The sequence below is a fragment of the Meleagris gallopavo genome, chromosome 1, assembly GCF_000146605.3.
Source record: "Meleagris gallopavo isolate NT-WF06-2002-E0010 breed Aviagen turkey brand Nicholas breeding stock chromosome 1, Turkey_5.1, whole genome shotgun sequence".
Lineage (NCBI taxonomy): Eukaryota > Metazoa > Chordata > Aves > Galliformes > Phasianidae > Meleagris > Meleagris gallopavo.
In genome coordinates this window covers 115244651-115312286 of record NC_015011.2, presented here as the reverse complement: position 1 = coordinate 115312286, position 67636 = coordinate 115244651, and the positions used below count along the sequence as shown (strand labels likewise).

Sequence of the window (67636 nt, the reverse complement as noted above, 5' to 3'; positions counted from 1 at the left end):
TAAGATGTTTGTTTTGTTCATCATATTTTATTTCCTCTTCTTGTAGTTAAATGAATGACACTGCAGAGCCAGCTTTCATCCTTTACTATATGTATGTACAGCAATTCATTTCTAGCTGAAAATGTGACATCGTGAGAGTGAGGCTCTTTCCACTGGTGTTTTCATGCAGGGATTTGCCCATTCTCCCACCTCCCTGGGAGAGCTGAGCCGTCAGCGCACAGCCACACATATCCCTGCAGGTCTCTGAGGCTGGGCAGCACAGCCGGACACCAGACCTCCCCTCCAGGTTTGCTGGAGTGGCCCGGTGACATGCCCCAGGGGACTTACAGTCAATGATGATGGATTATGCTGGTCCATTAATGCAGCAGTCTCATCTGGGAAAGATGTAATTGCCATTCCGTGTCCCGCCGCTTCCGTAAGTTTTTCAGCACACGTAGTAGTGCACGTCGCGATGGAGATGGCTGGTGACGAATGTTGCAGTAAATATGTCAGGAGCTCTGCATCCCGTGGCAGCTCGCTTCTATTCTGGTACCAGGCAGCCATCGTTAAGATGGGGGAAGTGATAATCACAAAATTTGCTGTACTGCGTTCATCATGATGTATGCGCTCTTCTAAGATGTGATGGAAAAGCACGGGCAGTGCTGATCTTGTTTCCTCCTGCAAGACGCGTCTGCAAAATAGGTTTGTGTTCACTGGTTCGTTGGGAGCAGGAAAGGCTCGGTGCAGCCGATGGGATGGAAACCAGCGTGTAAACGGATGTGAAACGGAGATTAAAAAAAATGTTGCATTTTTTCTCACAACACAGGAACCCCGTGCTTTTCTGGCTCTTTTAAACAAAATGCCTGCAGCTGCTTACACATTTTGCAAGGATGAAAATAAGGGGATATTTTTGCTTGGAAGCTTTTCCATCCACACAGCTTTGGATAGGGTGGCGTTTGAAACCTGGTGTGGGCGTGCTGTCTGCGTGAGGATTAGTGTCGTCAAGTGGCTGACGAAATGTTGGGTTTGGTACACTGACGTGATGACATGTCGGAGAGGGAGAGTAAGTCCAGTAAATCTGGAGCTACGAGTATAAAAATTGATCTTGAACTGGCGAGCTGAAGGAGGATATGGATATTTGAGTTGGTGGGGAGGAATGCAATGTTAAATAACTGTCTTTTGCTCTCCAGACAGCTGAAGAGTCTGTCCCCTTCCTTCTTACAATCCCCCTTTAGATACTGAAAGACCGCTATCAGGTCTCACCGAAGCCACCTCTACTCCAGGCTGAACAGCCCTAGCATGTCCTCACTGGGGAGGTGTTCCATCCTAGAGCTCTCCAGCTCCAGGTCTCATCATTGGGACTGCATTCATTGGGAACTTTCTGGTGCTCTCTTTCTGGCGTGCAGGGCCTGGAGGCTGTACTCTTTCCTGTCCAGCACAACATTTGTGCTGCTGGTAAGCCCATCAAAGCTGTACCTGGGACCTGCCATTTTGGCCCACCCATTTTGGCTGTTGGATAGCACCAGCACCTGTAGTCAGTCATGGGCACTTTCTTTCGTACGGTCTTAGGAACATGTGTGCATCACTAGAAAGGGTTGGTGTGCAGGAAAGTTTGATTTTAACATGGTGCTGCATTTCTTCTGATTCTTTACTTATGGAAAGCAGGATGTATGTTGGGACAGTAAGTGATTCTGGCCACGACAATGTTGAATTGTGATCACAGCCTGCCTCCTGCTCGTTCTTCCTTGCTGCCATGAGAGGGTTTGGGAGGCAGCTGTAGGTGTTGAAGCCATCGTGGTGCAATGGGGCAAAGACAGGTGTTTCACCTGCAGAAGTGTTGTAGCGGTTCACGGGTGGATTTTAACTTGACGTGGCCAGCTGAGCAGAGTGACTGGTGTGATGGATCCCTCTCCCCTGCAAGCAAGAGCTGCATGGTCATGTCTGCGAGGAGGGACAGGCAATGAAGGGCGTCCTCCAGTTCTCATTTTGGTATTGGAAAGATCAAGGGAATGTAGGGAGAGCTTGTGAGCCTGGGGTTGGGGGAGTGGGTTGGGAGGAAAGAGCGAGCTGAGGGTTGCTGAGCTGGGAACAAACCTCTGCCGAGGAGCTGGCAAGGCTTTGAAGTCGTGTCACTGACATCAAACTCTGAGACCCTTTGTAGGAAACGCAGTGCTTTAAGGACTGTTTAATAAAGCTCTCGACTGGGAAAGGAGCAAATATTTTATCAGGCTGACGCTGAGTGCTTTTTGTTGTGGGTTTTGGGGGAAGCGGGACTGGCAATTATGTTTAATTGATATCCTTTTCCTCTTGTTATCATTGGGGTATCGATTGCTGGGAAAACAAAATGCGTGTTTTAAAAAATTTACTGTAAAGTCACAGCTCTCATTTGTTTTGTTTAGCTCTGTGCTCTCAAGCAGCTCATTTTTCTTTGCTTTGCTGGCAAATAGAATGTTTTGATTGAAAACAATACTAAATAATCAGTTAAATGGGATATTTAATGACAGGAAAAATTGGTTAAAATATTTTTTCCCATAGGAAAATCATGCCGTTTGCTTTTCAAGCCTAAGAAGCCTCTTAATGCCAGTGTAAGTCTGCATCTTTCCTACTGTGTTGCTCCAGAATCAAACATGTGGGCACAGTGCGTGTGTTGAAACGTGTGGGTCAAGGTGTGGTGGATCCCGGGAGCTCTGGCACGAGACATCCCTTGAGTATGGCCAGTTTTTCCCTCCATCACTTTCATGTGAGATTTCTTAGTCCCCCACCTGCTGTCGCTTTGACATCTCTGTGGGATACAGAAGGCAGTGCAGTAGCTTCTTGTCCCAAGCTGCTCTTGTCCCAAAGAACTGATGCAGTGGATGTTCCCATGGTCGCAGAAGCAGAGCCTCATGTTACCCCATCTGAGCAGGAATTTGGAGCGTTATAACTGCAGTGAGGGTGCAGGGATGTTGCCAAACTCTGCGGCATGTGACTCAGCAGTAATTATGGCTGGCAAATTTTTATTTGTCCTTCACATGTCAGGTTCAATACATCAGCTTTCCATATGCTGTCTGAGGCTCTGGGTGCGTGTCCGGCTCAGTGCAAGCTGAGCAAGCTGCTGATGCTGCGTGGGCATTGCTGTGCTGCTCTGAGGGGTAAAATAGAGCCCCATTTGGGCAGGGTTTGTTCCCAGCAGCAAGGCTCTTCTGCTGCAACAGTTTTGAGACAACTGGGATTGGGATGTGCTGTGGGTAGGAGAGATGCTCCATGCCTTGGATCATTTTTTGTGTCCCTCCTCTGGACACGCTCCATCTGTGGTTTATATATACAGGAGAGCTACTGGTACATTAATACCTCCATGTGAAAGCTCGCTTCCTCCAAATACTTCTTTTCTATTCCAGCAACAACCTTAGTAACAACATGGAAAGTCTTTATGTGTGTGCGGCTGTAACAACACAGCACAGAAGTCGCAGGATGCAGGGTGATTTATGGCTCACTGCTGTGTGTCAGTGTGTGCCCCGGTTGCCCTCTGCCTTATCTACTGCAGAAGGATGCAGAAAAATGGGGCGGGCTTTGGCTGCCTGCAATTACATGCATGGCATGGGTGGTCCCACAGCGAGCACCCACAGCCCTGGGAAAAGCTGACATCGGCAGGGGATCAGCAAGCAGGCCGGAGTTATCACCGCCTTCATAATGGCATTTCTGCATAGCTAACATATCATTTCCTGTAGAGCTGCACACATCATTGCTTAGTGCCATGAACTTAACTCTTATCAGCGCCCCAGTGGGAAAACCCAAGTTATTTACAATAGCTTTCTTTTCAGTGTTGTAAGCTTATTTTCAATTAAAACAAACAGCAAATTAAATATTAAATAGATAAGTAGGGAAAGTGAAATTAATTGATTTTCTGGCACCAGGATGAGGCAGAAAGAGGAACCTTAAGGCGGTTTTGCTGAGTTGCACTGCCTTCCTTCTTGCTTATCAGGTACATGGGATTGGCTTTAAAAGCCAGGTGGCTCTCAATATGTGTTGAGAAGCAGAAGTCCTCAAAGTAACAGCAGTATGCACTTCAGGTTATTCTTTATTAAAGGAGAAATTTAGTAAAGCTTTCACTGTTAATAGCAGTGTTGGAAAATGCAGTTTGGTGTAAGTCCTCTCCATAGAGTCATAGATTCATAGAATGGCTCAGGTTGGAAGGGACCTCAAAGCCCACCCAGCCACAACCCCTGCTATGGGCAGGGCTGTCCCCCACCAGCTCAGGCTGCCTGGCCTCATCCAACCTGGCCTTGAGAGTTGTGCCCTGTCACCCAGGTGCTGCTGGCATCGCTGGGTTCCTCTACCTCAGGGACACACGGAATGCAGCTTTGAACGGCATTTGACTGTGCCTTAAAAACCCCAGAGCAGAAGTAGGCATTTCTTCCAGGTGCCTGATGGTGATAGATGAGCTCTTTTTTCTCTTGTCTAGATACTTCCTCTGCCCTGTCACTTTGTAAAGCAGCAGTGGGGGATTTTATGATGCTTCAGACTTTCCTCCTGCACAGTTATCTGTCTCTCTCTGTGGTTCTGTGCAGCATGCTAATCCCTCAAGGCTCATACGCGGCATAATTTTCATCTTAATTTTTCTATTTCTCAATGCTAAATGGCCTTAGCAGGGGAATAGAAGGTCATTTCACATCCCCACCAGATCACTCATTTGCTGTGGAAACGCAGAGATCATCTCACGCTTTGCAAACAAACGGCAAAACAGAAGTACTGGTGTCGTCTACAGTGCTCCTCGGCGCCGCAGAACGGAGGGCAGCAGGGGTGCGGGGCTGGGCTGCAGGCCTGAGGGAGTTTTGAATGGTTCTTTTATAAGGAGGGAGGTGATGTGAGAAGTATAAAACCTCTTTTTAATTCCTCAACAAGATGAGCCTGCTTGTTTTGGTGCCGCTGCTCCTCGCTGTCTGAATCATCAGCATTATTTATCTCCTGCTTTCTTGTGCTCGAGGAATCTCTGCCTGCAGCCGGTGCTGAGTGAGGAAACAAACAGAACCCCTCAACCCCGCAGTTGTGTTTTCCTCTCAACGTTTCACGAGATGAGAAGAATCATGAATTATTCTCCCCCAGCCAGCAGCAGCGGGGGAGAAGGAATGACTCATCTGTTTACTTTTAAAAATCCTCTTTAAAAATCAGATGTGCGCGATGATACATTATCGGGATTTCTCTCGCCCGGCCCCAGCTATTAACTCCCGACATTGCTGTAGTCCTGCTCTGGCCATGACACCGTGCTGCCAAACCCGGGGATTTACAGGCCTCGGGAGGGATGCTCTGGTTTCCCGTTTCCCTGCCTTGGCCGTGGTTTGCCCTTTGTTCGGGGTCGGTTTTTGCGTCTGTCTGCGTTGAGCTGGCAGGTGACGGTGCTGCTCCCACAACCATCCATGCGGGCAGGGCAGTGCTGTGAGCAGCCGGGCCAACCGTACAACCATGGAATCATTTAAGTTGAAAAAGATCACTAAGATCATCAAGTCTAACATCAGCCCATGTACCCAAAACAAGCTTAGGGTCTGAGTGTGGCTGCTATGGGCCAAGGACACGGAGCGGTGGTGATGGTGTGCGGTCTGCTCTTGGGTAACAGCATGCAGCTGTGCGCAGGTGAGGAATGTAAATCTGGGGTGCTCCGGTGCTTCCCCATGGTAACAGAGTTAAAAATGGACAAGTTTCCATGGTGATTATTACCGCAGGATGCGCTGCTCACTTCAGGAGTGGCACAGGCAGCATGGCAAAATCTGCGGGCGGAAATTATTTACCCTTCTGAATAAATGAATGCACAGCGCCATTAATATGCTGCTTTGTGGGGAGCATGGGGGGAGCAGAGTGTTAATCTTTATAGGAAATAGGTTGCAGATTTCACTGTCACCATGAACAGAAACAATCTCCGTCTTTTTTTTTTGTTGACATTTGCTTGGTTTAGATAAAGGCATAGGCTGGTAAAGTAAATTTGAATCAGAATCACAGAATGGTTTGGAGAGGACTCTAAAGCCCATCCAGCCCAACCCCTGCCATGGACAGGGCTGCCCCCCATCAGCTCAGGCTGCCAGGGCCCATCCAACCTGGCCTTGAGCGCCTCCAGGGATGGGGCACCACAGCTTCTCTGGGCAGCTGTGCCAGCGCATCACCATTCTGAATAAAGGATTTCTGGCCCTAGAGGTGTTCAAGAAACATGTAGATGTAGCACTGAGGGATGTGATTTTTAGAGGTACAGTGGTGATAAGCTGACAGTTGGACTAGATGATATTAGTGGTCTTTTCTGACGTTTATTATTCTAGGATTTTGTCTGCCCTTATAAAAAGTCAGTCCCCCTCCTGTTTATAAGCTCCCCTCAAGTTCTGGAAAGCCACAATGAGGTCTCCCCACAGTCTTCTCTTCTCCAGGATGAACAAGCCCAACTTCTTCAACCTTTCTTCATAGCAGAAGTTCTCCTGCACTCTGATCATCTTCATGGCTTCCTCTGGACCCCTGACAGGCTGTATCAGAGGTGCTGCACCAACGGCCTGACCCACTTAAGTAAAACCTCATGGGAGGAAAATAACAGCTCTTGTAGGGGAACCGAGGACCCTGCCACGGAGGAACATTTCTGAGCCATATATATTTAGAAACATTTGGTTTTGTGCTCCTGCTGAGTTAAAGCAGTGTGCTGTCTCTGGGCTCTGCCATACACTGTCATTATGCAGAGCTTTGTTTTAAAGCAGCAGAAGGGGCTGCCCAAACCGTTGGGTTGGCTGGTGTACGGGAGGGTTTTTTTTGACTGCAGGCAGCCAGCCCTCAGGTCCTTTAAATTATCTGTGTTTACGGCTAAATATAAGTTCCTCAAAACTCTTCGTACAGCACTCACGGATGTCTGTATATATAGCATCACTGTGTACATTACCGCTATGAGTTGTGGAGCCGTTACCCTGAAACGTGGAAACGTTCAAGGGCTTGTTTTGGCGACAGGGTCTTTCAAGGCAGTCGCAAATGTTTTGTTAAGGAGGAGATTTATGCAGTGCCTAAACCATGTTTCTGCATTGCAGGCCAAGCGATGTCGGTGCTGGAGCCCCTGGCAGCCCCATCCTACTGACGGCGATGTGAGCGTGGCACTGCGGAGCCCCAAAGCCCTGCGAGATGGAGGAGCTCTACAAGGAGACTCCCAACCTGCCCATGGATGTCACCAGCCCACCGGCGGCCATGGCCAACAACAAGCTGGAGAACGGCGTGGCCCAGCTGATCACGGCGGAGGCCTGGAACATCAATTCAGCTGATCTGATGAAGAAGGCCCTGTCCCCGCTGGTGACTGTTCCTGCTCCCTCCATCCTGACACCGCCAGCTGAGTCACAGAGTGGGGTAGCACTGAAGGTGGCGGCCACCGTGCTGCAGCCCATCTGCCTGGGGGACAGCCCCGTTGTCCTGCCCATCCACCTGCAGGTGGCTGGCAGTGCCGCCCCGCAGATGCCGGCCAGTGGTGCCACCCCGTACGTCATGACCACGCAGGGCCCCATCCCGCTACCAGTCCTGCTGGAGCAGCATGTTTTCCAGCACCTCAACTCGCCCCTGGTGCTGCCCCCGGCACTGCCTGCCCTGCCAGCCCCCTGCATGGTGGTCTCTTCCCAGGCGCCTCTGCCCCTGTTGGCCAGCCCCAGCTCCTGGATCCTAAACCCTCGGGCCCAGGCCAAGAGCCTGTGCTGCCGCCTGTCTTTCAGACACCGGGTTTTGCCGCAGTCCTGCAGGACCTCTTCCCCTCAGGGCAGGGTGCCCTGGGCTCGGCCCCCTGCCAGCCCCCTCCTGACTATGCTGCCCTCCCACCCCAGGCCTTCAGCTCACCCCTCTCCCCGCTGGTGCCCCCTGCCACGCTGCTGGTGCCCTACCCTGTCATCGTGCCCCTGCCTGTCCCCGTGCCTATTCCCATCCCTGTCCCCATCCCCATGCCCCATGGTGCTGAAGCCAAGGTGACCCCCGACCCACCCAAGCCCCCACTCTTCACCCCACAGCCCTGCAAGGGCACCCAGACCCCTCTGGAGAAGGAGGAGACGAAGCCCTTTGACCTCATCCACCAGCGGGACTTCTCGCAGCTAAACCGCCACACTGTCATCAAGATGGGCAGCGAGAATGAGGCGCTGGACCTCTCCATGAAGGGCCCGCCCATGCCTCGGGCCTGCGAGGCTGCCCTGCCACCACCATCCCCTGAGGATGGGGCACTGGACCTGTCTCTCTCCTCGTGCCGCAAGCCAGGAGGTTCCCACGGGGAGACGGCCGGCAGTGGGCCCAGTGCCGAGGCCAGCCCGCAGGACAAGCCGGCCACCCCCTTCGCCACCTCCAAAGCACCGGAGGCTGCAGGCAAGGTGGAGGGCAGGGTGGTGGGGCCGGGGCCAGGTGAGCTCCTGCGGCCACCACAGAAGTGGTTGGTGGAACCGGCCGGGAGGGCGGCCTGCGAACCCAAGCCTGGCGGCAACAACATCGAGATCGTCAGCACCTCTCAGACAGCCAAAGTCATCGTCTCTGTCAAGGACGCAGTGCCCGCCATCTTCTGCGGCAAGATCAAGGGCCTGTCGGGGGTGTCCACCAAAAACTTCTCCTTCAAAAGGGACATGCCCCAGGACTCAGTGCTGCAGTGCTACGACGTGAAGAGCCAGCCCGAGCCCCGGGACAACGCTGAGGCGCTTAGGAAACCCGTAAAGAACAGGAGCGTAAAGCTAAAGAAAATGAACTCGCCCGAAATACACATTCTTCCAATAAAGAAGCAACGGCTTGCTGCCTTTTTTCCAAGAAAGTAAATTATGGGTTTTTAGAATTTTAAGATTATTATGGAAAAAAAAAATAATAAAAAAGATGCACTTGGTTTTAAACTCATCTAAAACTTTAAACTATCTTTGTAAGTTATTTTTGGGGAAGGGGGAGAGGAGCAGATGTAGAGTCCCTATAAGCTGGGTTTCTTCTCTTTTTTTTTGTTATTAAATTTTGACTTTTCGTGGGAAACTGAATAAAAGCAACCTATTTTTCAAGCAGATTGCACATTTTGCAGCTTTAATGGAGTAACGGATGAGTCAGAGGGGTAAGAGCTATTTTCACTGCCATAAAGTGCTTTGATGATGTAATTCTTCATAATGGTTAGACCAGAAATTTCAAAATAAATGTTTGTACGTGCTACTTGGTGGCGGTATCTCTGTCATTTCTGAATGGCTTTGGCAGCATGGAGGAGGCCTGGCCAAAGTCTGCAACCGCCCTCACTTGTTCAGAGTGCTACTAACAATCCACCTATCCACCTGGGAGCAGATCGGGGCGTGCTGCTGGGGGCACTGCGTCCCAGTGGGCTTCAGAGTGGCAAAAATGAGGGTATGTGAATGGTGCGGCCCTGTGCCGATGCTCACAACCCAGTTCTGAAGTGCTGAAAGCAATAGCAGCAGTTATTTAAACAAGAAAGTCTTAAAATCTGTGGGAACTCGGTTGCAGAAGAGTGATAAGGAAAAATCGCCTAATTTTTTCGCAGCCTGGCTGTAGATATATGGGGGCATTGTTTATTGTTAGTTTTATAATTGTCTTTGATGGCTGAAGTCAATGCACATGAAAGAGCAGAACTATGTAACTTCATTACTTGACGGCGTACAAGCCGCACACGTCCATGGAGAAATGTGAATGTACCATTACAATAAACGTTCTGGTAAGTGATGGTTTTGCACTTGTGTATGACAGCTGGAGATGCGCTACTGCACACTGGTTTTAAAGGCCATCTAGTCCAACCCCCTGCAATGAATAGGGACACCTACAACTCCATCAGGTTGCTCAGAGCCCTGCCCAGCCTGACCTCAAGTGTCTGCAGGGACCCACTGAGATGTAGCTCTGAACCCATCATCCAGGTAACGCAGTGCTCTGACTGCGCCACGCTTCCTCCCTCTGCAGCCAAACAACTCCCAGGTCTCCCCTTGGGCAGAGGAGATTGCGGCAGTAGTTCTTGCAGGAAACCAGCCAGAGAGGCAACTTCCAGGTTCAAAACGCCATGTCCAGGTATGGGCCTCATCATGAGCTCTGTTGACACTCCCACTGCAGAGAGCAGGGCACCACTCAGTGCCCCCACCAACCGACCAGGGGTTGGGAAAGGCATTCTGCTGCTCTTCTGGGCTGAAGGACTACTCAGTATAAAGAATGAGTGGGTGCTGCGCACCCACAGCATCAAATCCTGTGAAACTCCTCTTTAAATGTTTTTAAAGCCTTTATTTTCCCAAAGCTGGCAGAACTGAAAATGCTTGGATAGCTCATAGCATCGATGGATTCATTAATGTTTTGTCATGTGACAGGTTTTTGTCTTTCCAAAATAATTTTGTTCTTAATTGAAAGTGTTCTGCTGCTTTGTTTTGTTCCTCCCAAAAAAGCTGTGCTGATGTTCCACCTCCCAGTAGCTGCAGTGCTGGGGCTGAGGAGGTCCCTCAGGACTCCAGTCCCCATTGTTGCTTCCCCACAGCTGTGTCCGGGCCAGGCGCAGGGTGACATGACGTGCTGGTCTGCTCTGAGGGAACAAGTTAAGACCCCAAGCCCCAAAAACCTTGATACAATGGCAGTCAGCTGCTCTTAGCAGCCTTTTTAAGTTCACACAAGACTGTAAGAACACCCAACTGCTGTGGGTGGCTGACTCAGGTGTGAGGACAGACAGGCAGCAGGTACCCCAGACTTGCAGCCCTCCCTCTCTGAAACAGAGCTGAGGGCAAGGTGTGTGAGGAACAGCCGAGGCCCTGAGGAGCTGAGGGGAGGCCTGATGGTGGCTGCAGCTCCTCACAGGGAGCGGAGGGGCAGCGCTGAGTTCTGCTCTGTGTGACAGTAACAGGGCCCAAGGGAAAGGCATGGAGCTGTGTCAGGGGAGGGGTAGCTGGGGGCCATGGGCATGGAACAGCCATGCCACAACACCTCCCCTTATGCTGCGCTGGGCAAAGGTGCCTACCTAGGTACCATCTTCCTCCTACCATTGCTTGTGTGTGAAACACATGGGCACAGAACAAGGTACTTAATTACACAAAGATTGAGCACTTCCACCTCCTCCTCCTCCTTGCTGTTAGCAGCAATTACTGATTTTGTACATTGGGCCATTAATTTTCTCCACGGCTACATTTTAACTGCTTCTGAAACTTCTGTAGGAGAAGGATGGGAAGCTGCTACGTGATATATGGAGCCTCCATTTCTGGTGGCTGTTAATGGAGACATTAATACCTCTTGAGAAGTAGAAGAGAAAGTCATTAAGCCGTAATGGCAGGAGGAGGATGTTTTACAACGATGGGCACGTGCGAAGTAGAGACAGAAAGGAGCAGCATTGACCCTCAAGGGCAACCCGTGTTGGCTCCAAGCTCCCAGTGACTTGGGGGGTGGATTTTATTAGAAGGTGAGGAAAGAGCAGAGTGGGATCCCTTCCCATCTCTTTGCTCTCAAGGAGGGGCTTTGCAGGAAGCCATGGACTCCAACTTCGAGCTCAGGGAAAGCAGCCCCAAGGGCAGAGCTGGCCCATTCCCTGGCACTGAGGTGAAAAGAGGAATGACATTTCTAAGCCTGATAAAAACAAGGTGATATTTAGACTGACAGAACAGACACATAGACAGGTGAGAAGCAGGCAAGTATGAGTTCAAGAAGAAGGTGGAACAGGGGAAGATGGAAACAGGTAGTGGAAGCCAAGAGCCACCTCCAGATCTGTCATAACATGACACCTATATTAAAAAGCTAGCAAGAATCCAGCCACAGAATGAAAGGAGAAAGCAATGCAGCGGACCTTGGCTGTGAGCAGATGGATGAGCAGAGCAGAGGAAGCTGTCAGCTTCACAGAATGCACCCCAGGGAACTGCGGCATTGTGAGCAGCAGGGCAGCGAGTACTGGGTGCACTTGCTTGGGCTGAAGGCAGCTGAGACACAAACATCACACCACAGCACAGCACAGGGAACACGTCCTTCTCCCTCCCACTCTGCCTCTGCCAGTGATGGGGAAGAGTGGGATACAGCAGCAAACCCGATTAAACTGGAAAGATAGGGGAAAGAGAGCAGCAAATTCATCAACTTCTATCACAGATGCATACATAGCACTGCTTTGTACGTCCCCACAGAAGTGGCTGCTGAACACCAAAGGGAGCAGTGCTGAGAGTCCTCTCCTCCACTTGTGGGCACCTCAGGATAGTGATGCAGTAGCAATACTCAGCCCACCAGCAGCCCTGACCAAGGATCTCTGACAATGAAAATAGTGTAGAACAATATTACATAACATTCTGGTGCCAGACATTTGGATTTCTTTTCGTGCTCAAGTTTATGAGAACACGCTGAAGTGCTTGGGCAAAGCCCTCACTTTCATCTGGCTGGGACAGGCTCCTGCCTTCCTGCATGTCAGCCTGCCACTGCAACAGTAATGATGCATATTTGTGCCATTTGCTTCTGTACACACCTGCCTCTTTACTCACTTCAATTCGCTTCTACCTGCTCCCCCCTACTCTTTACAGTTTCATTTCTCTGAGACTACATCACGTAATCATCAGTTCTGAAGTCTGCAATTCAGGACAGTCTCCATGCACAAGCAAATCCCCTAATTTCAGTGTGGAAAATGTGTTTTCCACAGTTGTTAGATTCCCAGTATCGCCCCCCTGCTAGGAAAATCCATCTTGTTGTTTAACCACCTGAATCATTTCTGCATGTTTAGGGAGAAAAATTACTAACCACTGAAGTATTTAGCACTGCTTTGTGCCCACATACCCCAAGCTCTCCCTCAGTAATTGCATAAGATCCTGGTACTGAAATTATTAGGATACTTTCAAATGAAGTGGGGAAAATGAAAAGAGCAATAGGCAGGATGGCATCTAATAAAAGTGCCTGGAATGGAGTACTGTTTTCCAGGCAAAAAGTTTTCACTGTAATGAAGTTCAGGTTTGTATGGAAGTGCTGGGAACCCAATGCCCTGCCAACCCGTGCCAAGCCCCCCTTCGCTCCCAGGATTACTAATGTTCCTTAGCTCACAGCTGTCTCAAAATGGCCACATTTTCTGCATTGTTTTAGTATCATCCTTCCCACAATCTCCTCATCAACAGCATTCCCATCCTTTTCTGCTTAAGAAACAGAGAGGATAGGCAACGTTCTGTCCAAGTCTGGCATCTTGCAAACCAAAGCCACAAATGAGTGCGTCACTGCAACACAAAACAAGGAGGTCCTTCTTCCCAGGACCTATGTACTGTTAAAAAAAAACAAAAAACAAAACAAAAAAAAACAACAATAACAAAAAAAGCCAACCCACAAGTCCCATCAGTAGGTATGGGAAAGTTATCAATTGTTGAGGATTCTGCTTCACCAGTCATTTAGTTGTCTACTGAGACCTCAAGGGGAAAAGAATAACACCTCACCTCCATCCAAAGTTATAAAAATTTCAGGTGGATTTGTCATGCTTTAATTGAAGGTTTCCAAGTATGTACCAGGAAAACTTGGCATGATGGAGTGCCCTTGGAGATCCTGCACAGCTCAGCCATGCAGGCACAGAGCTGCCCCATTGGTCCTAAAGCCTAAGGACCATACACCTCACTGGCCAAGTACCCCAATACTTATATATAGGGGGTCACAGCAGGACTGAAAAAGGAAATACTTAAATGCTGTCATCTACATTTTGCCACTTCAAATGAGCCACTTCAGTGCTGAGAGTGTGCAACACACTGGGATCTCGGCTCAGAAATATTCTCAAGGGATAGACTTTTGAGGCCAGATACTGTGGACATCTGGACTTTTGAGCAAAACCCCTTGTGTGGTAGACCATGGGACTTTGCCAGTGCCCTTTTATTTAGTAAAACACCCAAGCATGTTCTCCTAAATGCCAGGTAGGTCTTTCATTAGGGGTTCGGGTAAAGGGATTGTTCCATCCTTCTCACAACAAACAGCACTTTTGATGATGAGTTAGTTAACATCCTGAAGTGAAGACAGGTGCTGAGGCTCCCATGACAGATACTGGCAAACTAGTCAACAAAAGCCAAGGAGTCCAGAGAGCTATTTCTCTTTGTAAAGCCAATGCTGCTACTGGGTCAGAGCACTCATACCCCAAACTCAGTCAAGCACGCTTATGTGGTCTACAACGAGAAACAGCTATGGAACAAAGATGGGAAGCAAGCTAATGCTGTATTCTTTGTCAGGTGAAACTTTAAAACAAATCACATCAGGAGGGAATTGGTAGCAGCAGCTCATTCAATTAGGAAGAAACAATTAAAGGACAGAGAGAGGATGCCCGAAGGATCAGGCAGGGAATGACTCAGCCCTTGTTCTCAAATGAAATCATGTCAAGAAGTCTTTGGTATCTGAAGTTACTGACAGGCCCACGGGTTTACCTTCAATCAAATATGGCACTACAATTAAAAAGACAAGTTTTGATTTTTTGCAACTGGTGACCAGAAAACAAATGGGGAAAACGGTCCATTTTCACACAAGATAAACTGTTTTACACTCCTGACATGGCTCAAAATGCTAATCTTTAACTTTCCTCCTTAAAATCTCAGCTCAATACTAATGCCCAAAGTCATCAGTTATGACTCAGCAATCAGTGCATCCTAATCCAAAACGGTTTAACTTTGCATTCCACCTGGTTTCTCCTTTTGCTCAGTTTTCCATTACTTCATTCTTCATATATTTTTCTTTCCATGATTATTGCACAAAAGCCCTATCACTCATCCCTGGCTTCTATTTCTGTTTTCTTTCAAAACATTTAAACTTTCTCCAACCTGTCCATTTCCTGTTGTCAAACCCTAACACAGTTTACAATTCATTATGGTGAATGCAAGGACGTACGGAAGCAATAAGCTCCTTTTGACTGAGCTGAGAGCCCACTGCCCTGGCCCTTTGAAAACAGCTGGCAACATTCAATTGAAAACAAAAAACAAAAAACCAAACACACACCTAAAAGCCACCACTGTCCATCAGCCTGATATGGAAAAGAAGTTGTGCTGGTAAACATCCCAAGTCTTGTTACGATGACCTAGCTAGGAGCTCACTCCTAGTGAACCAGCATAAGCCAGGGCTAGGCTTGAACTAAGCCTTCATTTATTAATTGTGCCCTCCCCACTACTTTGTTCATGAGAGCACTTAACACAGACAGACAGACAGACAAGAAAGCACTCTGTGGACTGCACCTTGGATAGTTCAGCCTTAGCCCTCTGTTCACAACAGAATACCACCAGCATTCCTAGGCAAGGAAAGAAATCAGTAGCAGTAACACATTATGCAGGGATCAGCAAGGAAACTGCTGAGTCCTTTTCTTATTTTTCAAAACACAGTAACAAGCACATGTAAAGATCCTTCCCTCAAAAACAGAGGCTCTCATGTGGTAGGAAGACCTGCTTGGCAGCTCTGGTTTGGAGAGGTGGAAGTTGAGGGAAGAAGCGTTCAGAGTTATCTGAAATTCCCATTAACAGAAATGCTTGAAGGAACAGAGTACTTACATAACCATGAGAAAAAAAAATGAAAACAACAAAAACCACCAAATACTCTCCACATGAGAAAAGGAGAAATCTAGGAAGATCCCATTCAAACACCAGACTTTCTGAGGTGCACCGCCATTTGTTGAGGTTTTCCAACCGCCTCGCTGACTTGCCTCAGCTTCCACCTGGGAGGGGAGCCGAGTACTTGTCTTTCCCATTCCTGACCTCACTGCTGAGGCTGCCAGCACAGGGTAATGGCAATTATCATGGTGGTTTTGTGGTGCATTCATTTCCTTCCAGCTGTCATAACTAGAAAGGAGTCATTGGCAGGAGTGCGTTTCTGCCAGCATCGAGCTGTACATCTGTTCACATTTGTCTGTTCACACAATACAGGATGTGATCTCCCTTTCCTCTTGTGCTGGCATCTGTTAGCTCATACGATTTGTCCTGGAAGGGCTTTGATTTCGGAGGCTAAAAAGTCAATCTCGGTAGATGAGAATGTCTTCACGTATTTTAACTAGAAAAGAAGTAGAGATGTGCAACCTTCACTATCAGCACTAAGCAGCTCCACCACAGGCGGGGAAAGCTGAAATAAAAGTAGCAGAGGTCTGAGGTACAGCTCAGAGAAGCAGCAGCTCAGGCAAGGCTCCTTGTTTGTACTGCAGAGCTGGGAGATTATGGAGCTGGTGGAAGCTAATTCTGATTCAGATGGGACAAATTACAGCTAATCAAAATGATCTGCTAGGACAGGGATGGGTGATTCATGTAAGCGAGGGAGTTAAAAGCCTGCTGGACCGCTTTAACGGCGTATTTTAAGGACATACTGAACTCCCATCATCTACACAGCCACGGTCAGAGGAGAAAGTTTTAAAATTTATGTGTTTGTTGTTTTTCAAAGAAGAATTTCTGGGGTTGCCGCTGTAAAAAAATAAATCACAATATAAAATGCCTCCTGCTTGCTGACTCAAAACACAGAGAGCTTACAACAGACTTCAGATTTTAAGAAGATAAAGGCTCAAAATGGCTCTGCGTGGTCTTTCAAGCAGCAGGAGCACTGCCAGTTTGGGAACAAGATCCCAGGACTATGGACTGGTTACTGAGCTTTGCAGAGCGAAAGATTATAGTCAAGGATTGAGAAAAAAGCAGCAACCATTTCACCAGAGGAATAGATGTGAATCAGTTTCTACCTCCCTGCATCACTCTTAGGCAATTCCAAGTAAGCACTTTCTACTCACTCCAGTAGTTTTACAAGCAATAAAAAAAGAGAGGAGGAATATATGACCTCCAAAATTGATCTCAAGGGGTGTTTTTGCCCTATTTTTTTTTTTAACCTAAGCCTATCTCTACATAGCTTCAATTCAGCAAAAGCTCACACATTTGATGTTGGAATTAAACATTCATGTAACTATTACATAACCAGCTTGGCAATCAAAGAACAAAATACTGCTATCCACTTTCAAATCTGTTTAGCCACATGATACTGCATTAGAACCAACTACAGTCCTCCACTCTTACTCAGAATAGGGCTGAGACAAGAGAAAGCTAGAAACACTAGAAGCTGTCGGGATTTGTCCCACTGTACTTGCATGAAAAACCCTCAGGCCTATGCTGAGTGGTATTTCTGTTTTTCCCTGTAGCACCGCTTCCTCTACAGCTTTCTATACAGTCATTACTTCCAGTCACTATTTTAAGTCTCTGGGAAAAAAAGCTTTTAGCAATCAAATAGGTTCAGAGCAAGTGGCATAAAAGTTACATGCAGTGGTACAGACAAAATCACTGAGCAGGCTTAAGATGATTTGTGATAATGAAGAACAGAAAGAAAACCAGTTCCAACTGGAAAAAGAATGGAAAAATAATATAACGCAAATTATCCTAAAGCAGTGAGTATCTCTGCTTCAAGTTGGCTAGACACAGGCTGCTCTCCTACTTGTGGATGTTGGGCCACTTAAATTAAAAACTACTTATAGTACAGATTCATATATACAAATATATGAATAAACTTGCATTACTACCTCATTTTTAAAGGAAAGCATGATCCCAAGCTTGCCCACTGGAAAGTTACGTGAACAGGAGAAAGTGACTCTCTGAGTTAAGCAGGAAAATAACCTATTAATTCAACAGCGTACCCGTGTTTCAACTCTCTCCATTTTACCTCTAATTAAAGAAAAGACAGGCATGAATAACCATACTGTTTCATCTGTCCAGGTTCAGGGTTCAGGATTTTAGCCATCCTTACTTGAGGGATCATTGTTACTCTAGATAAAGGAATATTTGAACTGTTCAAAAGTAGAGTTTTCTGCATCACATGCAGGACATGCATGATGACGTCTGCAGACTCCCATAAAACTGCCATTAGAATAACAGAGGTTAGTGCAGCTTTTGGGCAAACTCTCCCTCAGCAACCGAAAAGGAAGCAGAGTTTTTACAAACACTATGAGCAGGCAGAAGAACATCTTCCCCTGTAACTACCAGCTGACATAAAAGATGATGTGCCTTTATTAAAGCAACAGAAAAGGGGAAGACAATCCATCCTTTGAGCCAATACTTACAACGCAACATTGGTGTCTTTTATTGTTCTTCATGAGTTGTGAGAGATGCTGCTCCTCCTGGAGAAGTAGCACTTTAATTTCAGATAGGAGAGACCTTATCGCACACTGACAAGTCATAGCACAGTCTCGCAAGAGTCTAAAAGTTGCAGATTCAACTGGTAAGTAGGTGAATCCCCGTTGATAGAAAAATATCTCAGAGAAACAAGGAGAACACACCACACATTCTTTTGTATTTAATAGGCACCAAAAAGATATTCGCTATCCCTTGAGCAAGATCAGATGCAAAATGCCTCCAGACTATCGTTATTTCCATGTTCCACGATTTGCCTGCAAATTGTTTGTGTTACCATTAGCCCAATTTACATTACTTTTCAAATGCAGGCGGATCACTGCAAACGGGCATCAGAATAACAGACTTTTCTATAACACAAACAATAAAACCTAAAGTACATGAAGTTCAAACCCACTGGCACTGACTGCTTTATTTTAAATCACTCCATCTGAACGCAGCACAGTGTTTTAGTTTTTAGCTGTCTCTCCCTCTTGGTGATTTATATGGGAATTCTGTAAACTGTAAGCAGCGGTATGCTGTATTCAAAACTAAAGAGATGAATATATTCCTAAATTGTTATTTTGAAAGCACAGACCAACCAAAGTTCAAATATGAACTGCTTGGGATAAACAACGTTGGAACCATGTTATCCTTCTGAGTGAAACTTCCTCACGTCAGATGTTTACACGAGCTGTCCAGACCTGCCCAGTGCCAGATAAGAGCTACCCCTGCATACGCAGGCACTGCTTACACACAGCGTCAAAACCAAATGCGCAACGATGAACAAACCATTTTATTTTTGTTGATGGGAAAGAGCATCCCATTGAAAAGAAAGAATAAAAAATATATTCTGCTACAACACATGGAACGCTTGAGTGTCACACTACAGCACGTGGTGAAATTCTGGTATTGTAACCTCCTCCCTCCTCCCTCCTCCCCCCCCCCCCCGTGCACACGGGTGCACGCAAAGCCTTGAACAAATATTTATACCCATAATAGTGCCATGTATAAAAAGTTCATTCCATAGAGGCCAAAACGAAGTTTTAAACATCTTTGTTTCTCCCCTGCCAAAGGCAATGTGAAAAATGAAAACTGTTTAGTTAATTGTATGAGCAGTACTTCTTTTTACACTGAAGAACTCTGAACTTCAGCATAATAAATCATGGTGGAAGTAAGGTTTAAACAACATACTCAACATGCGGGGCATGATGTTTTTCTTAATATATAACTGTAACTTTCATATGGTTTTTATCAATGACCAAGTCAGTATTTTCCAAACACAAAGAGAAAATATTCTGCTTTTCCAATCAATGCTCTGACCTCTTCCTAATATACAGGACATGCTTGTATTATTCATCTAAGCACACACGCACCACAAAAGATATGCAAAACAAATCAATATAGATAACCTTTTGTGTCCAATGTCTAGCAATGGAGTAATAAAAACAATCCTCAAAGCCCAAATTAAAATTGCATTGCAGTCACTTAAACTAACAAAGCTCTTGGATGCCGGTGAGCCACAAAACACATTATTTTGCAGCAGTATCTCTGCTGAAACCTGAGGAGTATCAGAGTATTGGTACAGCAAGGCAGTTTCAGAAAAGGAATTTGTAAAAAATACATTTTTACTATATAGTTTCATATAAAAAAGCAATAAGAAATATAATAAAACCTACCGTTTTAGGACTACACCTTCCCTACCAAATAGTTTTCATCACTTGCACTATTACATACAGTACATTCAGTTTCCTACACAGAAGTATATTTTCTTGTCCCTGATGTATATTACAATTGGCAGTGAAAACAAACTGGTTTGTTATCACTGCTGGTTGTTGTAGCTTATATAAACAGCACCAATTTTACCCTAAACAGGCTTATCCATTACACAGTGGCACTTCCCTAAAGGAAATACAAGTCTTAAACATCAGAACCAACCACGTATTTCCAGAAATATACTAGAATATATGGCTCAGCTAAGTGATGAATAACCATGAGGATTGCATAGTACAGGGATTTTGCCTGTAGGAGTAAATCTGCCCTTTGATTGTTTGTCACCTTCTGACTCCAAGAATGGACAACAAATTAAACAGGCGCTAATGGAAATGAAAGCAGTACATGACTAAAATAACTGGTAAAAAAGAAAACACAACCCAAGAAATTGTACAGTTCTCTCTGGCACAGTGCAAAGTACACATTAAAAACTGAATACATATGTACAGTGTGTATGTGCATTTTCAAATACATGTAATGTGCATTTCCGCGACACGTACACGTGTATCCATAAAAAGCATGAGGACACGTATCCATGACAAACTTAGCAAAAAGATGGAATGTTTTAAAATGTGGATGTGTTGTTCCAGTGAAATCTGTCTGTCCCAGAACAGGCTGTTTATACAGCCAATGTGCTCTTCCATGAAACAGAACTATTATTGCCACCATAAATTGACAGCATACCCTACATTTGTCCTCGTAACTTACCAAAGGACTGATAATCACACTTTATAAAAGCTTAGAATTGTTTGAAGCCCTCTCCTCCGTAACCCTTCCCTCCCTACACCCCCCTCACCCTGAACTGCTCATACGGCTATTCCCTTTATGGAAATCTATGAAGAATAATCTAGCTGAGTATTACTCTGCTGGAGAAACAGGCACTCACTGCTGAGATTAGATCTTCTATTTTCCTTGCAACGTAAAAGTTCACAGCCATCCCTGTAAAAATTATTAACATCTGATGCTGTTTTTGTTATTCCCTTTGGGATTCAGCTGTTTTGGTTCTGAATATGAACATGTTTGCTGAAGTCTGCAACAGAGAATGTGCCTTTTGGCGCTGTTACCCAACCTGCCCATTACCAACTGCCTCTCCTTGCAAGCTGTCCGAAACAGTTCACTAAACACTAGAATGGAATACATCTTTTCCCTCTACTTTCTCCTAAGATGTCTTTTTTCACATTTTGACAGAACTTCCAAAAAATACAGATAACTTACACCAGCAAAAGACTTTTAAATAAAGGTGATGGCAGTTAACCTGAGAGCTCAGTGTGGTATGCACACACACACACACACACACACACACACACACACACACTGCAGTGTCCCCCGTTCAGCTAGTACTTTCCTTGTTTAAGTCTTTCAATGTGATAGCACAACTTCAGGGCGGGCCCCAGCTTCAGTCCCATGTATTTCATGATCATATCACTCCTCAGTAACAGTAGTGCCTTTCCATCAATTTCCTGCAGAAGGAAGAGAACAAACACAACACAACTATTTTAACAATCTGCACGCTAACATTGAAAACTACGTTATATTTGTTGAGAATGTAGTAAAAAAAGCATTTACCATATACGAGGCAGTAACTTACTGCAATGTGATATTTACCCACAGCCCCTGAAAGTGAATTTATTGTAGTATTTTTACTGTATGGTTAAGGTCTGTGAGATACTAAACGAAATTACAGTAAGTAAAGGAAACTGACCAAACAGCCCCCAAAAATAGGTACCAGCTGAGAAAAAAAGTGAATAGGTCAAGGAGAGAAAAAAGGCTGCAAAGGAAGGTCTGTGCAGTTAGAGATTAAATGAACCAAGCACGGAGGCCTTGCACTGAACCTTGAACACAGCTGTGGGAGGATTCTGGCATGCGCATGCAAACAGTCACTCAGAGGAAGGGGTTACAGACCATCTGAAGCTGTGAAATAAGACAGATCTACAGCCAGGTTAAAGCAGACAGATTGTTAGGATCAAGACTGAAGACAACTTAGTCAGATTTCAACTGCCTGGTTGAAAAGTTGCTGAAATGTGACAGTCCAAAGCTCTTAGTAGCATTACATACTGCAGACAGGCAATTAGTTCCCTAAAACACCATAAAGAGAATTATTCTGTCTTAATTTTTTTAAACATAAACCTGACAAAACAAGCGACATTTAGTCTTGTTACACAACTAAGAATAACACATAAGACAGGAAGTTTTGTTAAAAGTTACTTTGAATTTTGCTTCTAATCCAGCTTACTGTGAAAGAGTTTAACTGTTAGTAAGAGCTGGTGCTCTTGGGAGCAAAATACTACTAAAGAGAAAGCCAACCTCTTTTCAGAGAGCCAAATATAAAATGAAATAATGACACAGCTCTTTGCTTAACACCTTGCCATACATAAGCATAGTGAAAAGGGAGATCAAAAACAACATAAGGAAACCAATGTTTACAGTGTATCTCCCTAAATATAATATCTAGTTAGATCCTACAAAATCCATATTCTTTGTCAAAACAGACGAATATTTCAGCTCAATCTCTGAATTTTAGTATTGATGACCAAGTGCAAAGGTAACAAGGTACAACAGCTTCTCTGCTTTGGGATAATCCATCTACAAAACAGACGGCCTTAGAGAAGTGTCACCTATAAAAGGCAAGTAGCCCATATCGCAGGTGAGAATGTCAGCTTCTCAAGATGTACCACAGTGACAGGGTACCTTGGAAGCTGGCCACTACAGTGTAAGAGTTCCAGTATCACACTACCTCGTACCAGTGGAAAGCAATGCATGTTATCTTAAGTCTAACGAGGCTGGAACACAGAGAAAACATACTGCAGGAGGATTTTCAGGTGGAAAAATAATTTTTCAGCCTCCCTCCTATTACACAAGTGAGCAGAGTCTACCTTTAATTGGAAATACAGTGACAGACATCAAAGTTGTATTCTAGAAGATTAATGCGATCTAGTAGACATCTAGTAGAACAGAATGGATACGCATCATACATGTCTCCTGAAGAGTTCAGCATGTGGAGCTAGTGCCTGCGGATCAGCTTCTTTCACAAAACACATTACTTCCTCTATTGACCAGGTGGACGGATCCTTATTCAATATTCTTGAAGGTTCCCTTTTAAGTGAATTCAGATCTGGTCCAGTTGTGGAACTTGCGGCTTTCAGTGTAAGAATATTGTGAAAAGAAGAAGTATCACTAGTCTGTACAGGACTAACACATTTCATTTTACATATGACATTCTTAACAATAGGCTTTTATTATTCATTCTTTGTCATATATTAAAATAAAGGATGTTTTATTTTCCTTCATGTATCAAACCATAATACCAAACAGTTCAATTTGTCTTAAATACTCTATAAAACTGCAGATAATTACAGCAACATAAAAACCAGCACTATGACATACCTAGAGGGATTAGTTTGACTTGTGTTTGGTTCCCGGGTCCCAAGATGCCAGTATCTGGGAAAGTGGCAAATGGAAATTCAACTGTGCAGAGGAACAGGAAGAAACCCTATATTTGTGTATCAGCAATACAGAAATAATTGATAAAATTCTCAGGAAGCAAGCTGTGTTTAACTAGCACTTCCAACCCAGTCTGTTGCAGGGTCTACGACAGCAGTGAGAGGAAAGTGCAGCAGACAAGACTCCTCTGGCTTGCACCATGGTTTTAGTTCTAGCAGGCTTAAGTTCTGCATTTGAAGTTACATTAGCAAGCCTGACGTGCTTGGCAACAGCACAACATCTCACTCCATATGTAACGTATTTTCTGTGGTAAAGAACTTCTTTGTTCATAACTCACGGACTTTGCATGTTCATAAAAGCTGTTACATACTTTGGAAAGTTTAGGCATATAGCATACCTTCAATCCTCCTCTGTATTCGATTCCTACTGACTTCATAGTAACTGCTGTTCCCAGCAGAGACTCAATGACAGCCGGCGCAGGATTGGGGCTGAATTTGAGGTAGCAGTCACTGGCTGAAAGGAATTCCTGTAATATGCTGCACTCCCTGAAGTATGATATTCAGTGGAATTTCGACGGGCCGGGCTTGACAGATTTACTGAATTAAGTGCAGAATCCATAGAGTCCTCAGAAAAGCGATGCTCTTTGGAAGTGCTGTTTTCTTCTATACGTAAAGTTTCTGCTACAGAAAACAAAAGCATCGATCTGTTCAAAACGATGGGCTTTGTAGCTTTGTTATTTAATTCCTTGCTATGTTCTCTTGAAGATAATAACAAGCTCCAAGCCTGTTAACAAATCTCCTGTGAGACAAGATTTACTGCAGAATAGTCATTCTCAATGGTCCTTTACTACATTAAAAAATTTCCAGTAAAATGTCTAATAGACAAGTTTGAGACAGTCTTCCATAAATCATCTCAGCTGTATGTGTTAAATATTATGAGCAGGATGTGGACATAAGGTTTGTTTGATTTTTGTCATTGTCTGATATTAGTATTAACACATACGCAATCTCAGTCAAGCATTTTCATTATCTTTCTTAATGGTTACTTTCTGAGAATCTGTTTAAGAGTGCATTATGTTTCTATTTTTTATAAATATAAAAAGAATTATAAAAAGAATTTTTTAACATAAAAAAACCTCTCATGCTAACTAGCAATTGTTTAATTTGTTCTACACAGTAGAGGGAGTCTTTAACTTCATAAGCAAGAGGACAATTATCATCTATAGATCTCCATATGTTTGGAGACAATAGCCATCACAAAAAACTAAGAGACTACATGCAGAGCTGCAGAAGGCTGTAAATCCTAGACTCACATGCACACTAACACAATACACTCTGATCACAATGCTGCATTTACGAGTAGTTAAACATCAATGGGAACATCACTCCATTCTCTCATCATTGTATGCTCTCAGCTCCACTTGCACAAGGCCGATATCTAGCCTGAGGAAGAAGCTGGAAGCCCGATGCAAAAATCTGCATGAAACAAATGCTGCTTTGGCAAGAGAGTTAAGAGCTGGAAAATATAGCTAACAGGTTCACAGAAGCGTAAACTCCACATTACCATCTTGAAAATTACTCTATGAAAGTTATAAAACATACGCTAGTGGAGCAGCATATTCTTTGGGGTAACTGGTACAATCTGTGAAACAAGTTCCTAGAATATGCTCTTTATTACCCTTCTTATATGACAACTTCCAATCATTTCTTGGGAAAATTCCAGAATTAAATAAAGGAAGAGTATTTTCCTCAAACAAACAAACAAACAAACAACAAAAACCCACAGAGAGCTTTTTAAGCACGTTTAACTTGTTCCATAAGCAATTAAGTTCTCTCTCCTGAAGTCTGTATAAAACTGGAGTTTAGTGAAGAACTTGGGCTGTATTTCACAGTTATGATCTTCAGGCAACATTATCACAAAGTGGAACAAAGACACCCAGAGAACCAGTTCCCTACTTAGTGAATTCAGTAAAGCAAGACATGCAATCCAGCGTAACATCTTCTATTAAACACCACACTCATGGCAAAAAGAAGCTTTTAAGTCCACTAGCCCTTCTCTTTCAAGTACACTATCCCCAAGACAGTAATGATAAACTTTCTAGTTTTATCTGTATCAAAAAAGCAAAGCAGTGGCTACTGAGGTTTTTGGAGAAAGCAAACTTTTATTTGTTAGCTTGAAGTAGCTGCAGCAACTTGCTAAAATGAAAGCAAAAGCCATCTTTCTATAGAATTTTAGAGATGCTAACAGACACAATCAATGATAAGCACTATAATATTAAAGGAAACAAATGAGAAAATTAGATCAGTAGAGAATGAGACACCAAATGAAGCCCTGGTGCAAGACTGAAAGACAGAAGTAATATTTCAAATGCTACAGAAAAGCACTATGAAGGAGCCCAAAACTTGTAGATTGAGACTTCATAAGTTTTTAAAGGTATGATGAAATACTGGAAGCAATATTCCACACCAGAAAGTTTCAACAGGAGTATTTCAGCAAATATCAGCCAACTCAATGCAATGACTTATGAAGGACTCTTTTTATAGTAATCAAGCAGAGATCCCAAATACGTCCTTTAAATAATCATTTTATGTAATTCTTTCCATGATCTCTCAAGACATAAAGGGTTTTAAATTGACTATATTACAAAAGAATTTAATTGCATTTACTCCAACTACATCCCAGGTTTCTTTCTGATGCTATAGATCCTAATTAAGCAATAGTAAATAGGGATGGCAAAGAGAAACTCTGCTTTGTTTCCCAAGACACCAGCATTTGAGCTTAGAATCAGAAAATCATAGAACAGCTTGGGTTGGAAGGGACCTTCAAGGATCAAGACGCTCCAATCTCCCTGCCACATGCAGGGCCACCAACCTCCCTATTTAATACTAGACCAGGCTGCACAGGACCTCATCCAACTGGCCTTGAACACCTCCATGGACGGGGCATCCACAACCTCTCTGGCAGTCTGTTCCAGCACCTCATCACTCTCTCTGTAAAGAACTTCCCTTTGATACTCAGCCTAAATCTTTCCTCCCTCAGTTTAAAGCCATTTCCCCTTGTCCTGCCATTATCTTAAGCTTATCTTAACATAACTCCTCAGGTCACACACACAAGGTGGGAACACTGGCATACTTCACAAGGTGATCATCTTTTAAAATAGGTGTTTCTGCTCAGCAGCTATACTATCCCAATCTGCCCCCTTTCAATCCATCTAGCTTTTCTACAAACCAACCCCAACTGCAGTCTTGTTGAAGGCACAATCAACAGGTATGAGAGCTGATTCAGAATTGGTGTCTGACAAATGCAGCTTTGCAATCAATGGAGCAATAAATGACTCTTTTCCTACCTCAACATTTGGAGCAGATGTGAGTAGTAGAGGGATGGAATGAGAACAAGTTTTTTTCTGTTACTCAGGAGGTTCTACTGCAGAATACGTGAAATCTGGGTAGATGCATAAAAGGCCAATAAAATGCCTTATGTTTCAAATGTAAGGGTGAAAACAGACTGCTAAAGACTGAAGGCCTTAGAAGGAATTGGACGTTTTGTTTTCTTGAAGCTCCTCTGGGAATAAGCTAGTTGTTTTGCTTCATACATAACTGCATGATGTAACTGGCTGCAGTAGTAAAGAACACTCTGTTTTCAAGGGGAAGGAGACAGAGTTGTTTCCCTTTCCCTTCTCTTATCTTTCAAAACTTTAAGAAGAAACTGTAATGCAACAGAAATGACAGTAAAATCTGCAAAACATATCTATGAGTAGATCAGAAGGAAAATTAGCTGTTTGAAAGACCCTTTCCCACAGTTATTCCATTTTGAGTTCAAATGGTATTTCAAAACAACTCTTTCAAGACAACTGTGTCTCAATGGAGCCAGAACATTTCAGGGGCAGATCTTTCTTGCTAACCAGCCCATGACTGACCGCTATGAAATTACCTCCAGATTTTCAGCAGAGGACATTGCCCTAATGGGAAACACACAACACTAGAGAATACTTTGCCTCTCAAAATACACACAGTACAAACTCAGACCTCTGTTTTTTTTCAATCCAAGTAATGGCACTTTACAATGAACTATTGATATTAAAATGAATTGGAAGCAATACATTGATTTCATCTGTAAAAGGGTTTCAGTATCAAAATGCTCATCAGGGTATAACACGCATGCTGACTTACTTACAGGGAGATTTCTTATAAGAGAATGCAGGTCTAAGACATCTGTTTATCTCCAATTTAAACAACTTAATTTCAGTAGAATTAAGTGTTTTACAGTTATTCACACAGTTGCTTACTAGAAATAGCTGATTTAATTGCACAGATGTTCTAGACCTAAACCAGGGTCTATTTAAGACAGAGAAAGCTCTGCATTGACAATTTTTATATTTCTGTTGTGGTTACATCATTGAAGTGAATACATCGTGTTTATATTAAATTGTAAGAAGAACCATTTTTAATAAGCTTTAACATTTTAATTTGATATCCTCTTCTGATTTAAGTGTGGCCCTATGACTCTCCATAGAAAAGGAGATTATTCTGCCCACACTGAGGCTAAATGACAAAACCCCAGTAACTCAAAAAAAAAAAAAGAGAAAAAAGAGAAACAAATGACTAATCTCAAAAGCCTTCGGAAACATTATGCAAATATACTGCAGCAATAGAAAGTATCTATCAGATGGGATGAGTCACATCAACAAATTACCATGGTTTGACAAGTAGCAAAAGCAGAGTAAAACCACTCTTTCCTAAGTCTCTCTGTGAGGTTTAAGCTGACATGTTTCACTTACATTCTGAGGCAGAATACAAATCAGCACAACAAGCTACTGCACCTCAGCCATGGCACAGGCAAAAGCTTTCCTTGTCCTGGAGTCAGCTGCACAGAGAGGCTCCTCTGCTCTGGTTCCTGCCACGGCTGCATTTTATCCAACCCATTCCTGGGCTCATCTGAGTCCATGATGAGTCAGTGCAGAGAAGTAAACTGCAAATATCTCCTAGCTTTGCCAAAATGTTTTCTGTGCTTCACTGAGTCAGCTCGTCACCCCATCAGCAGGGAGGCATGGGATGCACTACAGGGACAAGGAGGCAAGGAGAGCAGGAGCAGAGCAACTTCTAGGGGTAGCTAGCCATACATTCAGTTAAACTGTACCATCAAAACATATCCCCGCTCTTACAATCACTGGCTCAAGCCAAGATTTATTAGAGTTGCTTCCAATTTATTTCCTAATCCATTTCAAGGGAATTGTTTTTCTACTAAATAGCCATACACGAAGCAGAAAGCTTCAAATGTCACCTATCTGCCTGAGTGATTTCACAAAAAAGACTGACATGTTTAGGACAAAGACTTCTTGAACTTGCAGTAGATCGTCCATAAGCACAAAATCCATGCCACTGATCAATAAGTATCTCCATTCTGGGCTGTCAAGGGCTATAGACAAACCAGAGACATACACTGTACTCAGTTATTTTGACTAGAAATACCAAAATCCTATGTAATCCTCATATGTAATACCAACACAGTGTAATCACCTTCAGATGGATGAGCATCACTCCTCGGAAGCTTAGGAGAAAGGGGAGCGGTGTATGGTGGAGAGTCCTGAGAGTATCGTTTAACACTTCCGTTTTCATGTATTTCTTCTTTTGCTGTGAAGAGGAAAGTCATCACCTATTTATTATGGTATAAAAATGCTCACAGGGAAAGTCAAAGTACAAAAGCAAAAACATACATCAAGTCATTCACCAGGTAACAAATCCATTTCACACAGAATCCGTCATTTCAATACAAACTTCAAAAGCTGAAGTAACAGCTTAGTTTATACTGTCATCATCCAAATTTCCAAATTTAGGCTACTTTCCTGAAAAGTATTAAAGCAAATGACTTTTATTTGATGAAATGAAACAAATAATTTCTCTACTGGAAAAAAAAAACAAAAACAAATAAAAAACGAAATACCGAAATCACAATACTTTATTTTCTAAAGCAGGACCTGTAAGACTGACACTGCACTGATGTCAAAGTTTTCTCAGCTATGGCTCCTGATAACCCTTGGACTGGGACTCATAATACCAGCACTGCAAACCATTTGATGGGAGAACTTGAGCATGTTATTTCCCTTTCACTCTATATACCCCCAGAGCACCAAAACTCACATAAAATGTCACAAGCAGCCAGCTGCAAAACCCACCTTCTCTACTAGACTGTATGCTGCAGAATTTAAAATTTTGGAGCTGCCACTGAGCAAGGTGAACAAAGAAGGAAGAAAAAGCTCCTTCTTATAAGGTAGTAAGCATCTTTGTCCAAGGTTATTTTACGATTCAAAAGTAAATTGAAGAGGCAAAATGTGAAGTTTTGAGTCTGTTCTTTTAGTAACCCAGTGGTACGATACATATGTTTCCTAGTTGACCACAAGAAAGAGTTAGCAGAACAAAATGATTTCTGCACATGTGGTATGAGCTATCCCAACCTGCCACAGCACTTGTGCTCTGGAACGAATCCACTAAGAACTGAAGAGTATTCATTTCAGTCAATTTAAGTTATAGCAAAGCAAATTAAAACATTAGATTTCATAAAGTAACCGCACTTCTCAAAAATATCAGTACTTGTAAACAACAGTTGTTTAATAGTACCTGGTTTGTTCCTATCGTACTCCGTGGGGCTATGTGCACACCCCATGTAAGGGCTGAAAGGCTGGCTACTGAAAAGATTATCACACTGAAGACTGTGGCAGAGTTTCTCCAAGAAACGTAGGACAAACGATGCACTGTTTACAGAAGGAAGATTGATGGCATGCTTCTCCCCATCAAAGGAAGCTGCGAATAAGAAAATGATGTCAAACAGCCCCCGAGTGTCACAAAGTATAGCAAAACACTAACAAGTAAAGGAGAAGACATTCAGCTTTGATTTAAAACATGCAAGACGTGAGAGGAATAAACAATCTTTCTGGTGTTTAACACATTTATATCCAAAGAACTGGTTGTACCTTCCATTGGATCCATGCCACTTTAAATTTGCTCTATGAGAACTTATTTTAAGAAAATAACGCTGGCTTTAAACGAGTATAACAAATCTATTCTCTCAACATCAAAATCTTGCGGGCAATTTCAGTTGTTTGCTTATAAAACAGTACCTCTATGCCACCTATTTGCAGGAGATAACCAAGAAAAGATCCATTACAGCACATGCTGGAGAGAAAAAAAAACTTTTTTTTTTTTTAGTTAGTAACTGAACTGAGCTTACTTGCAGTAGTGTGCTGGCATGCATCACCACTGAAATTCTGACTACAGAAACTCATTTTGTCATTTGATATTTTACCATTAGAGAAATCCATCCGGCTGCTACAGCAATGAAGCTCCAACTAATTCTAAAAAATCAAGGTGGCAGAGATACCACAAGAATGGACTTGAATGAGTGATTACAAAGAGACTGAACATGGGCCAACATCTTTTGCTTGTTGACCTCCTTCCTTGCTCCCTAAGTATTCAGAATGATGTAGTTAATTATAATTTTTCCTTTTTGTGATACTAGGTGCGATTCTGAAAAACACTTGCTATTGCAAATACCGCAGTATGTAGGTAAATAATTACTATTATGTTAGCTGAATCCTTTCGTTATTTCTAATTAGAAAGACACTACAACAAAATAGGAACAAACTTGTAAATTATGCTTAGGGTTGGAAAGAACCAATGTGAACACCAGGTTTATGCATCAATTTGTCTTCTCGGCAGCTTTCTGTTTTTGAGTTTCCAAATGGTAAGCAGAGCTTTAAGGAATCACATTTGGTTAGTGGCAGATGCATTTTCAAAAAAAAAAAAAAAACACAAAAATTACAAGAAAGCCTTTATTCACAAGTCTGAAATAAGGAGCATATCCATATTGTGTTACAGAAGAAGACAGATACTACGTACAAAAACAAAGAAAACACCCCAGCTCTAGCATATTTTATGCTTTCTTAGGAAATCAGAAGCGTGACTGACTTATACTGTTAAGTGAGCCTATGATTAGGGTTAATGCAGGGTACACGAGCTAGCATCAACAGTAACGCACTACCTCTCGTTTGCTTTCATTGTGTAGTGACCCAATGCAGGTGCCTAGAGTTTAAGAGTCAGTACCACAGGGACAAATCCTGGACCCACGGATTTCCATGGCCCATTCATATTTTTTCCAGACTCCAATGTTTAAATGAAAACCTAATGATTCACATGTGGCTCAGACACAAAGCTCTCTACCTCCTGTTTGGGGAAGAGGTCTCGGAAGGCCTATTTCTGCTAGTAGCTCAACCAGTTCTGGAGAGCAAATGGGCTGTGAGACCCAGCACAGCCCGATCTCCTGATATTTACTGCAAGGTAGCACTATCAGCTGCAGCAAACATTCAAATAACTTCATAATAGCCTCACAGGTAGTCTTACATGGCCCTAGGGAAATTACTTGTTCTCCACATCTTAATTTCTCATTTTGAAAAGAAGCATTGAAAAGAATAATATTATCTTAGAGTTGTCAGGAGGATAAAGCAAGAAACATCTGAGGCCATCTGAATGCCCCAAGACATACCATGAGAAAAATCGACACACACACACAAAAAAAAAAAAGGATTCAGTGCAAACACAGCTCCCTTGTACTCCAAACATCTGAGGGCAACCATAGGAACCTCCAAGCAAAGGAGTGTGATCCTGATCTACAGGCTCAACTCTCTGCCTGGGGACAACATAAGCTTCTTACTTCCAAGATAAATGCTAGGGCTGAAAATAAAAAAGAGTACTTCTGAGGTGCAACAACCTCAACCTCTAATGACAAATAAACAGGGAATGGAGCTTGTTTTGCAATCCCAGCCCTTGGGATGAAGAGTCATTCTCATTTCTTTACTTTTCATTGTGTAGGTATGTTTCAAACAGCAAGCTCGAGCCAAGAGAAAGGCTGAGAGCTAAACTATCAGACAAATGTGTCTGTCTGATAGTGAAGAAAATCACCCAAGAGACTGATTTAATTCTCTGCTTGAGAAGGTTTATCTGAACCTCAGTCTGTTTCATCCCACTAAATGACACAGACTCAGAGCTACAAGCAGAAAAAAAGGGGCTGATACCACTACCATGAGTGGGCTTGCTAATCAAGGCTTTAATTTCCCTTTGGTTACATTTGCTTGAATTGAAACCTTATGCATCAAGCAAAATTAAAATGGTTTGTGCTTTTGTTTTGAGTAAGAAAAAATCCTAAATTCAACTCCATTCAAAACAATTATTTTCTCTGGCAGCTGAACCAAAAGAACCCACTAATTATTCACACATATTGTAGCAAGATTATTTCATCCAAATCCCAGCATGCAGTTTTCTACTATAGCAAATACAATACTTGCCATGAAAGTTCATCACAAAAGATTTAGATTTCTTTCTTTAATCTCTGATGCACATAATTGTTTTTCTTGCCAGTCTTAAAGAAAACTCAACTACACAAAAAAAACCCCAAAACTTTCAAACAGAACCTCTACAAGAAAATATTCTCACAATTTCATTCTGCAATTTCTCATTTAATTCTACTGTATATACCCTACCTTCCTTTTCAGCTGCACAGTTGGTTTTCACAGAATCACAGAACGGCCAGGGTTGGAAGGGACCTCAAGGATCATGAATCTCCAACCCCCCTGCCACATGCAGGGCCACCAACCTCCCCATTTCATACTAGACCAGGCTGCCCAGGGCCCCATCCAACGTGGCCTTGAACATCTCTAAGGATGGGGCATCCACAACCTCTCAGGGCAGCCTGTTCCAGCACCTCACCACTCTCTCTGTGAAGAACTTCCCCCTGACATCCAACCTAAATCTTTCTTCCCTCAACTTAAAACCAATTCCCCTTGTCCTGCTGTTATCTACCCTTTCAAACAGTTTTAATGTGTTACATTAACCTAAGCCACATTTTGTTCTTCGCAAAATATATCCCACAAAAATTTTTTATAAAATGACTGAAGATTTGACTGATCACTCAGTGAGCCTCTCAGCAACCTATCCAACAAGCTGATCAGAAGACAAGAGCTAAAAAACACAGGAAACCCACAAGGGCCTTGTGGCTCTGTAACACCTGAGAGAGCTCCAGCACTCTGCTTCAGGAGCAGCCCGCAGAGCCAGGCTTCTTGAGCTTAGAACTACTGAGCTGGCTTCTTTGAATCTAGCAGTAATTACAATAATAATTCCTGTTCCTACAGGATTTTTGAATGAAAACATATCAGAACTATATATATATATATATATATATTTTTTTTACATCTGCTTTGTAAAATAATTACTTTCAATTATTCCATCATAGCCCAGATTCACCACTGGCCTACAATTTAGTCCTTCTTCAAGAACAATAACAATCAGAATACTGGCAAAGCACATCTCCGTGTATTTTGTTCCAAAAAAATGATTTGTTGGGATGAGGCACAACGAGGCACAATTATATTATTATATTAATAATATAATAAAATTTCATATGTTTTGCAAAAAATAAATTAATACAAGTTTCAAACCCAAGCTTACACAGTTCCAGTAAACTTTTATTACAAAGTAGAAAAGAAGCATCTATCTTATGAACAAACTCATGCAGACACATAAGCAAGGACTACTGAAATTCTGCTATATGCAGGTCAGGGTGCTATGTTATAGACACTGTTAGATAAAAACATCTTTTACAAGGATTTAATTAAACCTATATTCCACTAATCATCTTTCACACCTGGTGTTAATGTAAGGAGATTAAAGTAACACCAAGTCTTTTTACAGCCAATGATAGAATTATGAATTGATGTGCTAACTGCCATACAGACTACTTTCTAGCCTAGAAGGAAAAAAAAATGTCAAGCAGCAGCTATTCAGTTTGAGATGTAAGTATAATTTCTCTGTAGGCATGGCACTAATATGTAGCAGAACTAAACCTATTCCTTAATAGAGGACATAGGAGAATGAACACTGACCTAAGAGACCAGGGAATGGGGGAAAGGAGGAAGCAGCAAATTTAACATGTGGAATCACTTGCCTGGAAGCTAAACAGATTAGCTGGAAACTTTTCACTCACTTGGTTAAGGTATTAAGAACACAAACATTATGTACGGATAAGATTATGAGAATGACTTGAATTAATAAAGCTGATACTCCACTCATACTGAGCTGACTTGAGAAATGTATAGCTGCAGCTGTTGAGGTGTACAAGCTCTACTTATTACCAAGAACCTAACAGTACAGTGTACATGTAATTCAACTTTGCTATTGCTAGATTCTGATTTAAGAACTGTTCAGAAAATCCTGGACTCCCACTAATATAAAGTATACTCCACCAGGACTCTCTTAATAAAGTAGTTCACAAACATACATTCTTGACTATGCTTAAGGAGTTACAAAAGTGATAGAATCTCATTGCAGTTACTTCAGTTCTTTCTCCCTACCCTCGGTTCACAAACAAGTGAAGAAACAAAAAAATTAGAAACATCTTCACATACCAGTTATCATTTCCCCTCCATGATGGCCAGATTTCAGAAATCCAAAGACTGTTTTGGATTGATAGGCACAATCCACACAAGCTTGTACAGCCTGTTGAAGTACCACGTTGACGGGACCTGGACCAAAGTGATCTGGAAGCTGCTGAACCTTCTTCTTATCCAGATGAGGCCCAGAATTTCCATGCTTGTTGACATAAACACACACTGAAAAAGAACAAGCCATATTTATACCGAGTATTTCTGCTTTCTTCACACCTAGTGCACACAGAATAGAGACACGTTTCACGTGCTAGAATTGCATTGTTTCTTAAGTCCCAAATTCACTCCCATCTGACCTCTAAAGCCTTTCCGTACCCTACTAATGTACAAAGCCATCACAACCTGCATTCTTCTTCCAACTCATCTCTACTCACACACTAGTCCCAGCAAAGCAAGAACTACCAGTACATGCTCTAAACTACCAAAAATCTATTCTTAAAAGCTATCCTTGCTGCCCTATTTTTTTTCTCATATTTGAGAAGATACAACAAACCAAACCCTATGGCATACGCCTGCTACGGGTGCCCATTCTGAAGCACCCACACAGCATTAACATCGTCTATGCACAATGGTCAGTATCTGCTATCTTCAGCAACCACGCGTGTATGATTTCCACACTACAGCTGGGCTTTCGCTGCTAAACAAAAGAACAATACTTACCTGGAAACTGTGCAAAGTGGTTTAAAGCTTATCATGAAAGCAATCAAATAGGACTATTGAAAACACTTTTTACAGAGGCAATGAAAAACTGTCTTTCAAAAGGAACAACAAGGCAGAAAAATATGGAGAAAAGCTGTAACTGAAGGGTTTTTCTTTCTTCTTTTTGGTCTTGACTATCACATGACCAGGAACACACAAAGACATTAGTACAGCTTAAGTCTGTGGTGATTAAGCAGACAATCTAAGCGATACGTAATGGAAAAGACTGCTGCATTTTCTCAGCTGTAGTACCATTCTGGCTTAGTTAGAAACATAGATTTTAAAAATGAAACATTTCTATGAAGTGTTTCAGTGATCTTGTATCTTCATGCCTATCTGCTTAGTCTCTGATGTCTGCAAATTGGAGGAAGCCGCTTTGTATGAATAAACAAAGATACAAATCAGCAAGAAGAGCTTTCATGACATCTTCTGTCTGACCTCAATAACAGCTGACTCCTGAAAGGTTTATTTTCCTAGGAAACACATAGGTATTTTCCCCTCATCCATCACTGAAGTTGGGATGGAGAAGAGCCTCACAATTTCCATTGTAAAAACAGTTTTTAATGTCAAAAGTATCCCAAACAGAATTAACATAAGTTATGGGCTTTTTTCAAAAGATCTGAGATTTCAATTGACAACCTACAAATTGTTTCATTACAGAGTTACAAGTCCCTCAACAAGCTAGCTCATTAAGTAGCTTATTTCTAGTAGCTTATTTTTGTTTTGCCAATGCTTTTTAAGATACATTGTATTACATTTTCTCTTAAGTTTGCTTGTTTAAAAATAAGGGAGATATTTCTCTTGATTGCTTTTACTTGGTTTAAATGGACTTGCTTTTTTAATTAGAACACTGAAGAGAGACAAAATCTCCATTTTGTGTTATTAAAGTCAAGTGTGCATGAAAGTAAAATATCATATGAGCTTTTAGCTACATCTAATCCCATTTCATGCATCAGAGAATGAGACAGACAATTGTACAGTTTCCTCCTTCAGACAGAGCGAAACTGACAGGTTTAGCAGATGTGTTCAAAATCTCTGTGCTCCAGCACTTCTTGTTATAATGCAGGCATCAAAATACCAGTTCTACAAAGTAACACTGGCACCTACAAACATCTTTTAAAAAATAAAAAAAAATAGTAGTAGTAGGTGAGTAATGCTTTGCAGGAGTAAGTTCGCAGCACATTTCCATAAGAAGACACTACTGATCTTCTTGAAATTGAAGTCATTTCACACTAAAAATGTCATTCTTTTTTTTTTTCTTTTACCTGTGGATATAACTGCTGCAGTTGCACCAGACAAACTAATTCCATCTTTAAGTATCTGTGTAGTACCACTGTCCCCATCAGGAGAAGAAAGAGGAGAAGGTGGTGCAGGAGTCAGTTGCTCTGGTAAGGTTTTTTTCTGTTTTGAGAAAAAAAAAACAAAGTATTTAATGTTTTTCAAGTAGTATGCCAAACCTTTCCACTATCATTTATCATACTACTGAGTGCGTGTAGTTCCGTATTACAGCAGTACTACATGCTGCAAAGATGAAGTCTGGGAAGGGATGATCAGGAACTGCCTGCATTTACAGCTACTTCAGCAACGTAGGGGAAGACAAATGACTTGAAAAGGAGCCCACTTATAGTTGAAAAGGAGCAGGAGAGCAATGAGCTACATATAATCAATTCATGACCCTTCTAAATTTTAGGAATCACAGAAGAAGTATTTGGATTATTTTCCCGCATACACTCTCCCCATCACCTGCGTTTATCACAATTCCAATAAATTGTTTGGGCTGTGCAAACACTGTCGTATCAATTCTGATTCAAATTTAGCTGTCAACTTTACAGAGCATCTAGATTTTCTCCCAGCTTGTTTCAAAGAGGTTGAAATTCTTACATAACACTTTCAGAAACTGATGCTGTATGCAAGGTATCAAATAAACCAATGTAGTTATAATTGCGTCACTTGAGTTTGCAAAACTTTCTTCTTTCCCAAACCAACCTTATTTGCAGCCTATTATATACCAGACAGACAGATTATGTAGCACAAGATGGTAGAAAGCAGTCAGTGTTTCCCAGCTGAGAAAAAAAAAAATATGTTGCAATTTAGTTTGCGTTAGGGTTTAGAAAAGAAGCGTATGCTAGAAAGGCACTTCTGATGTGTTATGAAAATGCATGGAAATAAAAGAAGCAATTAATTGGCAAAAAATTCTTCACCTCTTCCTTCACCATTTATTCTTGCACGAGAACATATTACATCCTCATTTTCTACCCTGAACAAAAAAAATTAGGAATATAAGAGATTAGCCAAGGTGGTCAAGGTGGCAGAGACCCGGATACTCATGTGGAAAGAGTTTATATCTAACACTGATGTGCAGCGAAGATAAAAATCTGCCAAGCTGCCAGGGAAAGCTTCAATTTAGAAGTGCAATGTAATAAAAGTGAAATGGATGGATAAGGGGGATATTTACTAAATAGTACATTAACAAATCACATAGTAAGCAATCAAAATATACACCTTCCAAAGAATAGCAGTGCCTAACTTCTCCACAACACCTACTAAGAATTGTAGTTCCTTTCTTCTAAACTCTATGGCATGGTAAAGAAAATTTCCGTGCTCTTTACAGATCTTGGAAAATAGGTTTGGAAAGAGAAATTATTTGACAACACGGCACTGGATGGAATCACCACAAACGTAAGAGAGAGACTGCCAAGGTTTGGCACTGCTGTGAATGAGAGGTGGAAAGGGTCAAACTCTGAAGCAGTGATGTATTACTTGTCAGAGATCGGCTATGCATCTTAACACTGGGAAACAGAAAGGTCTCCATCCTTAACACAGAGAACAACAATGCAGTTAGGAAGTTAGAGCTTTTGATCTGAAGCCTGGCATTCCTGAAGCCTCTCTGAAGAAGGGACTCTCCAGGGGACCAGTTGTCTGTTGTCATGCTGCAAAATGCCAGCGGTTGAGTTGAGAGGAAAAAGGAGGGAACAGGAGAAATGTAGCATGAAAACAAAATGTAAACACTAAGCTGTAAGCCAGAAGAATTGTCTACCCTCCACACGAACGCCTAAGTGTGGCGAGGCTAGCCAGCCATTTCTTACCGTCTCGTCCAGAATGAGGAAACAGCATATTTGGGGAATACAGTGTGTTATGCTTGCTCAGCTGAGTAATTTGTAATCCCAAAGTGATGAGCAGCACACCGCAGTCCAACAGACAGGCTGTGTCAGGAAGCAGGCCGTGCTTCCAGCTGGGCTCATCACATTTGCCCCTACCCACCTTTACCAGCTGGTCCTGCAAGCTGGGACGGCACACCAGCACCGCGTGCCTGCACAGAGCTCAGCACACAGGCTGGCACCTCACCACCCTTCACTGATGCTGCTTTTGTGGGGTCACATTTAAGGCTGCAACCCACAGTCAGACCATCTCGAGAGATGCATATAAACCATTTGGTCTGGAAGGAATTCTTTGCATTGCTCTGCAAAGTGTACTTTCAAAGGTGATGGGAGAAATGTAAAGAGATTTTTTCAATATGACAGTAAAAAGGAAAAAAAAAAAAGCAGCGCACACTGGGGGGTAGGAATGGGGAATAAGACTTGACATGCTTTTTATCCTCATGGAGAAGCTTAGGAAACATTTAAGTAAGGGAGAAAATGACAACAGCTTAACATTCCTAGCTGTATAATAAAAATTAATACCTGCACAATGATAAACGTTGCAGAGTAACAAGCTTAAAAAGGCAAGGAGTCCCAGCCTGCCTCATCACTGTGAGATTTAAGAAGTCAAACAAATCTCTACTTCATCAAGCACCAGACTGATCTCCCGAAACACACAGGTTTTGAATTAGCACAAAGTCAGTTCACATCTGGAGGACAACTGCACAGGCTGAAAAGGTGGAGGGTTATTTTGGATTTGTCTTAAAACAAACAAACAACTGCATTCAAATATCTAAGCACATGTCACTAATATTATATTTGTGTGCGTACTGGGAAGTACACAAGCTGTGTGTCACTCTATATCATATATACCCTGTACATACAGAACTCCCATTTAGCAATTTCTCCTCCCTCCACCCTTACAGTATTAGGTAAAACACTGCAAAGAAGAGTGCAAATATGTGTAATGTCTTGGCAACCTTACCACATACTTACCACATACCGTAGCAATAAAAACTTTCCATGGCTTCTCTAAAGGAACCCAGTTGTTAAGTTCTCAGTGCAAAAGTTACAATAGTTACATGCCACGTTAGATAGGTACCTCAAATTCAAGATACTATGAAGTCTAATGCTTAATTGACTGGTCCCACAGAGGAAATCAGATGCACATGACGGTTGCTCAGATCCCTTCCTGATTGCAAGAACTGCTTAAAGTAACTCCCAATCCCAAACAAAGCCCTATACTTCATACAGACCAGGTGCCAAGTGCAGTGCTCCAAGAAGACAGTTCTTATTACCCAGCATTTGAAGCCCAGAAGCCTCTTCTGAATGTGAGATGCCTGCAACTATCTTCCAACTTTTATTTTTTTTTTTATTTTTTATTTTTTTATTTACAAGAGACAGAGGAGCACAAAATCCTTACACAAAGTGCTCATCCTGCCATACCCGAGTATCTCCTTAAGATAAGAAAATGTGTTCAACTATCTCCCTCAAAGCCCTTCAGGCTTATGGAAAACAGCCAACCCACTAGCTCAATCTGTGTGGGAGCAGCTTTCTCCTCCGTAACCTGCACCTCTGTGTGGAAACAAGCAGGAGATAAAGCTGGAGGCCAGCTGCCCCAGCAGCATACTGGTCTGCATGCCCAAATGGGAGGGACAGGTGGCAGAAGACAACAGGGTTTCTACTTCCAGTCTGCAGAATTGTTCCTTACCCTGCAGTCATCACTGCAACCAAAGTAATCACCTCCAGTTTTATCCTAAAGTCTTTTAGGTGCGTTCTTAATACCACACTTCACTAGTGCTTCACACTGAACGGCAAAGTAATACTCATGCCATTACTTCGTCCCTTCCCATGCACCACCAGCAATTTCCTACTAGCCCACAGTAACCCAGGCTGAAGGAAAGGAAAAAGCAAAACTTCAACTTTTGGAAATCAGAGTGCATGTGGGTGGCTGACCACTGTCCATGTCTCGGACTCAGCTCCGAAGGGAGCAAGGCATCATATCTTTCAGGCTCACACCTGAGGAAATGCATTGATGCGCTGCCTGAAAAGAAGTGTCCTGGTTCATGCAGGATCTTCAGGATGATGGGATATTCAAGAGATTAACTTGGCAAATCCCGCTGCATGCTTAAAATGCCTAAACTTTCACCAAAATCTTCACTGCTCCTAATCTTTTTTCTTTGTTCAAAGTGAGAGAAAAAAAAATGAAAAACATGCGTATGCTACAGTAATAAAACAACTCAGACTAAAAAGCTTCAAGGTTTCCCATGATTCTTGGGATGTTACTGGAAATGGCTATTCCAGAATAATATTTTTCAATACCAACAACACATCCATAAATTAATCTAAATCAGTACTCCCATACTGGAATAAGAAAATCCCAGAAGTTTATCCTGAGATATTCTAGAATAGCTATTCTAGACGTTTTGTCATAATCAACTTATGAACACAGTAAAGCCCTGAAGGCTGAAGAGAAGCCAGAAAATGAATTAAAAAAATAATAATCTCACTACAAAATTTTGCAATATAAAGTAAAGTAGTAGATAAGGACTAACCTTTTTTCCAGGTTTTAAACTTTTTTTCCTTGTTTTAAGATTCTCAGTATGAGAGGTGCTTTTGGTCAGGGGAATATTTTTAGGAGACCTGCCCTTCTTGGGAACTGCAGACTGTCCAGGGGGTTTGCCCCGACCTGGTTTCCTGCCCCGCTGCGCTGGTACTGGAGCAGATTTCTGTGGAGACTGCATTGAACGCCGGGTCACTTTGGAAGGGGAAGATTGGATTTTTGCACTGCTCTTTGTAATGGAAACTGAGGAAAAACAAAAACAAAAGGGAAGGGGGGGAAAACCTCAAAATGAACGATGGAAAGCAACTTTTCTAATAAAGGCTTAAAAAAAAAAAAAAGTGTAGTGCACAATTTACATTGTAAAATAAATATACTTGGATATTTTGAACCCCAGTGGTTGGCACGAAACTATGTAATTTCATTAAAGCCAAAGAGAGAATTCTTTATACCCATTATTTTAAAGGGACCTTCCTAAGGAAAAAAAAAAAGAAGATAAAAGAAACCATTCAAGTAAAAATAAAAAAGAATTAATTCACTCACCTTATAAATGCTTCCCATGATTTTCATCATCACAAGATAAAGTACCATTCATCAAGAAGGCCTCCATAATACTTCACAACGTATACAGCCCATAATACATCCATTCTCCTCCCAGAGCTGTTCCCACAATTACAAGACATGCCAACTACTTCTAGCAAGTTACAAACCAATTCTGAGCAGTGAAGAAGTCATCCAATTAAGAGAAGAAATTGATGACAGGCAAAGTATCGTTCATCAGCATTTGTCTAAGACGTCGGTTTAGAAAGTTCACATAACTGTACTCAGATTTTTATGTTTAGAACAGATTTTATTTCTTTTTATTATGTTTTAGTTTTGGAAGCCAAAATAAAATGTCATTTTTATTTCATCTTAACATTCTCTGTTGATTCTTCCATCCCAATAGAAATTTGATCCACTATATACAAGATGTGTCTGCATTATAATCTGATGAGAACCTGCAAATTGTAATCAGATTTCATTGAACAAAACTTCTTAGTCTACTATCATTTCCACTCTTCTCCCTTCTCTAAAGCACTAATAATGATCTTAGTGTAATGACTCCCCTAGCAACAGACTGATTAAAACACGAGGAGGATGTCAAACGGAAGATATCTTCAATGAGAAGACATCCCACACCACACTTCCTGTGGCCAACACAAAGCAATGACCAAGTCCACAAAGAACTACATTCTGTTTCTTGGATTGAGTGATAATGGACAGGCAGATGCAGAAGCAGCTAAAGGAGAGGGAAGAAGAGGATGAAAATGGGAATTTTTGTGATGGTAAACCACCCTTGTTACGAGAAGCATGGGAAAGAAGAGGAGAAAATACAGCATCTATGAAATCATTTCAAGTCTTGGCACTAAACTTAGTAGGTTTTCTAGTATCACACTGTCTTTAACACTTGCTTTTTGCAGCTTGCTGACACAGGAAAAACTCCATGATCCACACTAACTATAAACACCATGAGCTTAATGTGACATGATGCAGAAGTACTACAAGTTAGGGTTCAAGAAGGCTTCGTGTGAGTCACCAGTGCCCCATCCAAAGGACTACTGCAGTCCAAAACTGGAACACAGGGGGCTTCTAAAAGTTGACTTCTTGGGTTTTCATGAATTTATAGTAATTCTTCCTCTACAATATTAGCGTATTGATACTTTCTGGTAAGCAAATATAACTCAAAGATACATCTGAAATGAGATCTGGAGAATATACTTAGCAATTAAGCAATAGTTTTAACTATTTGAGTGACAGTCACCTGAACATTTCAGTACGTAGCTTTGCAACTGTTATTTTGGTTCTGAATTTTCATTCAAGTTAACTGTTATGAAGTATTTGCAGTAGCAAATATAACAATAAGAATGAATTACATACTGCAAGCAGACTCTTATGAAACACAAGTTCTACTGACATCCATTTCTAAAGCTGTAGGACTGTTCACAAACATTGTGATTTGTCGATTACTAATCCAATATTCCTAAATGGTAGTTCAGAAGAATTTTTTTCACTATGACTGGTTGCAATCCTAATACATTAAATATACATTAGGTACCTGAGAAGAATCACCTTCTCAACGTGGAATGTAATCACTTTCCCATACCAAGACTTATTTTCATAGGCAATGATAGTTTAAAGAGAATAATGATAGTTAAAGATAATTTTATTCAACTGCTGGCAAAGCACTACTCTCATGTCTTGAATTGCTGAGTGACAACTTGCATTAACCAGTACTTCTGGAAGAGCAAAGCAGTATCTACTACATGCTGTACTACACAGTACTACATATTACATGTGTTATGCTTACACGAATGCAAAATACAGCTGTTTTTATTTATTGATGCTACAAAACTAGGTGTTAAACCATCGTGAACTTGTAATTGTTGGTTCACAAATTCTTTGTGCCTCTGCTGAAATCTAGCAAATGTGTTTCTATTCCTTCATAGTAAATACAGCATACATTAAATACAGAACTAATTACAATGTCAACAGGTCCTACAAGCACAGGTATGAGTTTTTATATTCTGAGCAATCTCTACTCCCCTCCTGAAGGGTATTTACACACAAAGAGTAACAATGCAAGCAGTTTAACCACTTCAGGCCGCCCTCCGGAAATACACATAGCAAGTATTCTTAGCACAGCATCTTCCTACCTGTATACGCCAAAGGACCAAATATTAGCAGCATTAACCACTGGGGGGGGGTCAGGTCCCATTTGATATTTTTCTTCTAACTAAAGCTGAAGCTGCTTTTTTCAGCACGCAGGACTACAACAAAGCCCATGCTGCCTGGGCAGCCTGCCTGAGATAGCAGCAAATGAGGAGGCAGCTATTTGCATTTGTTGATTTAAGAGAGGAGGGGGGCAGTGGGAGACTGCTAAAGTAATTCACATATTGTCTGCAGGCTGTATTGACAGTGATCATCAGTCACCTGCTCATGCTTCCTTCACCCCAGCCTTCAGAGGGAGACCAAAGGTTATGCTGGGTCAGAGGATCTAGAGGGAAATGAAAAGCCATGTAAAAGCTAGTTGCCAACCCCACTGCATCTGCAGACCAAGTTATCCCCACTAGACCACATGTTCCAAAAACTAAGATGTTTTAATAGTCTCATGAGAACTTGTTAAAATATATCAGTGAAAAGAATAGAGAGAAAAAGTGCCAAGCTCTGCTTGCAATTACTGCACTATTTAGCTGGGATATTTACAACAGAAAAAAAGCACATTTGCCTTTTCAGGATACTACTTTGCATCACAATAGTCTTCTCATTTGCACAAACAAAATAAAGCATTTGTTTCATGCTGCTCTTCTACAAAAATATCAACTGCTCAAGTTTCGAGAGTTTGATGCATTGCATGGCATTCTTTCCCAAGTCTCTTATTTATATCCAGAAACCATTCTGGCGTCCTCAATAACCGAAGACCAGAGATCATAAACATCCTTTACCATAGTAATGTTAAACACTGTTTTCAAAGGCCACAAGAGTTCTTGTTATTTTGTCAAGCTAGCAAAGGCTATAGTTGGCTACACTCATGCAATACGCAAAGAACTTTCAAACCTTCAGTGACTGCTCTTTCAAAACATTACCAACCTATTGTCCAAAATAATTCCCGTGAGAATCCGGCACCTATACACTTTGTATCCTATATATTTAAGAGAAATGCAAACCCAAATTCTTTCAAACCCATAACCTTAAGATGCATTACCACCATTCAGTCCAAATTTGCACAGGTAGATCCACTGGAGTCAACCAAGTTTACTTCCATGAAGTGGATATGAAAGATTAGATTTTACACCAGAGCCAATTCCTGCTTGTAGAAGCAAAAAAAACTCACAAGGCATATGCAGGACTGCAAAATTGGACTCTATAATGTTAAGCTCACGTTCTCTTGCTGGAATAAGTCAGATATGTAAGACAAGTGTGAAATCTAAAGCTATTGAACAGCTCCAGCACTTGAGAAGGGATGGAACAGATGACAGCTCTCATGCAATTCTAATTATTAAAATTCCCTCAAATAATCCACAGCAAGAGTTTCACTCTACCTCTTTAACTAACACCAAGGAAAAAAAAAATCTTCCAATTTGTAGTATTAACACTTCAAATCTACTGTTCAGTTAGTGTCACAGAGCAGCAATTACAAGAAATGATATAAGAAATTTGAAGCAAAATTGCATGAAGGAAGGTAGGAATCCATTTTTCCACACATGTGAAAACAGCATTCCTACCTCAGGTGAAGCTGCCTATTAGGACAGTAAAAGCAGTAATTCAGAGTTTAGATCACCATTTCCTTCAAGAAAAGGAATTATTTTGTTTGTAATGCAATATAGTTCACACGCCTCCTTGAGAACATTCTTCTGAAAATGTAAAAGCCTGGCCCACTCTCATCTGCAGATTAATAAAATTGAGGCAAAGAGATTTAGCAACTAACCATAAATCCATGGGAGAATTCCACAGCAGAAGTAATGGAAACACTACTTGAATTCTAGCCCTGAATTTTTACTATAAAATTAGCATTCTTTAATACATTACATATTTATTGTGATAGTTTTGACAAACTGGGAAAGGAGGTGGAAAAAGATTAGCAGGTTTTCAAAACAGCTTACTGCTAAGCATTACTAAAATGTACATGCTCACATCTCAGTTGAAGAAGCAGAGAGTCATATGAAAGTATCTGTAATAAATGATGTTTCTATCCATTATTTATATTTCTGCCAATATTTTCAAAAGGAAAAAAAAAAGTGTTATTTTGCTATCTTCTGTGGGCAGTCCTTGCCTTCCGCAGTCCTGAAAGGTGAAATGGAGGACACTAAGCAGTATGAGATAAAATTGAGGCAAAGTGTTTCTTTCTCTCGGACTTCCCTTAACAGCATTTCAGCACTCTTGCTCCATCACCTCCATCCTCAGGCACAGCCCTGGTCTCCCCTGTTGTCAACAACTACTGAAGCCAGCACCTATGGAACAAGTCTGGGGTCTTTGTGGATACCTATGAAAGTACAAAGTAAGCTCCACCAAATCCCACTGCTCACCAAACGAAGATACATCACTTTCAAAGAAAAAAAAAAAACCTAAACATTTTTAATAACTCACACGGGTGCTAGCAGAAGTGAGGCAAACAGGAAAGGAAAAAAAAAAAAAAAAAGACTCCTAGAAAGATCCCTACTGTTAATCTCCACAATGCAAGAACCATGAAAAGCCAGCTTCTAGGTGTCATCATTCAACAAAGCAACACCAAGTATGCTAGTAAAAAAGAAAATAAACAACAAACAAAAAAAAAACCCTGAGCTCTGTTTTGTTGATAAACTCAGATGCAAGAGACCCAGTCAACACTCGATTAACTTTCAAAGCAGTACAAATTAGTTATCTGGAGACTGCTCAGGTGTGCTGATATGTTAAGCCTGGCAAAGCCTACCTCTATACATCAAGTGTAAGCTTTCACATTCAGATTTTTGACCTTGTTGTTACTGATTCTGCACAGTTTCTGTCTTCATTGTTCCCCAAATAGCCTCAGCAGGATGCAAAGTAGGCCCAAAATGAGACTACAACATGCAATAAGCTTCAGGGGAAGCAAAACAAATGCAGTTACTGTAAAGCTGTGATTTGTTATGTTTCAGGGCAGGATCTGAATGAGAGCACTGATATTCTTAATACAGCTTATATCTACTAACACAGATTCAGAAAAAAATCCATCCAATCCCATCCACTAGCTGGACAACACAACCAACCACTGATGCCATTAGTATTCACAAGCTCTCAGTGTGAGGTCTTCATTTGTGTCGCAAGTCAAGTAAGCAGGTTGGAAGACTGGCCTGGATGAACAGGTATCCTGCAATCTGGGCAGAAAGAAAATATACAACCTCTGGAAGCAACATCTGACTTCATGGGGAGCTTGCTGCAGCTCATATCTGCAGTGAGAAAACAAGAAAAGCTAAGGCTCCACTTGAGTTGATTGCAACCAGGGTGGTGTCTGACAACAAAGAAGTCTTTTTAAAGTATGTCAACATGCAGAAGGAGGAAAAGGAAAACACAGGACTGATACGTGAAGCAGGAGGTCACCTAATAACTAAGGACAAGGAAAGATAGAGGCATTTAATGACTTTTTAAAATCTTAATATTTAATAGTAATCACAGATCTTATGGTGCCTTGTCCACAGTGTTTGAGGACCACAGCTTGGGGAGCGGTGACTTTTGATCTGTGGTCACCAAAATGGAAAGGGAACAGCTGTTACCAGCTCTATGTTCCTAAGTCCATGGAGACTACTGAGATTCAGCCCAGAGCATTGAAGGAGTCTTTAGATATTATAGCTTGACCTCTCCAACACTTTACCAAAAGCTGTGGGATGCTGAGGAGGTTCCTGCTGACTAGAAGCTAGCCAACATTACCCCCACTACAAAAAAGGCATGAGCAAAGGCTCAGGAAACTAAAGACCTCTCATTCTAACCTCAGTACCTGGAAAAGTTATGGAGAACATTGTCCTGTGAGGTACTGAAAGGCATTTAAGGAAAAAAGCTATTACCAGGTATAGTCAACACAGGTTAATCACAAGGAGATCAAATAACTAAGGCTGGACTTATAATATTAGGTAACCCACTTGGTGTACAAAGGGAAGTCAGCAGAAGTAATCTTCCTGGATTTTAGTAAGGCCGTTGATACCATCCCTCTCAGCACCTTTCTTGACAAGTTGTCCAACTGTGAGATGACGAGACACACCACTAGGCTAGGTTATGAGCCGGTTCAATGGCAGAGCTCAAAGGGTTATAGAACACGGGGCTACATCTGGCTGACAGCCAGTCACCATCAGTGTTCCCCAAGGATCAACTCTAGGTCCAGTCCTGTTCAACATGTTTATCGATGATCTGGACGCAGGAGTGGAATGCATCCTTAGCAAGTCTGCTGTTGACAGTAAACTGGAAAGTGCTTTTGGCAGCCTGGACGGACGTGGGTCTAGATACATTGCTCACAAAGTTCAACAAAGGTAAGTGCCACATGCTGGTCACAGGCACACGTGGGAGGAGAGTGGCTGAGGAGCAGCCCAGCAAGAAAGGACCTGGGGGTCTTGGTGACAGCAGCTCAGCATCAGCCAGCAGTGTGTCCTCAGCACAGCCAGCTGGTCAAAGGAGGTGATGTTCCTGCTATATCAGTGTTGGTGCGGCCTCACATCGAGTATCGTGTGCAGTTTTGGACTCCACAACACAAAAATGACATTAAGGTCCATGCAGATATTGAAAGGAGGCATCAAAGCTGGTAACAGAGCTGAAGGCATGTTCTGTGAGGAGAGGCTGAGAGCATTGGGAAGAGGAGGCCTAGAGGTACTTCACTGCAGTGCCCTGATGAAGGGAAGCAGAGGGATGTGCCGAGTTCTGCTCCTAGGAACTGACAGCAGCAGGGGAATGGCACAGAGCTGCCAGGGAAGGGTCAGACTGGACATTAGAAAGTTTTCTTTACCATGAGGGTGGTTAAACACTGGAAGAGGCTTCCTAGAGAGGCAGCTGATGCCCTGTGCCTGGCAGTGTTTATGGGGTATTTGTACAAAGCCCTCAGTAACATGCTCTAACTTCTGGTTAGCCCTGAGATGGTCAGGAGTTGGACGTGGTAGTCTCTGAAGGTTCCCTCCAGTTGAACTGTTCTATTCTAAGAGCAAATAAAAAAAAATTCCATGTAACAGGAAAAAAATATATGTGCCTGGAGCACTCACAGTTTGAAAGAGAATTACAGTTACCTCATAAGCGTGTTAAGATGGTGACAAAACCAGTCTTACAATAAGGTCACACCTTTGGGAGAGGTAAAACCTTTATTTTTAAGTAAGTGATTTCTGCCCTGTAGCAGCACCATCCAGGCCCTGCTGCATGATGCCAAGAAACATTAATACCAAATAAAAAAAAAAGCTTAACAAGCGAGAGAATATGGCAAATCAGATTTTAGCCTGAAGCACTGAGGAGTTCTTTATCTACAGTTCTGAAGACAGCATATATCTGCTTACTGTATGCCTAACTACTGTGACCTGCTCAGAGAAAGAAGCCGGCTGCATTGAGAGTAAAATGAAATCTCCAGTAGTATGAGACTGCAAATTCAGCATGTTTCTATCTATAATGAAACTTAAGGATTATTGTGCTTATCTGATTTTTTTTTGCTACTTTAAACAATGTAGTCTTTTCAAAGATCTTACTGTAGGTCTCTTTAAAGTCATTTCAGTGCTTCCTTTGTAGAGCAGTACTGAAGTTTACAATGATGTTGCACAATTGTGTACAACTCAGCTGAAAACCCAGTACAGTTATCTTGACGTCATTTCATTATCAGCAACAGAGAGACATATTTCTGGCAGCTAGGTTGGAAAAAATCTGCAGAAACTATTGAGATCATGTCTGAAATTTAAGTAAACCAAAAACCAAGAAATCATTGAACAGACAAACAAGACATTCCTTTACCTCCACTTGGGCCTATCCTTCTCTTATTGCTGTAGACAGCTATAGGAGATATTTAACATTATAGCCTGATTAGTGCAAGGAAAAAAGATTGCTTTCACTGACAACAAAAGCACAAAACAGGGAGAAAAGCAATGAGGTGGCACATAGTGTGGAGGGGGAAAGACAGAGAGGAAGGGAAGGAAGAGGGGGCAAGGATAAAAGCTACAGTGTTTCATTGTTGGTTTTTTTTTCCCTGATTACAACATCATCTTTCCTTGTTCACCTGAACTCTCTCCTGCAAGATGCAACGAGCAGATTGTTGCTACACCTCGATCTGTCAGAGATCAAACTTCATAAGACTGGAAGAAGAGAGGAGGATCAGGGAACTATGGGAAATGATCTTTCTGCAGATGCGTTTCACATCTAAATGATATACAGTTCTTCACAATTAAATCAATCTTTGCAGGTGAACCTACTTATCTCCCACATGGTTTTTCCCCACATACTCGTCTTCATTCTTTCATGGAAGTGGTTTTGCTTATAAGAAGATGAGTTAGCTAAGTAACTGGCATTTATATATAATGACTAAATGGCAAAATAAATTGATACAGAAACAGCAAACCAAAACTGCTCTGACAGTCTCCAGTCACCTGTCTTCTATGTCAATCATAAGCTTCAGATAAAACCAGCTACTTCTTAGGCATAGTAATAGTTCTCTATTATCCAACTGAGTAGAATAAAAATAACAATCTATAGCAGTTAAGTATACAAGCATAACATGTTTGGCCCAGAAAAACAGTAGATAGAAAAACACGCAAAAGATATTGGACTTTAAAAAGTCTTTTCAAAGTATATAAAAAGCAGAAGTTACATGGATGATCAAATTTCAGAAAAAATGCAGAAGGTAACACTAGAGCAACAAGATCAACTGTTCTTTTTGCTTTTGTGTTCACCCAAGGAAGCTCACATCAGTTCCTTTACTAGAACCCTTCTTCACAAAGATTTCAAAGAAGCTCATGACACGAAGTACCAGTAGCTGAGGTCAGGAATCACAGACGAAACAAAGAGCAGAGCTGGCTGGGCAGACAGCCCATTGAAGTTTAGGGATAAAAAGCGGTACGTTCACCTACTGATAGTGCTATGAAGTTTGTCTTCAAAATTGCCTCAGGTCCAGAGACATAAAGATACCTAACATGATGCCAATCCTCCAGCCAGGAAAGTATGGACAAGACACCTGATGTGTGTACTGGACAAGTTGTTAAAAACTACCGTGCAGGAACAGAGGCAGTGAACACAAATATAAACACAATGTACTAAAGGAGAAGCGAAGACAGCTTTTGTAAAGTCACATCACTGTAAATCCATTAGAATATTGTTATTATTAAGTAATCAGTAGGCAATCAGATGATTGAAAGTCAGTTGATGCAGTCTGTGGATTTGCATTTGACAAGATCTCATACCACAGACTCTTAACTAACAAATTTAACTAACAGTGGATAGAAGAGAAGGCCCTCATGGCTCTTTCTAAAGAATTTATTGGAAAATACTAAGCAGCGATCAGGAACAAATGGACATATCCAAAGTCAAGAGCTTTCTAGAGAAATCCTGATGAGATTCCTGCTTGGGCTTGTGCATTTTATCCATATATGATCTACAGCAAGAGAGAAGCATGCAATGGCAACAAATGTAAAATAGTTCTTTGAGTACAGATCTTGCAAAACGGAGCTGATGCCCAACAGGTGAGGAAGTAAAAGATGAAATTCAGTTTCAAGCAATTAAAATTAATTCAGCTTCTGCAAATAGTGAAGCATCACAAAGCATTACATAAGAAACATCTTGGAATTATTATTTCTGTGGCAGTATTAATTCATTGCTCAGTAGTGCTCCAGAATCTCAAATGCAACCTTATGAATAATTGTAAAAGGAACAGAAAACAAAACAGAAACAATGCCTCTAAGTCTTAGCCATCCTCTGCACTTCTAGTTCTAGTAGCTCAAAATGGCATAGTTGAAATGAAAACAGTACAGAAGAACAAAGGTGATCAGAAGAATTAAACTCATCCTAGAGTAAGGTACAAGAAAACAGATCAGGATTTTATAAGTTTGCAGTACAAACAGTTTGGGGGGACACAAACAAACAAACAAAAAAAAAAAACCACCATGACTGCTATATAGAAGTTAGGGAGTAAATTGCATTAAAATGCTCCCTAATTTTCAGATCATCTCCATTACCGCACTTTCTCTCAGACATTAAAAATATAAGTCTCATGGCAGGAAGCTGTTGTCACGAGTATGGATAAAACTTAAAGCATTATTTATCACCTTCATACTCAGATTACAGAATATTGTTTTTGCTTGGTAATTAAAATTTGTTTTGTTTTCAGTTCTTTTTGTTTGTGTACCATGTTTAAATGCCTCCTAGAAAAAAAAAAGGAGTTATAAAATAAACAAAAATATTTTCCACTATATCCACTCTGAAATCTAAGCCATATTCAGTCAATTATTTTCACTTTCTACTATGGTAATTGAACACAGAAACACTAAAATAATTGGCAGGAAAAAAGTCAGGGCCAGAATGATACCGTAATACTTCAAGTGAATTCCTACAATATATTATCTGCCATGCTTTCTTCCTTAACAGAAGTAGTCAATGTTAATGTGACTTAATGAAGAATCCTGACAACTTCATCATATTTCTGAATTGAAATGACCTGATTACACTCTCCTTGAAGCTACTATTTACATTTTAAAAAAGGACTATCATTACAGTTCTTTAATGGCTCAAAAGCAATCAAATAACTCTGAAAAACAACCTGAGAGCAAAAAATATTACACCTAGCTATGTAAATTTGACAAATGCATATAACGTGCTCATGAAGCAAATTTTAAATTTTAAAGAACAAACTTCCTGCTCCTAACAGGGAAAAAAAGGAACACAACTGCAGCCTTAGACACACTTTTAGAACTGCAAATAACCAAATCCCTAGCCTTCACCTCCCTGCCACACAGTTCTACCATGTCTCCAAAATTCTACAGTTTTAACTAAACATCTGCAACAACCTCACCTTGGGTTTTATCAGTGCCTAAAGCATTATTGCTCTTCATAATAAAAGCAATAGAATCCAGAGTTCTTAGAGTAGGTCTTTCACCTTTCACCAGATTCCAGCATACTCAAGAATTGTGCTCAGGTTAGTATCTGAACAATTGGAATATTGAACAATCAAACTTATTATTATACTACTCTTTGATGTCCGTTAAACACTAATTAGGCAAGAGAAGTGCTGTACATAATGTCTCAAAACACTTTCCAGCACTGAAACTGGAGTAGACTAAATAATTTCATAATGCTTCTTCTCAGAAGATGCAATTGGAGTCAGCAATTTAAATGGTCACAAAAGTATCTTAAAAAAAAAAAAACAAAAACATACATCACCTATTTACACAATCCCTTTTGTACATCCCTTTTTGTATATATATCCCTTTTATTTCTCCCCAGTTGACATAAACTAACTTATCATAAAAACAGACTTTATTCACGACTCCTCAAGACAAAGCCAGCCTTCTGAAGAAGCTGAGGCATGCAGCTCTGCACTATTTTGATCAAATGTATACTTTCTTCCTCCTCACTTCCCCCTCCCTTCTCACCGCGGATTTGTACCTGCACATCTTTGATCTGCCAGCACTGCTACACACATCATTGCTCCTTGGCTGAAATCTGGAGCATGGGCTAAACTAAATTACAGTTACTGTGACCTATTGGCCACGACTGCAGACAGCAATTACGGACAGGCAGGTGAGGGCAAGGTCTCAGAGGAAACAAGCAGCTAGGAAAGGAACTCTTTATCACCTAGATGTTCCATATACTCTTGACCCATTGGCAAAGGATTGAGAAAAATAACAGAGGAAAAAGTAGGGGGAATGACTGATTTCTTGCCTCGTTGCTTCTATTCCTTTTGTACTTCAGTGGGAGCTGGAACCAGTCTGCTTGTTCCTTACCTAACACCAGCTGTGAAAATGTTTGCCATTAGAACAACTTATTCTGGTGAACCGTATTGAAGCACTGAACTAAAATATGGCCCCCTCTATAAAAATCTTAATTTCTGTCAAATGTGAAGAGAGAAAAGGTAGCAGAGCCCAAATAGTTTGACAGAAAAATCTTGCATTACAGAAAGAACAAGAGTAGAAGAGCAATTACCTTCAGGATATTCCTCTTTATTTAATCTCCCATTTTTCCAGGGTAGGTGGCTGAATATTACAAAGCAAGGTTGCCACAAGTTAAATGGACTCTATTACCAAACATACTCATAACCATAAATTAAAAAATGAGGATGATACATTCAGAATAGGCAGCTTTGAGACAGAATTCGAGAGTATGAAACAAAAACACAGTTTAAACCTATATTCTTAGGTTAGCTTAATATAAAGTGCTGCTGCAGAGGATATACTGATGCCATTAAAAAGCATCGTTTAACTATTGTAATACCAACAGCAAACCTAGCTTAAGTCCAAGATTCTACACAAGCATAAAATAAAATAAAATAAAAAATTACCAGAAGCCCTTCTCACAGTAAAATATTAACTAAAGTACTTCCAGAGTTGCTACAAACACAGAAACTTGCTTCCCAGAAAATATCCTATTTGCTTTAAACTACATAAAGAAAATTTAAAAATATTTCGCCCTGCTCATCTACTCACAAATAAAATCTCCATTCTTATCTGCATACAGCCAGCTGGTTTTTAAAATTCTGCTGTAATTGAGAGAAAAACAATTAAGCAATATTATTAACCATCTTACCATTGTTCCCTGGTGGTTGTAATGCATCTCCTGTCAAGCTACACCATCCAACTGGGAAAATATCACGAGAATCACATCTGCACCAATAGTCAAATGCTCCTCTCCAGCCATCAAAAGTAACAAAAACTTCATCTCCTTTAACATCTCCAATGGTTGCTGGGCAAATCAAGTATGGGTTCTTTCTATCTATAGCTTCAAGTTTCATTCCAACTTTAAAGCAGTTTGTCGCAGGTTTGGGTGGTTCCTACAAAAGTAAGATTGGTAGAATATTTGTGTTCATGTGATCCCTTAAAAACAGAAGTCAGAAAACCTCTATTTTTTCTTCAACATTCTTATTTCTTAGTACTATCAAAAAGTTACAACGGATATTCAAAGAAACTCACTGATGTGTCATATTTGCTTTTTCTCTCGTGTACCATAAAAATCCAGATTCTGTTCCCACAAACACAGTTGGGATAATTAGCAAAATTCCCCATAACAGCAAGGCTGTGCTGAAAGTATTTACATAAGCAATAGGTTGCACCCAATACATTATGCCTGGGCAGCAGGACAGCAAAGGCACTAACGTGAAATTATCACATGCTAATAAAGAAGAGAAGGTTTGCAGGGAATGGGCATTTCTGGGGACTGATAAATGTCTGGTAAAAGCTTCATCTCTCAATTAGTCCATGAAAAATTCATTAGCATTGGACATTATTTATAGGCCTCTATTAACTAAGCCTGCCTCAAACCAATTCCAAGTGGACAAAAGAGAAACAAAAAATCAAGTCAACAAGAAAAAAAGCAAGCAAAAATGTACCCTCAGTGCAAAGGTGGTGACACAAGGGAGCTTGAATTACCACCTCAACCTTAGCAACATCAGCCTCCAAAAAAGAATCATCTCAGTCATGCTGATAGGCTACCACAGAGAAGTTTGATTCAACACACCTCAGAAAACTACATGAAGTTAATGTAAGTAACATGGCAGGTCTGAAAAGAACTCTCTCTTACTGACATACATTTAAATATCATTCTCAGTATCAGAAATGAAGCCATTCTCTTTGACAACACCATAACAAAAAAATGAATATGTCATTTTAATATTACTATTGTTTTATGTATACTTTTTCACGTTTCAGTGCAGTTTACTTGATAGTTAAAAAAAAAAACAAGCAGAACAGCTTTTTCTACTGTCAACAACTTTCTCATTAGATTTTAAATGATGAGTAATGCATCCAATTAAGACATTTAACAAAATGTTTCCAAGCACTCTTTTATTCCAATGATTCCTTTTCTAAGAAAAAATTTACCCTTATGCATAATCACAACATGAATACAATGCTTTTAAGAAACGTGAGACAAGGCATCATGTTTTCAATCCATGACACAAAGTGTGCTAATGTTCTTCTAAATAACACAGTGAACTTTAAAAGTCTCAACTCAGAAAAGGAGATACCCATCCAATGGACTAGAAGCAGACCACTTTTCTAGTTTTGTACCCTGCCAATCCATTTCAAAGTAGTTTTAAATAACAGTTGCCTTCTTGTGCTGCAGCCAATAGGCAGTATCTTGGCATTCTCACTAAAAAAATGCAACCAGAGACCAACGGAGATAAGCACGTATACTAGCAGTCCTTTTCTCCTTACCTTCTTAAAGAATGCCGCAGGTGCCATTTCAGCTCCATTCAGAGTTCTTAAGAGAAACATTGGCCAAGAAGATGCGTTCATCTGGAATCCTAAGTAACAAATAAATAACTTGTGTATAACATCCCTACATTCAGTTTGTAAAATACAAGAGGAAAAAGATATAAAATTGGCTTTACTACTGCCTGACTCCCTCTACTTCAGACTTGGACAAAATAGAAGTAACCAAGAAGGCCCAAATAGAGGAGCTGTTGGTACAGAAATCTGTGCGCTGCATTCCCATTTTGAGTGGTTTGCTTACAGAATCAGTCATTGTTAGTTTGTGATTTGATAGATAAACGTTTAAGACTGTCCAACATATGATTTCTAGCACAGGAGATGACCAGGTCATCCCACACAGTCCCTGCCTCAGTGGAACTTCCCAAGCAGAATGAACTCAGGAATAACTCAGCTTACTTTACAGGGGCACTTCTCATTCTCAAATGACTTCCTCAGCTCCAGATTCCTTCATTTACTGAAGAGAGACTTATTTTCAAGGCTGTTTTAAATCTTCCATCAGATCAGATAAGAAAATGACTAATTGGTTTCTTCTCCCCCAACCATTAAAATAAATAAATATTCTTAACAAAGAACACCTAACAGTGAAGAAGAAACATATAATGGCTGTAATAGATGTATATATCATATTGAAAAATGTAAACTAGATGTTTCTACTCCAGCATCCTTCATTAAACAAGTGAATAAGAAGTACAAACAGTAATCAGATTTGTTCAGCTGAACTACTTGATGCGAGCAGAACAAAGGTTTGGCTGAAAATATTCTGATTCCAGATAATCTTCCTTCACAATCAATTACTTTCCAAGTTAAAAAAAAAAAAAAGAAGCATAAAGCAAAACCAAAAATATCCCCTTTACACTGTTTTACTCCATCTTTTACAGTTACATGCCAGGCACAGTTTTACAGGCAAATAGAAATAATAGAGAATTGGAAATTTCTCCATAAAGCAATTACTACCAGAATCTGCCAGGAACTGATGAGCTCCCTCACAACTGAACCATGGAGAGTCTCTTGGAAGAATGCCACTAGAAAGGTGGAATGTATTCGCAATTCTTGATCAGTTAAATCATTAAGTAATCTAAAATTGAATTACGTGGATTGTATTTTTTAATTGTACTTCAAATTACAGCTTTAAGCTATCTTTAGCCAAACAAAAGTTTATGCGCTGGAACTACCTACGCAACACCTAAATTAATAAAAAGCTCACAACTGAGAAATGGTGTCATAATTTGAAGACTACTGAGCTGATTATCAGTCTTGGTTTCATACCAGAGTCTTTACACAGTCTAAACACGTATGATTACTGAAATACAATATTCCTAACCAGCTAGCACAAAAAAGACACATACACAAAGAAAGAGGAATGACAACTAAACAACAGTTTCAATTAACTTCACTTGGCCTATAAATTGTCCTGGTAAAAACACAGTAAATGTTACTTTATCATAATTTGCTGAGAACATTAAGTTCTCAAAACCATAAAAGATCACCTATGAAAAACAGAAGACAGAACAGGAACCCTTTCCTACATTAATCATTTTCTAAAAAACCTTATGTAACATACATAATTAAAGCTATGCAAAGATGAGGTAGGAGGGAGTATTTTAACTTGTTATTATGAGAGAAATAGAACATTAGTATCCAGAAGGTTCCCTACCACTCAGGAAAAAAATATAATAAAATCAGTTGCTTAAATGTCTAACAGGAGGTAATTATACACCCAATTAGCTCCCAGCTTTGCCCAGGAACAGGATGCTGTAAAGCTGCCAAGAAGGCTTTTTCAAAAATTTATCTAGGTATGCCAGAACGCTTCATTGCTGGAATCCAGCCTATCTCCAGAAAAATCTAAGACAGGAGGGAAAAATAATGGCATTTGCATTCTTTTCTGAATAACTGCAATTGTTCTGAGGGCAGGTAAACTTACATTCCTGGATACAGGGAAACATCTGCTTGTTTAGGGCTGCTCTGCAAGTAGCCTGAGCCAATAGAGTAAAAAACGGTATCCAAAGAGAAGGCATCAACCCTTCAACTGATGATCTCGGAAAGTTTCTCTTCTTAATGGCTCTACTGTCTTCATTACACAGAATCCAGAGCTGTTTAATTCATCAGGCCAGTTTAGAAACACAATTAAAAAAAAAAAAAAAAGCACTGTGGTCTTGAACAAAAGTTATACATCACACATACATACAGCTGAAAGAATAGATACTCTCTTTTCTTTCACAGCCCTTGTTCATGTTGGTATCACTGCATTCATTCTAGAAGGTTCTGCCAAGAACTTCAGAGAGGCTAAACAGTAATTTCTCAAAAACAAAATAAAAACAAATCAGAATCTTTTCCCTTCAGTATCAAGAAATGCAGATGTTTTCATTCAAACCCTCTATGTTCACAAGAAAAAGAGATTAAAAGAAAAAAAGCCTTTTTGAGCTGAAACTGTATCTATCTCAAATAATATTTTTGGTGGACTGGTGTCCTAGCTGCATTATCTTACGTTTACTTAAAGCAGCACAAAAGCACAAAAATATCTACCCTTGCAATCTACATGAAGCAACTTACTGGTTAAGTGAACTCCTGCTGTATCAGTTTGCCTGTCTGCAAACTAATCAAGTTTTGCACTGCAATGAAATTATACTTTTCACTTTACCTTTCTAACAGAAGATCTGAAATCTGTTAACAGATATGGTGGAAGAGTTTCCTCAGGTCAGTAAGAAAAAGCACAACAACCTTCCCAACCTCAACGATTCTATAATTCTATCAGAAGAAGTTGGAAAAATTTCTTCTCTGAAAGAGCGATGAGGCAGTGGCACAGGCTGCCCAGGGGAGGTGGTGGAGAAAAGGGTAGATGATACACTGAATGACATGATTTGGTGGTATGGTGGTGATGGGTCAATGACAGGACTAGGTAATCTTTAATTAAGATGAAAGTTGGTCATTATTTTTCCTGCTTTTGAAAAGCAGAAGTATGTTCAAACTAATAAGAAATATTATTTTATTTAAAGATTTCTGTACCCAGAAGTGTAAGCTCTACAAAACACAGTAGAAAAATGTAGATCTAAATATACAGATTAATCACAGCAGAGAAAAATGATGCCACAGTTATATTACTCACAGTAGTTGGTCAAAATTAATTTTGAGTATTCATTGTACAGCAAGGAATTCCTTTGTACAGCTCCCTGTTTAATAAACTTCTTCAGTTAGTTTTCACTAAGCTCAAGCACTACTTCTCAGTTTGAGGAGACGTACTGTTGTGGCTCATACCGCTCATGGAAGGCAAAAAAAAATCTGCAGACTATTTCTCAGTGTAGGACAGCTGAATCCTTGCTCATGAGCATTTGTTGTGCTCGCAAACCAGTCACAACAAATTGATCAAACATCCCCCTCTTGTGTCAGCTTGAGGAAATGAGAAACACATGCAGTTTGCCACAGCTCTGGAGTGCCTCTTTCCTGATGCAATATTGTTGTTACCTTTCCCAGATTGCAATTTGTTTGGAGCACCCAAGAAAACTGAGTGCTTGATTCAGGTTGTCCTGAACTGTATGCACTTTATGCAGTCCAGATGAGCACTTCACACTTGGCTTAACAGCAAGTGTCTTCTACTGGGCCACTCTACCTTACTGAAGAGGAAAAAAGGATAATCAGCCTTACCCAAAACTTAGTCCTTATTAAGTTCTACTAAAAGGGACATGGACAACAACAAGCAATAAAATATTGCATCCATACACACTCATATGGTAGGGTGTGTATATCAGTGAACAGTTTCAGAATGGGCACAAGACAGTATCTCACCATTACAAAAGCTGACAGACACTACAATTTAATACTAAGAGACTTCATTAAATAACTAAAGTCAAAAAGCAATTATTCTGCTCATTTATTTCAAAAGACTCTCCTCATCAAAAAAGAAGGAAAAAGTCACAATCCACTTACCCCAAATTAGTTCACTTACCTGTCCTTTAGAGTCAAATAATGCTTTGGTGACATGTTAGTACCACTGAATTTGCCAAGACAAAAACGAAACTCTGCTCCATAGACATTAGTTCAGAAGCTTTGTTTCTTACCAAGTGGAGGCTGCAGCATGCCCCCCTTCTTCTCACAGGTCCCGATGGGCTGTATGTCTGAGGAATCCACAAGCCTCCAAAAATCATTTTTGTTATCACTTCCGTCAAGTCGCAACCTTAGCCTGGCCCCAGTGATTCCAATTATCGTAGCTATGCAAACCGAGGTAACGTTGCGAGGATCACGAGCTTCCAGCTTCATACCAACTTTGAAATCATTTGTAGGTGGAATTCTGGACTACAGTAAGAGATAAAAGACTTTTTGTTATTGTTGTTTGCATTGCTAAACTGCCAGCTAGTTCAATATACAGCTTTCATTCATCCAGATATTTCATAGAAGTGGGTAAATATAAAGAAGCCTTTGAACTTTCAGCATTTAGCAGTAAATCAGAAAAGGAGATTGGATAACCTCCCAGCAGCATAATTTGATGCTTGCTTCTGCTACATAAACACAACTGATTTTTTAAAACATAGGCACAGCCAGGATGGGTAAGATGGGAATATTGCAAGAATATGAATACAAAGATGGAGGAGGAATGAATAATACTTGAAGCGAATGGGAAACAAAAACAAGAATATCAGGAAACATGACAACTCTTTAAAATAAATAAACAAATAAATACCAGAACAAACAATACTTATTAGTTTTTAATTCATAAGAAATACAGTAATATTTTGCAAATTGAAACAAAACTTGGACCCTCTTGCACTAAGCACTATGAAGGTTTCAGGCAAGAATGTTTTTTCACCAAAAAAAAATTTACAGTACAAAGAAAGAAACAGAAAAACGAATTAATGTTAAAAGCATTTTACAGAAAGGAAACAGACAGTCCTACAGTCACGTAAAACTGTGCAAAGATAGGAACTGCAGCTTGAGCTTATTCACAGAGAACTGAGTACATTCATACACACGCATACACACACACACACAATGAAATGCCAATTTAATTAACAGGCATCAGATTCTTGGAAAAAGATGCCAGCACAAGGAAGAGATGATGAATGCAATTTGGTCTTTCAGCTGAATTTTTTTGTTACACATTAGAAGTTAAAAAAGCAGAATATTCTTTAGTGAGTTATTATAAGGAACACAGAAAAGTTCACATAACAACAAGCACTGGCAGAGATCAGCTGGATCACAGTCCGAATGCTTGCCTAATGGAACCCTGTAGGCAATAACATCACCTTACAACGATCACAATCTTCTATCAAGACTAACTGATATTATATGACTCACCTTGGCTCTAGCGAGATTCTAGAACAATCTTTCTACTTCCCTTAAGATATCTCCTCACTTTCAGCCCGAATTTATTTGTAGAAACTTTTACCAATACTGTACTTCCAGTTCCGTCAACATCTTTGAAAATATGAAAAAAACCTGCAGTGTATTTCCATGTGGCAACCTGATCCCTTCTGATCAATCTTTCCTCAAGTTAAACAAGCCAAACACTGAGGTTTCTCATAGGACAGGAACACTTCTCCTGGAAGCCTGCCTCTGTACCTCAGATAGGTCAAAGCTACTCCCAAATGCAGATACCAAAAATGGCAGCTTTCCACTTGCCATTTTACCCCTGTAGCTAACATAACCTGAATCCTAACACAGGAGGCAGGCAGAAGGCTCACAAACACGGGCATTCACAAGATTCAGACATCCCTTGCCACACCCGTCCGGTCAGGCCAGGTAGGGAACTATACTGAATACACAGGGTGTACCTGTATGCCTGGGTACACAGAAAAGGGTTGAGGAATTCTGCTTCCTAAACAAGTATTAGTGATATTTTACCTCCACAGCACTTCATTTTTAAAAACGTATCTTTTCTATGGTGGGCAGTGTTCCAAGCAGATCCCAGATCAACAGCAGGAGCCCTGGAGGAGTCAGAGCCCAAAAACCAAGGAGACAAGCAATACTCAGTGAGCACTGAGGGCAGCATCTGCCAATGCTGCTTTTAGACAGCAGGCTGTCTGAAAGGGGAGACTGAGCATATTAAATTTAAAGGGCAATTCAATTTCAGGACATTGCTTGTCCAGCTGTTATTTTCTCCAACCATGAAAGACAACTGAAATTGAGAAATTAGGGAGTTTATTTTTTTGAAGGAAAGGTGAGCCTGTTTAAATAGCAACAACTCAAGGCACAGTTCTAAAAGGTAACTCCTCCATACTAGTTCTTATCATGTAGCAAAATAACAAAACCAGCTATTTAAGAGCCTTGCTTGAAGCTCTATTCTAACCCAAAGGGGCTGAGCTGTTTATATTTAAAATTTTCAGCTACTTGAAAAGTTTAGGGGTAAGAGAATGAAAAGAATGCTTCCAAATTTTAGGGAGTAATTAAAAACAACGGAGAGCAACAGATAAAATATTCTAAATTAAGATAAATTCTTTAATCAATTCTTATTAGCAGTCTATGCCTGTACCTTAACTAATGGTAGAGACTTTAATCTATTGCTCTCCCCTGGTCATTTTTAATTACTATAAAATGTAAATTTTGTAATATTCCCACAAGTCACAATTTCTGGATATAACTGTCAAATAAAGCTCTCTGCTTGTTTTTCGGCTGGCCACAGCAGCGTCTTCCTTTCATTACACAGAGTGATAACAACACATACAATTCATGTGTAATCCAACAGAAGTCAAATTAGTCCTACACGAATCTCAAGCACTTTAGTTTTAAAATCCTCAAACATTAATTAGCGAAAAGAGCTGGCTCTACAATAATTAACATTGCATATCACTTCCTACTTAAAGGTCAAATCCTAGAAGTGTAGTTTGAATATGCAAATTGTTTTGAAATTTGCTGTGTACAGACATGAAGGCTCTTTTTTCAACCCACACACTCCTAAAGTAAATCCAGGTCACTCAGATATATCTATCTTAGCCCATTATTTAAACATCTTTATTTGGGATGTTATTTTGTTGTATGGTTAAGGCTTCCCAAGCATCATTTGCAAAGAAGTCAACACGCAAAAGACACAAGGAAAGGCTTCTGAGCAGCTTTCTGCTACAGCTACATATCTCAAGAGTGTATGCTCTGGTCATCATGGTCTACAACATATGAATATGGCACTAACTTAGAATGATCAAGAAACAGACCACTGCCCTACTCCTACCCAACCAGGGCTTAGGATCTCTGCCTTGAGCTGGTAGCTACTATGAAAAACACACACTGAAAATGATAAATTATAGGTGATCCATCCAAAAAGAGCTATGGACTTTGCTATTCTTAGCCCTCTCTCATTGAAAGCAGCACGAGAGGAGTATTTTGTCCTTTATCCTCATCTCCTGAAGCGAAAGTTGAAATTCAAGACATAACATGAAGAAATACTACCATCTGTTCTCATGTTTCTCTGTTCTCTATTCCTGCAAATTACTTCAGATAAACAGCGTGATGATTCCTCTCCTCATATTGTTAGCCCAGGTCTTCAGATTATTCCTTTGTTGCTTTTTGCTTCTCACACATATTATAGTTCTACCAACCTGAACTACCCAATTCCTTCAGCACCTATCTACCCAATACATAGAAGGAGCACCTACTGAAACTCATCCTACATAATTTTTCACAGCTAAGTCAGAACTCCAACTTCGGAACGTACTGGACCCCAGCTGCTCCTACAGAGAAAAAAACGCCTTCAGTGGTTGATTCATCCTCCAAAGAGCTGAATAAATGAAGATCATTAGCTCAAACAAGATGGTAGACTTAAACTGCATCTGTAAATACATATAAAACCATCAGGCAGGGGGAAATCAGACTTGTAGAGCACGATGTAAAGTAGCACACTAAGTACCCTTTGTACAAACTCCTTAATATCTCTCACTGAATGACAAATAATACTAAATTCTAGTAACTTGAGACTGTAGTTACACATGCATACTCATCAGTGACCTCAATCTTCTTAATTCCTATCTTTGAAATGCTTAACTTTAGTTACTCTCCATCTTTTGACATAGCAGAAGTACACTAAGTTCAGGGACAAATAGTTTTCCTTATTATAGATCCAATATTTCCTTTATATTCTACCACAGAATGATTTCAGTTGAAGAAACCTTAAAGATAGAGAGTTCCAGCTCTCCTGCCAAGGACAGGAATACATGCCACTAAAATAGGTTGCCCAAAGCCCCACGCATCCTGGCCCTCAACACTTCCAGCAAGAGGGCATCAACACCTCCTCTGGGCAGCTTGTTCCAGTGTCTCACCACCCTCATAAGAAAGAGTTTCCTCCTTATATTCAGTTTAAATCTACTCTCTTTTAGTTTAAAACCATTGTCCATTCTGCCACTACAAGTCATGGTAAAAAGCCTTTCCTCAAAATTTTTTTAATGTATTCTTTAAACTCCAGTACCTGTTACCACTATCTATTTTTGAAGCCACCATGTTACTAGAGAACCATGATGTAGTTGCCATCACTGAAATCTGGTGGGCGTGACATTGATGACTACCAGCTGTTCAGGAGTTTTTCTGGTTGATCCACCTGTAGAAGCCATTTTGTTCTGTTCTGGGTCACAGCAACTCCCACTATCAGTAAGAGCTGGAGGATGGAGCATAGCCCTGCCAAAAAGGGCCTGAGATACTAAGGGATGGCAAGCTGGGCATGATCCAGAAATGTGCCCATGTAGACCAGAAAGCCACCCGTATCCTGGGCTGCATCAAAAGAAGTGTGGCCAGCAGGGTGAGGGAGGTGATTCTGGGCTGATGAGACCTCACCTGGAGTACTGCAACCTGATGTAGAGCCCTCAGTACAGGAGAGATGTGAACCTGTTTGAGTGTGTCCAGAGAGACACTGAGAGAGCTGGGGCTGTTCAGTCTGGAGAAGAGAAGTCTCTGAGGTAACCTTATAGCAACCTTTCAACATCTAAAGGGGGGCTGCAAGAAGGGGACAGACTTTTTAGCAAGGTCTGCTGTGTTAAAACAAGGGGAAGCAGTTTCAAGCTGAAACAGTGGAGATTTAGATTGGACATAAGGAAGTAAGGTTTTTTTTGTTTTGTTTTGTTTGTTTTTTTTTTTTTATGATAAAGGTATTGAAGCTCTGGAACAGGATGCCCAAACAGCAGGTAGATGCCCTGTCCCTGGAGACATTCAAGGTCAAGCTGGATGGGGCTCTGAGCACACTGATCTAGTTGTAGGTGTTCCTGTTCACTGCAGGAGAGTTGGACCAGATGACCCTTAAGGAACCTTTCCAACTCAAACAATTCTATGATTACACCTTGGTAAGAATCATCCCGATCTGAAAGAGTTAAAATGCAACATATTTCATGGAATCATAGAATGATTTTTCACTGAGAGGGTAGTGAGATGCTGGTACAGACTGCCCAGAGAGGTTGTGGGTACCCCATCACTGGATGCATTCAAGGTCAGGTTGGATGGGGCTCTGGGCAACCTGATCTAGTACATGATCTAGTGACTACAAACTCTGCCTTTGGAAGGGGGGATTGGAACTTGATGATTCATGGGATCCCTTCCAACACAATCCGTTCTATGATTTGAGTATTTGGGAGATTCAGAAAATAAGTGGTAAATAACTTTTCCAGCATGCACAAAGATATACATACATACATTTTGTACATCTAATACCTAGCCAGAATTGAAAGGACTCCCACAGTTACAGAATTGGTGGAAGGCTCCTTTCATTATCAACCAAACTTTAATTCTCACAGTAATCCTCTAATATTACTAAAAAAAAAAATTATTTTGAACTCCAATGAGACTGTTCTATCTCGTTCTCTTTTGAAGAAAAAGTGAGTCAAAAGATACAGCTTTAATGAAACCCTCAAAATCTGGCTTGAGGCAGAAACCAAAACCAGAAAATTTCAGTTGCTGATATCTACCAAAAGTTTAAGATACTGATAAACAGAGATCAAAAGAAGTCAAAGTCTGCAAGCAGTGCAAATGTAAAATTTGACATATAATCACCCTATAACATGTAAACATACACACATAGACTTGCAAAATAGTATTTAGCATACCTGTTTGAAACAATGTAGAGGGGCAGCTATTGATTCAGTCTCTTTCAGATAATCATCCCAACTAAACTGTTCTGGAAGACACAAGACAAAAAAAAAGGCCATATGGACAGTTTTGAAAGGGAACATAAATTAAGAGGTAAACTGGGGAAAGAGAGAGAGCAAAAAACCCACCCAAATATCTGTAGAATATTTTTGTTTCCCCAAGAACAGCATTGCAATAAAATGAAAACTTCATAAAATACACAGCCTTTGGAGAAGCTTTAATAGTCAACCAGGGAATCACACAACAGGAAAATACGTATACCCACAAGTTCTTCTTTTTGTGCTCCACATATAAAGATACAAGTCAGGATACCTAGAGTCAATTCTCTGCACATCCCTGTAAAAAATCACTTCAGTGCTTCTGCATCTTAGCTCCCCATCACTTGAGCAGTGGGAGGAACAGCAGCACTGGTACAGTAACTTCAAAGGACTAATTTAATAATACACAGTGAAAACCACAGACACTTAGCATCTACTGAAATGTACGTTAAGAATCAGTATCCCCAGTCCACTATAAATCAAAATAATTAGCATTACATTCCAACAGCACCTTTGTTTCTTTTCATGAGAAGTTTGATAAAGGTTCCTCTTTGTAAGGTAAATACTACAAGATAAAAACTACCATAGCACAACTAATGCTTTTGTCCATAAATCATCTAGACGATCTCTTTTGCTTATTTTTCTGTTTGGGCAGCTGGAATCTATCTGATGATCCTGTAAAGCAGACCATAAATGAACCCCCAAATAGTGCAACGATGCCACCCAGTGGTTCAATCAGCGATAACTTCACAGAGCAAAATCTTCACAACGGTGGAGAAACTGCATCGTGTCTGCCAGTAAAAACACTACTGGGCAACCATATTTCTGCAACTTTGAGAAACAAAGAAACAAACAGAAAACAGCAGTGTTTTCAGTCACTTGCACACTGCTCAGAGCTTGCCTGCATTAGCACAGCATTTCACTGAAAATTACAGTGTCTCAAGCAGAAGAGAACCATCCTCTTGGTCCGCTAAGATCCTCATTTTTTGGCACAGCAGCCTCAAAAGGGTATGAAGGATTGGTCCTTGACTCTGCGGAGGGCATGCAGTTGTTAACTAATGTTAAAAAAAAAAATTCAAAACTTGATAATTCAGCAAACTGAGCTGCAGTTAGGCTGGTAACAAGGATGTTTTCATAGGGCACCTTGGAAGCCTGCATATTTTGTAATAAAAGCCTTATTTACATATTTATACGCTTGCACTCATTTTGTATTATTCACAAAAGGTATTAACTTTAAAAATGCATTAAGATACTTCTATTTTAGGGGGGTACGCTCTGGAAATGGTCCTTCTGAGCTTTCCTAAGAAACCTGCCTCCAGATACATAGCTCCTTTCTTTGAAAAGCCATGGAGGACACAAATACCAAAAATAATAATTAACTGCTTTCTAAGTCTCACCTTATAAAAATAGCCTTTGAATCTAAAAATAAAATTACCACTATCAATTGACTTGTGATTAAAAAATTATTTTTCAAAGTAAACTTTAATGTACTCAGTTCAATAAAATTAACCCAGAGGTTAATTTCACACAGAGGGTGGTGACACACTGGAACAGGTTGCCCAAGGAGGC

The 67636-nt window shown here is 40.9% G+C and overlaps 2 protein-coding genes across 2 annotated transcripts; one reads left to right on the top strand and one right to left on the bottom strand.

Moving 5' to 3' along the window:
• The first annotated feature begins 6409 nt into the window (after positions 1–6409).
• RAI2 (retinoic acid induced 2) lies at positions 6410–9114 on the top strand. The gene is given in 2 exon segments (XM_010725529.3): positions 6410–7534; positions 7537–9114. Coding segments are annotated over 2 exon segments (1644 nt in total). The 5' UTR covers positions 6410–7095; the 3' UTR covers positions 8742–9114.
• Positions 9115–17819: 8705 nt separating this feature from the next.
• Positions 17820–66104, bottom strand: SCML2 (Scm polycomb group protein like 2). Its single transcript, XM_031557215.1, is given in 14 exon segments — positions 17820–21202; positions 22715–22878; positions 23127–23180; positions 23581–23641; positions 23643–23863; positions 28700–28813; positions 29798–29980; positions 34633–34836; positions 36636–36771; positions 41063–41313; positions 54301–54544; positions 55926–56014; positions 60035–60269; positions 65987–66104. Coding segments are annotated over 14 exon segments (2184 nt in total). The 5' UTR covers positions 66089–66104; the 3' UTR covers positions 17820–21076.
• Between the last annotated feature and the right edge of the window lie 1532 nt (positions 66105–67636).